Consider the following 72,089-nt stretch of genomic DNA (forward strand, 5'->3'; position numbering starts at 1 on the left):
TAGTTATGTCACATACACACATCAAGCTGCAAGCAGAATTATTGTTAAATCTATGTCACAACGAGAAAAAGCAACAAAGTCCTCACTCAGTGGCATGGGCCATTCTCTGATGCATAAATAATAAAATAATGTATGATTGAAGACATACACACTGTCCTCATATCCCTCCTAGTGACACATACACACTGTCCTCATATCCCTCCTAGTTACACATACACACAGTCCTCATATCCCTCCTAGTTACACATACACACTGTCCTCATATCCCTCCTAGTTACACATACACACATCAAGCTGCAAGCAGAATTATTGTTAAATCTATGTCACAACGAGAAAAAGCAACAAAGTCCTCACTCAGTGGCATGGGCCATTCTCTGATGCATAAATAATAAAATAATGTATGATTGAAGACATACACACTGTCCTCATATCCCTCCTAGTGACACATACACACTGTCCTCATATCCCTCCTAGTGACACATACACACAGTCCTCATATCCCTCCTAGTTACACATACACACAGTCCTCATATCCCTCCTAGTTACACATACACACTGTCCTCATATCCCTCCTAGTTACACATACACACTGTCCTCATATCCCTCCTAGTTACACATACACACTGTGCTCATATCCCTCCTAGTGACACATACACACTGTGCTCATATCCCTCCTAGTTACACATACACACTGTGCTCATATCCCTCCTAGTTACACATACACACAGTCCTCATATCCCTCCTAGTTACACATACACACTGTCCTCATATCCCTCCTAGTTACACATACACACTGTCCTCATATCCCTCCTAGTTACACATACACACTGTGCTCATATCCCTCCTAGTTACACATACACACTGTGCTCATATCCCTCCTAGTTACACATACACACTGTGCTCATATCCCTCCTAGTGACACATACACACTGTCCTCATATCCCTCCTAGTTACACATACACACAGTCCTCATATCCCTCCTAGTTACACATACACACTGTCCTCATATCCCTCCTAGTTACACATACACACTGTGCTCATATCCCTCCTAGTTACACATACACACTGTCCTCATATCCCTCCTAGTTACACATACACATATCCCTCCTAGTTACACATACACACTGTGCTCATATCCCTCCTAGTTACACATACACACAGTCCTCATATCCCTCCTAGTTACACATACACACTGTGCATGTTATGTAGCTCTCCACCTTGCTATCTGAAACAATAGCTATCAATATAACGTTAGCAACTTTAACTTACATGGCTGTGTGGCTAGCTAGCTAGCTAACGCTAACGTTAATGTAGCATGAGCTCGTCGTAATAACACAATAAACGTGACATGGTTGGACTTGTGGTCGGCAGAAAAACTTGGTGTAGTTTTATCAAAGATGCGGAATTGTAAACATGCTACTGTAAACATAAACAAACATTCTTAAACTTACCCATGCAGACGCATCTCGACCGATCTCATAGTTAATTCCGTTGAATAGCGCAGTGTTTTCACCGGTGAGCAGAGACTGAATCAACTGGTTTAACAAAGTTCCTGTACTCGTTCATTAGATCCAATGCATTCATCTCTTTCTGATCCAGAGTGCAGCTGCAACCTGATGATAATCCCATTGAAAGTGTAAACAGACAGCCAGTGCGTCGCTCTAACACTCCCCCAATGTAAATCTCTGCAGGCTTGATTCACATGCAAATACAGTAATTACGCCCCCGTTTCATTGAAATAAAGTCTGTGAACAACCTAAATTTAAACACAGGATTGACACTATTTTAGATATTCTAACTGTTCGTTTTTATAGTAAACAAGTACTTATACATTCAATTTATAATAATATGAAGAAAAGAAAAAAACACATAAAAAAAAAAAAAAAATCTAGAACGTCTAGCCGAGAAGGGGGCGGGCCGAGTTGTGGTCACTAGCGCTGCGAGGTGACACATATGTGTACAGTGTGCTTGTTTTGCAGTGAATGCCGCACGCCGCGGTAATAATAATAAAAATAATAATAATAATAATAATAAGCTGCAGTGTTTTTTTCTTCCTTCTACCCAAGATGCACAGTTTATCAGGTGACTTCCTATATTTGGTCCGCGTTTGGTCCGATGAAGCGAACCGAGACCTATGTTTTTTGGCGGACCAGAGTTTGCGTGTTTGGTCCGCACAAAATGGGGGACCCTGATGGAAACAAGACAAACGTCTTTCTCAGGTCTGCATCCCCTTAACAATTGTATGTATTGAGCCGTACTGTATTGTACCCATTCTGCAATCTGTTAAATAAAGTTTTCATTCATTCATTCATTCGACTGCGCATTCACACAAACCCAAAAAACGGACTATCGAATTCTGGTCCGATAGTCCGGACCAAACAGCTCTGGTGTGAAAGCGACCTTAAATGTGTTATATTTCTAACAGTCACAAATGTGCCTATTGTATTTGTGTTATTTAGTTGCAGTGCCATGTTTGGCTGTCATTTTCATGCTGACAAGTTGACATCACACAGCCAGACACGTTATGTGTAAGGAATTATGGGATTTGGTGCTGGGTGTATGGACTCTACTAGGGGTGGGAATCGCCAGTTTCATCACGATACGATATAGATTCTTTGGACAACGATAGGATATTTGCCGATATCACAAAGTCTGCCACGATACGATGCAGGTGCCCATTTAACACAATCTAGGGACCTCAGTGAATGTATTCCCAGTGTCAGAAATATTGTGTCTATTACTAGGCTTGCTATTACTATTGCTATTACTAGGTAGATTTTAAAAACTACCAGCCGGGCAGATTTTTTACCAGCCAAAAATTATAAATAGCTTTTTAGTATATCGCCATGTGTTATTATTACTATATAATACTCTCATATGCTATTTTCAATTAATATCATAAACAACATAAGGAATATTAGCATAATTTTGAGTGGACTGAAGGAATGAGTCAGCGTTAATAGTTTTAAATGCAAATAATTTATTGAAACATAGAAGTGGGGTCGGGACACACACACACACTGTTTCAACTCACCACCCCTGCATCATATTGTAGTCTGTCTTCAAACTTCCACTCCTCTCGAAACTTTTTTATATTTGAATATCAACATTATCTGTCCATCCTCAGTAATCCTCAGTTTACTATAATATACTCCTGTCCTGAGTCCTGACTAGTGACTTTGTCGTCTTTCCAAACGCACGCACGCACACACACAGGGAAGGGGAGAGTGCCCCCCCATTTCCCTTTTCCCAGTCCACACTGTGTCTGCTGTTCTCTATGGCTCTGCGCCTCTGCCTCTGATCAGGATTAGCTTGTTAGCTCCTAACGCTGTAGTGATTGTAATGGTACATAAACATTAATTTCGGGCGATGTGGGCATAAAGGAATGGCGACGGTGCAAAGCATGTAGATGCATTTAACCCGTTGTGAGAAGAAAAAAAACACCACGGACTTATTTCGGGACGTGTAGGCGCACTGCTGTGTTAACGCTGCTCTGCTTTCAGAAACACGGACTGGGCGGATATTATGACTCACGGAGTTGCTACAGGGTTTTTCAAAATAAGAGTATCATATGAACCTGAACGTTGCTAGCTGCCGGAGCCCAGATATTATGACTGGAGCTGCGCTTGGGGCGGAAATGAGACCCGCACAGGATTTTCAAAATAAGAGTATCGATATGAACTACACGCCAGATGGCGGGCAGACCTATCATTTTTACTCGCCAAACCTTAAATCTACAGGCCATTGGCGCTTGGCGGGTGGTTATTTTGTTCCCTGCCCGTCGCTTATCAATGACTTGCTTGCAGTCAACATGTACGAAACGGATTGTTTTTTCATCGGTACATTTTCGTTTTATACCATTTTGAAAAACGCTCGTTTTTGGAAATTTCCAGAAAATAAAAAAGATTCTGTGATAAACGCCCTTTAGTGGAATACACAAAAAACATTGTAATTTTTCGGCCTATTTATGAATAGTTTTCCAATAAACGCTAGATTATCGATAGTATATGTGTACTTATGCACGCTAGAGAAGCGGGCTGAAAAATCGATTATCTATTTCCTGATCAGCACAGACACACACACACATACACATATAGGGGACACGTTGATATATATGTGAAAAAAAACTCTGATTAGCCCAAGACTGGTAAAATAGATTCCTTACCTCAGATCAGATGTTCTCCAAAAAGATTATTCCAATTCCTGATCGCCATTCCAAATATCGATCGCGTTTATTGATCCAATGCTGGGTGCTCGAAACACATATTCCACGCTGTTCTGAGGGACCACAATGACTGCAATTGGCTCGTGTTACATGCCTGACAAGTAAAATGTGGATTCCGGATTTTCTTTTCCCCATGCATTTTCATTCAGTCCAATCCAATAGGTGCATTACCATCCGGGAGACGATAGGGGGCGGTGTTTTCCCTGTTCGAGCTCAAAGCCAGTCCCAATGGTAACGTGAGGCTAGATTGATGAAAAATTTATGGAAATCGCTAATAAAAAAAAAAAAAAATTAAATAGCGAGATTCTCATTGTCAAATCAGTTGTGCAATAGTCAATTTTGGTGAGTTGTTCACTTATGACATTTAGCGCACTGCATTCTGAGAGAGAGAGAGAGAGAGAGAGAGAGAGAGAGAGAGAGAGAGACACGCACGGCGGAAGTCTCGGAGCGCACTGCATGAGAGAGAGGGAGAGGGAGAGACTCTCGTGTGTGCCGCGAGTCCTGAACAACAGCATGTAGTCCAAAAACGGCCACTGCCCTGGTTCATTGCTTGTGGAGCACGATATCATTAGGAAACGATTAGGAACACTGTCGAACACTTTTGAGGAAGTGCTGACAGGGAAACCTCTTCCGCATAATTTCCACTCGCTTGGTTTTGCTCATACTTTCAACGCTACGCTAACTCCTCCAATCACAGTTGATTGTTTATGTTTATGTTTATTAAATGATCCCCATTAGAGACACATGAAAGAGCCTCTAGTCTTCCTGGGGTCCTGGACAAGACAAATACAATACAAATGTACAACAAAAAAATACGAATACAAAATAAAAACAAAACACATAAATAAAGAATGAATACAAATATACAAATTCACATTATAAAATCTAACATTCCAGTCAAACAAAAAAACAGATAAAATACACAGATAACAGTTACATACTTGACATGTTTGCAAGATATCTCTTAATATTTGTTTTGAAAGTTATTTTATTATGTATTGTGGATCTATGTCATAAATGTATAGATGTAGCAGTACTGTCTATCTGTATGTCATATGTTATGATGAATTGAACATGGGGGACCCTGATGTAAACAAGACAAAAGTCTTTCTCTGGTCTGCATCCCCTTAACAATTGTGTGTATTGAGCTGTACTGTATTGTACCCATTCTGCAATCTATTAATAACATTTTCAATCAATCAATCAATCAATCAATCAATCAATCAATCAATCAATCAATCAATAAAATATATTTTTTGGCAGAGCATTCCAGAGTACTATTGACCTATATATGTCAGTGAGTTTGAGAAAATTAGATTTTGGTGCTGTTTTTCTTCTGATGTTATCAGAAGCGGCCCCTCTAGTGTTGTAACCATGTTCAGAAGTCATTTCTAACTGCTGAGCCAAGCTAGATGGCTTACCAGTGCTAATAATGTTCCGCAGTAGCATTAGAAGACTCATCAATACTTTATTTTCAACCATCAGCCATGCCAGATGTTCATGCATAAAACCAATACTAGTGCAAGACAATGAACAGCCTAGTGCAGGGGTCAGCAACATTTACTATCAAAATAGCCACTTTTCCCCCGTCCCACAAAATAAAATGCTCAGGGAGCAGCACAACCTATTTACCCTTAAAATGAAGATAACACAGTGTATAACGTTTTATATATCCCCAAGCATATCCACATTTAGCATAAAACGCCGGACAATTGCATACCCAAAGTAATTTGCGATTTATTATACTTTATACTTATAGCACACAGTTTGTTGCATTACTGGGATTATAAAGCAACAAAAAAAAAATGTTTGACTTTTTAATTGCTGTTTTTACCTGTTATAACAAAGGAAAACCTCAAACTCTTATGAAGAGGAGAAAAAATACTGGCTGTGTAGACCTATTTTTTAATAAAACACAGAAGAGGAGACAAAACACTGGTGTCTGTAGACCGACTTTGAAATAAAACCCTGAACTATTCAGGTATATTTGAGTCCTTCCCTTATTTGTGGAACATTTATAAAATAGAAAGTAGTCCACTTTGAAAAAAGAATACCATAAAATAAAAAGTAAATTTTTCATTGTTCGCAAATTTCGCACCACATATCAGGCATACAGGTAAGCCTTTTGTTGACTAAATATCTTAGTTGATGAAATATTTTTTCATTTCAGTGTCACAGTATGACATCGATCTCCAAAATAAGAAAAAAAAATTAAATAAAAAAGTAAAAAAAAATGTTTTTATTTTTTTTGGGGCCAGGGAGCCGCAGCTGATTGGCTAAAGAGCCGCATACGGCCTCGAGGCCGCAGGTTGCCGACCCCTGGCCTAGTGCCAGACAAGCCTTTTTATTCGGAGCAACCTGCAACTTTTTAAAATTAGATTTACAGGGCCGTATTCTAAATGAGACAAAACCAAAGAATGAATAACAGATTTCATTATGGAGGGAGCAGTGTTTCCCACAGGATTTTGTGAGACTGTGGTGGGTGAACCTCTGCCCCTCTAGGCGGGTCCGGGGGCATGGCCCCCCGGAATTTTTATTAATTTTTTGTACATTTTAAAGTTAAATGCATCAATCTGGTGCACTTTGAGAGCAAAATAAAGAGGCTAGATCTATGATGAACTTTGTGCTCAAAACACAAAATCGACTAGACTAGTGCTTCCCAATCCTCTCCTCGAAGCACCTCAGCCGTTCAATGTATTTGTTAAATTCCCCCACCAGCACACCTGATTAAACTTAACTAGCCCTTTATTAGTTGAATCATGTGTGCTGGTGGTGGAATTTAACAAATACATTGAACGGCTGGGGCAGGGTTAGAAATTAACGGAGGCTTGGGGCAAAATGCCCTCGAAAATGGACCAAATGCCCTCGAAAATCAGTTAAGGGGGGCAAAAAAAGTCCCAGACAGTTTACTAATTATATATATAATTATATATATGATCTACAGTGCGAGCATTTCACTCGCATTTGCCCGTAAAATATGTGTGCGAATCGGAAAAATCATTTACTCGCAGTGTGCGTGTGAAGATTACAAACTCAGTAGTGCTTTTTTCGCTCCGCTGCTAATCGTTCAAAAACTACAAGTCCCACATTCCACAAGCCGCATAAACGTTCCAATCACAGTCGAGTTTCCTGTGGTGACGCGGCTGGTTTCATGCGAGAGAAAAGACACGATAGATAACACAGTACGCGCTGGAAAAGAAAGTCACGGCAAGTTATATATTCAGAATCAGACAACGCTAAAAATTCAGCCAGCCATGAAGCCCATTCATTTTTATTTTGAGCGAAAGAGAGACGAGGAGAAAGAGGAATCCGGCGAGGCAGGTTACTGAGCGTTATATTGACGGCTGATAACGCTAGCGAAGTTAGCACACGCACATACACACACACACACGCACACTGTGGGCCAGCCAGTGACTTTGGTGGTGTGTGCTATTGCACAGATGTGTGTCCCGTTCCCGTTACATACACACACACGCACATACAGTAGTAAGTAGGGGTGTAACGATGCATCGATTAATCGAAATGCATCGATTCTAATGTGTTTGATTCGATGCATCGATTTGAATATATGTTAGAATCGATTATAATCACATTTAAAAAAAAATAAACATATTTTTTTTATGTTTTTTTGTTGTTGTGTGTATTGTTTTTATTGACCTATAGTCCATTCATGCTGAGTGAATCAGTTCCCCCAGCCACATTTGTTTATAAATTTTTTTGGGGGGAATTAACTGATAGAAAATGAATCGAATAGAATCTAATCGAATCGTGGTCAAATGAAGAATCGTTGTGAGGTTGAATCGTTACACCCCTAGTAGTAAGCCATCACTGGGAACGCTCAGAGGAAAGGGGGGGCTGAGAATATCTGTGTGTGTGTGTGTGTGTCTCGTTCTCTCTCCCTCTCTCTCCCTCTCTACATCTCTCTCTCTCCTGAACCTATTTCATTCAAAAGGAAGATATTGATGGACAGTAGCTATAGTATAAATTATAGCTCAGTTGTAGCTGTAACAGAATAATTGTATTAACTATTATTCAATAGCATTTCAATTATAATGAATTAAATAATTGTATAAAGAATTGTCCATGTTCTATCATCTAATAATATATTCCATTACCTTTCCTATCTGTATCAAAGTCAAAATGTTGGTATCGTGACAACACTACAACATACAAAACGCTGCTGTCGGGACAAAACCTCATAACTCCATTTTTTGAATTTTTTTATTATTATATAAATCAACTCCGTAGATCATCCTCCATATGTGTGTGTGGGTTTTACAAAGTTTAAACAATGGGAAAGCATTAAACCGATCATCTGTCTAAACCTCCTAACTCTTGCACCCTCAAATCTGTGTTAGTTTTTTTCATCTGCTGAAAAGTTGGGTTTTTGGAGTTATGAGGTTTTGTCCCGACAGCAGCGAAAAACAGCTTGACAACCGATATCCTTTGCGTCTAGTAGGCATGGGCCAATGTGTGCTTTTGGTGGTATGTGCACAGATGTTTGGCCCTTAGTATGCAGCACACACACAGTATAATATGCATGTAATAAATAGTTTGTTAATAAACTGTGTTACTTGGACAATTTTCACTGTGCTCCTAAATTTCATTGTGTGCTCCTAAATTTAAATTTACATTTTATTTATTTAAATTTTATTTGTGCTCCTTGGGAAAAAGGTTAGCGTAGAGCCCTATATATGGAGACATTAACATTACGTTATCAAACATAGGGACGAAGACTGTAAAAAAATACAGCGCTTTGCGCCACCAAGACAGCCGCAGCCACAAAATGGCATATGGTACGTGTCGACAATGTTTTATAATTTTTATGTTAATTTTCATCATAAAAATTATGTGCGGGCCGCCACAGTCTAGGTAATTAATGAAACACTGGAGGGAGTGATAAAAGCAGAACATTTCCTAGTCATAAAAATTCCTCTTCCCATTTTAATGACAATATTATTTATATGTTTAGACCAAGACAAGGAGCTATCAATAGTAACTCCGAGAAGTTTTATTGTGTTCACTTGTTCAATTTGTGTGGTGCCAATTGACAGTTTTAACTGAGGATGCATGCCCAACATGTGTCTAGATCCAAGCACAATGGCCTTTGTCTTAGAGATTTTTAACACCAACTTGTTGCACTCAAGCCATTGTGGGCGGGCGGTGGCAGATCAGAATTTTTACGTCACAGATCCGCGTAAATTCAGAATGGCTTGGTTTAGTGGGGGACGTTCTTGTCTCCGCTGAACTGGAGAAATGGGACTGGGTAGATATTTCACATCTAGTCAGTGTTGGTACAACCCCACATTGCTAGAAAACAATGCAAACCACTGGAAAAGGGCATTTATAATTCTATTATTTATTTGAATATAGATTATTTGTTGACAGCCCTATTTTGTCGGTATAATCTCACTCTTTCAGAAAGCATATCAAGTCAAAGAAGCTATAAGGGCCTAACTTGACTTAACAAAACAATAAATCTATAAAGCCCAGAGGAGGCTGATACCGGCTAGAACATATAGTTGACGCATCTGTGGGCTCGTGAAGGCTACTCGTCTGATCCAAAGATAGAATGTCCACAAGGTCCGTTGCGATAACACCCCAAAATGGGTTTATTTACACTAAACAATAATTGATGCACAATTTGCATATAATATATAAAGTGAACGATACTACCTTGTACAACAACACATTACTATCTACAAACAAAACGAATTCACCAAACAACGGCGACGTGCGATGGTCAAAAACTGTTGGCTCTCTGTCGCGTTATTACTAGGGATGGGTACCGAATTCGGTACTTTTGAGGTACCGAACCGAAACACGTCGGTACTACCGAGTATCGAATCAAGTGAGAAACCAAAAAAAAAAAAAAAAAAAATTATAAAAAAAAAAGTTTAATTTTTTTTCTTTTTTTTAACTTTTTTCTTTTCATGTCAACGTTCACACGCACAATATATGCTTACCTAGGATTTGACTTGATTCAACAACAAAGCAGTCGGAGCAATGACAAGCCGAAAACTGTCGAAATTGTAGTTATTTGAAGTTTGGATTTCTTTTTTACGACTGAGATAGGTAAATAAAATTTCTTGAGACTAAAGTACTGAAAAAAGGTACCGTTGGGTACCGGTATCGATTCACAGGTACCGGTACCGGTATCGGTTCAAATGTGAAAGGTACCCATCCCTAGTTATTACCAAAGGTAGCCGCATTTCTGGCAGACGCTCTCTGATTGGCCGACGCCAGTTTCTACACTGGTTAAGCTTAGGCACTCTTCGAAGTTGGTTAAGGTAAGAGTTTGTCTTAGAGCGTGACGGCAAGTTCTTTCGACGGTTAAGCTTAGGCACTCTTTCGAAGTTGGTTAAGGTTAGAGTTTGTCTTAGAGCATGGCGATAGAACGCCAGGTAGTTTGCAGGCTGTTTGACGTGGAAATGGGCAAAGACACAGCTCGTCACGCTATTGGGCGCACATGTCACATGAACAGAAACGTCTGCCAGAAATGCGGCTACCTTTGGTATAGACGCCTCTCTGTCTGTAACCAAAACACACCTGGCTGTCATCAGTCCCATTACCCACTAAGTAGCCACGTAAGTCACCTACTGGTGAGCAATGGGAACTGATGCCATAAACCCAATAGCAGGCATGGCTGTCTACAGGCAGAAATCAACACAAATACATAAAAACAAAACAAATACATAAAATATAACAGATGTCAATACAACCATGTAAATTGGCTCTTACAGAAGCATTCTAAGCTGTTCTACTAGCCCCTGTCGCATATTTGCATCATGGCTACAAGATAACCCTCGCTGTTAGCAACATGACGCCCATTATAGCTTCAACTCATCCCGGGAAGAACATGGACGCTTCCTCTCTCAGGAGGTATAGTGGAGAACTATCTCTCTCTCTGTGTCTGTCGCTTTATGTTTATTTGTGTTTCCATGTCATATTTGCATGTCCTTTTCACTGCAGCCCCCTCCTCCGCCATCAGAAACAAAGCCCTGCCTCACCCATATTTATATCCCATCGCCTGTACTGTATGTTTTCATCGCCGCCGCTTGGACCCTGAATAACCCATGGCCACTCCAGTGGTCAGGCCAACCACATTTGCATTTCCGGCAGGTCAACATGCATCACCGTCGTCGTCGTGTAAGTAAACTGCGTGTTTAGAGACAGGGATAAAAGGCACCTTCTCTTGTATTCAGCCTGGAGGGGCTCTACGCAGCTTTACCGGCACTCAAAGTTGAACCATGACATTGCAGGTAAGTGACGTGTTGTCTCTGACTTGTAGCTTCCCACAGTGTGGGGTTCAAACCACAGGGTTAGTTTGTCCTCATCTGTGCAGCTTTAACGACTCGGTGAACAATATGAATGGTCTGAAAATTCAAAAGAGGGACACCGTGTAATTTTAGCTTTCAAATAGTCCCTCCCTGTGCCTTACCGCAGTTTGGTATGTATTAGTGAATATGAACTACTGCCTCTCATAGCAGATAACAAGAGGAGGGTGTTTTGGTGCGTATTTCAGCTTGAGTAGATGCTCTGGATAGTGGTATTGATTGATTGATTGATTGAAAACTGTATAGATTGCAGAATGGGTACAATACAGTACAGCTCAATACACACAATTGTTAAGGGGATGCAGACCAGAGAAAGACTTTCGTCTTGTTTACATCAGGGTCCCCCATTTTTTATTCATCTATACATTTATGACATACCAGATTTGCAAATACAGTACTGTTTGTGATACAAAAATAGTCCAGAAAAGAGAGTATATACATTTGGCGTAAAAACTGTACATTGGAGGAGGGGTTGGGTAGGTGGGGTGGGGTTGGGTGGGTTGTGGGGGGGGGGGGGGTGTAGGAGGGGTGGGTGTACTGTACAAGCAAAACTTGGACATTGGAATATTAACAAAACCATACTTGGTCATTTACTGTACATTGGAGGCGGTTGGGTTAGGACATTTACAGGGGCCAGTTTCGAATTGCAGTCTCCCGTAGGTGTTCTTTGAGAGTAGTTTTGAAAGTGGGTAGTGATTCACATTCCTTTACAGCTTTGGGTAGGGCGTTCCACATTGATGTGGCATAATTGCGAAACGTGTTTAGTCCCTTGTTTGAGCCGAATCTGGGTTTAACATGATTTGTGGAGCTGCCTCTGGTGTTGTGATCGTGGTATTCACTGACCTTTGGGAAGTATTTTGACAAGTACATGGGTGCCTTGGTCGTGTAGTGTATCTTGTAGACCAGGCCCATTGCAAGTTGCTGTACTCTGTCGTCTACTCTAAGCCATCCTAGGTTGTCAAAGTGGGCAGGGGTGAGGTGGGTTCTAGGAGTAAGGTCAAGCAGTAGTGAGACCAGTTTGTTTTGTGATGTTTGTAATCTTGTTTTTAGCGCCTTTGAGGTGCTTTGGTACCATGAGGTGCAAGCATAGTCGTAGTACCCTTGAATGAGTGCTCCTGCCAGAGTCTTTCCTTGTGACAATATTGTCACCCACTGTAACTGAGAAGCCGTCGGTCTTGCTGAGTTTGTTATTTGAACCGAAGAGAATGGACTCTGTTTTGCCCATGTGTAATGATAGTTTATTATCAGCAGATTCTGCCTAGTAACGAGCTGAGGGTTTTTTCAACCTAAATTAGGTATCGGTGAGAGCGTAACAGGAAGCACTTAGGCATGGATCACGAGGAAAGCGGTACTGCGCAATGTCTCAGCGAACATCAGGGCGTTTCATTGTTACTGCGGTCAGAGCAACTCGGAACAACAAATCGCACGTTCTCTCACCACAGCGACACGGTCGTGCTGTGATTGGCTGAGGCCATGTTTAGACGGAAACGCTAGCAGGTGAAACCGGAAAAAAAGAATTTCGGATGTGCTTATTGTTTATACGGCAACAGCGTTTTTGCAGGGAGAATCTGCTAAAAAGTGAGACCACCTTCCTGGGTGGAAATCCTAGAAACGATACACCTTCGCGCTATCATCTGAACAGTCAAACCGCATACAACTATGACGAAAGGGTTGTCAAGGCTCTCGTTGCGTACTGCTTACGTCACAGGCATGCGCCAGTAGCCTAGAAGCGTAAACAAAGCGAACAAGCATGTCTGATTCTCTATCCACGGAGATCACCTGAAGGCTACATTGGCAGTACTTTTAAATACACAAGAATCAGTCCAGCGGCTATCGCAACTATTAGTGACTGGAGCCACTGTCTGTGTGACTCTGCTTTGGTCCAATCACATTCCCCCACCCACAGTCTGCGAATCAGAGGCAGAGTAGGGCGGGTCTTCGCAGCATGCCTGGTTGTCTCAACGACCTGAGGCAGTGTAGCGTATGGGTTGCGTGAATATTTTCCCTAACGGAGTTGCACTTCCGCGTTCGGTTTGCGTGATCTGATTGGCCACTGACGTTTCTGGTCATGCGACATCTGCGCCAATCGTGTGACAGCGGGGCTCTGTCGTCTCGAGTCTTTACAGCCTCGTCTGCACGCAGAATTCCATCCCAAAACACTAGTCTAAACGCAACATTAAAAGTGAGACCGCAAGACGACTTTTGCGGTTTCTGTTCAGACTCTCTCCGTCTAAACATGGCCTGAGACACACTCCACGCTGGCTTCCCTCTCTCTACTGTTCGTTAGTGTCAAGCTGTTAACTAGAAACAAAAGTTATGCTTGCCAGCCTTATTGTCGCTAGTCTTCTACGGTTGTAAATCAGTGAATAATCAAACATAATGTTTGTTAGAATAGCTAACTTAGCTACATCATTGTCTCAGCAATGTGGAAACTGTAGATTAGATTAAATACGCAAGTACAAGTTAAAATAAATGATGTGATTATTGAAAGAGTTTATGAAAATACATTTCTAGGTGTAATAATAGACCATAAAATCTGCTGGAAACCTCACATAAACCTCACATAATGTCCAAACTAAACTGTCAAGAAGCATTTCAGTCATGAGTAAAGTAAAGCACATTCTGGATAAAAAATCACTCTACATTCTCTACTGTTCACTAGTTTTACCATATTTAAATTATTGCGCTGAAGTCTGGGGAAACACTTATAATTCTACACTACAACCACTTTTTATACTACAAAAAAAAGACATAAAGATAGTTCACATTGCAGGTGATCGTGATCACACAAACATATTATTTTTAAAGTTAAAAACATTCAAGTTAAATGATCTTGTGGAATTTAAAACAGCACAATTAATGTATAAAGCAAAAGGTAATGTACTTCCAGGAAACATTCAAGAACTGTTCTTTGATAGAGAGGGGGGTTATAAGGGGGGGAGAAGACACTGCATTTCAATATGTGGAGTGAAACTGTGGAACAGTCTGAATGTGGTGCTAAAGCAATGTCCAAATATGAGACAATTCAAACTGAATTATAAAGAAATTATGTTTACGAGGTACAGGGATGAGGAAGGGATTTGACATTTAGATTCTTCTTTTATTTCTTTCATGTTTTACATATACAATTTAGTTTTTTGTTTTGCAAATATATATATATATATATATATATATATATATATATATATATATATATATATATTTTTGTTTTGTAAGGTTTTAAATTAGTACACATTGAGTAGTGGAAAGGGAGTAGGATTAAATAAGTGTATACTTCTATACTCCTTTTCGAACATGTAAATTGAGTTATGTTTTGCTTTTGTTTATTTATTTGTTTTCCATTTAATTTCTTGATCAATGATTTGTTTTGATTTTATATTGTTTGTATTTATTTACATGTTCGAAATAAAGATTTCAATCAATCAATCAATCAATGTTCTAGTGTAACGTTAGCTCCCAACATCAGTGCTACTGACTGGGTCCACTGAATATGAAAATGAGGAATGAAAGTCCCTATTATTAGCCAACTGAAATATTGTCGTTTACTATAGATGGAGTCATTTGACTACAAAATGGGTTCACAAAAGAAAATGTCTCCCACTGATTATCTTAGGAGCAGCTTTGGGAGAGATATTGATTGGGCTGAGAGACATGTTTATTTTTTTTATTGTTAGATTGAATTCTGTTTTAAACGAGAGATTTAGTAAAAAATGAAAACGTATAATGTCTTTGGTTTGTATGTTGATGAGTTTCCCACGTTTTAGAACAAAAATACAGAATAGAGGCATGGAAGAAAGACAAAAGAAAACAAGGCATCTTATTTGTACAGATCAGATATAGATTAGATACACATAATGAGACTGGAACTGAAGTCGGCCAGACTCCTTCACCCCCTGCTCATAGACGTTCAGTAAACACACAGTATATCGTGTTCCGTTGGCTCGACCAGTATGCCTAGAGTGTCGACACAAGCATACTTGTCTGTCACCACTGAATTACGATCACAACGTATGAGGAATTAGTCACTGACAACAGCTAACAAGGCCAGCAGTGCTACCACTTTATTAATGCCTCTTTGCTATATCCTTAAAAGGGCACTTCACCGGAAAAGAAAGCTGATATATTTTGCACAAAATCTCACACATGTCCAGTTTTGCACAGAATAATTTAGTTTTGAATGAATTTGGATATGTCATCCAACAGTGATCAGAAGACACAGAACAGAATGCACGTGTTAAATTACAGATCAATGAAATTGATGTAGTTGGGAAAATAAAATAGCAATTCATATTGCAATTTCTTCATCTCTCAAATTTCACAGAGCTGTAATTTGCACAACACAAGGATCCAGTGTCTTCCAGTCACTTCACTGGAGGACATATTTAAACTCATTAACTCTCAACAACCGTTGGGAACAGGCGTCCTTCTGTTTTTAGAGGTCACAGACTGAACGGTTTGAGAACCGCTGTTCTAATGGATCATATTTTGAGGTCAGTATTTATTTAGTCGTGAGAGCCATGTGTGCTTCTGTTGACAGTCTGGTGATACTGGCAAACAGAAGATCAGTGTGCAGTGCACTTCAGACACATCCCCAAGCACATAAACAAGCGCGCATTCGCAATAGCTTGCGACCACATCCATGCATGCATCCATCCATGCATTCATACACACGCAAGGGGGCGTGTGCAGGCCCGGACTGGCCATCGGGAGCACCGGGAGTTTTCCCGGTGGCCTGGCCTGCACAGATAAAAAAAAAAAATAAAAAAAAAAATTATAATTTTTTTTTTTTTTATAATATTTTTTTTTTGCCAGGCCATTGTTTCTAGTTGTGGCGGCGGCGCGGCGCGATAGTTAGATAACCTAGGTGGGTGGGGAACAACCAGGATTTCACTGTCTGCGACAGAGTTGGAGAACTATCTGACTCTCTCCCTCGGATCACACACACACAATGGAGCCGTGCTGCCGCTTGTGATTGGTGGAGGCGGGACCAGGCGATACAACTGATTGACAGTGGAGGCGGCGAATGGAATGGCAGATGGCACTCTGCAGAATACTGTAACAGCCAGGCAGTGAGCCAGGTAGTTTTGTAATAATGAAAGGTCTGTTATTTAATGTTTGTGTAAGGGCTATTTTAACTGTTGATGGGTAGTGCATCAGTAAAGTGAATATGGTATTGTGCTCTTGCTCTGTTTGAATAGGTGGAGAGAGTGGTTAACTATTATAATAGTAAATAGACAAATATGTTGTGCTCTTGCTTTTTTCTTTTTGAAGGTGGAGAGAGTAGCATTGCTAGTGCCACAACAGTTTTATTTGAGGTTCATAACAGTACATTGTACTAAGCAATTGTTGGCTCATTAGTTTGTGATTCACATGCACTAAAATTCACCAGAATGCAGGAAATTAAGTCTTTGTAACAAAAAAAATCCTGGTGGGGGACCCCCAGACCCCCCGCTTAAAAAGTGGCCTGACTGGGGCTATATTTCACGCTATATCTCCCGGTATGAATTATTTCCCCAGTCCGGCCCTGGGCGTGTGTGTCCTTGCCCCATGATCAAGCTTTCCACAAAGTCGACGTGAATCCATTTAGAAGTTATGCACCTCTTTTATAGGCCACTCCCATTTTTTGCTAATTGGCACAAATAGTTAATCAGCTGTCCTTTGAGTCGTGGCCGACCTTTCCACAAAAGTGTGTGCAAGTCTGTGAATCAATTTGGAAATGATGCGCCTTTTTGCACCTTTTTGCCACATCCATTGCCACACCCCCCTTTTAGCCAATTGGCATGAACACACACACTTGACCTCCATGCAAAATTTCAGCCTACTGTGATCGCTAGGGGGTGGGGGAAATTTGTGGACCGACCTGATCTATAGAGCTGCTGGTCGCAGCTAAAAAGCATTACGTAATTTTGCAGTCAACTCTGTTTAGCTGTATTTTGTCTTCGACTCGTACATCTTTTGCTGAATGTGTTTTTATTGTTTTATTGCTTTCTGAACATGACCTCCAGAGTGATCCTCTGCTTCATGAGAGCCAGGACACCCAGGGGGTTCTTCCCCGTTCAGACACTGTACCGCAGGAGGCAAAAAGCAGAGGTGGGAACTGGGAAGTCATGTGATGTCGGACGCAAATGAGGCAGCGCTCCACATCCACGCTTTTCCCCCACTCCTTTACTATGAAATATGAGGTTTTAAGTAGTTCAGCCTAAAAAAAGTATATCCATCCAGAACCTTTCATATATTATATTAGTGCTCTCAATCGATTAAAATATTTAATCTGATTAATCGCATGATTGTCCATAGTTAACTCGCGATTAATCGCAAAAAAAAGAAAAATGTATACCTTAAACAGATCTTTTTCAAGTTCCAAGTTTTAATACTCTTATCAACATGAGTCAACAAATGCTTGCTTTATGCAGCCATTTAACACAAAAGGATAACCGAATGCATTGCAAATTTGCATCAAATTCAAAACAGAGTGATTATTACGTTACCATTGAAAATATATTGCAATTAAAAATGAGTATTTTACTGAACCTTATGTAATGTTAAACTTAAAGAGAAGACGGAGGTCTCTGTGTGCCCAGTTGAGGTCTGGCACCCTGCCATTGGCTGTGGAAGTGGGTAGATTCCAGGGTAAACCTGAGGAGGAGCGGTTGTGTGTTCTGTGTGATCTGGGAGTGGTGGAGGATGAATATCATTTTGTTTTTTATTGCCCTTTGTACACCACTTTGAGGAGGGCTTTATTTGAAAAAATTCAAATTGCAAACCCAGATTTGTTTTGGCAGTCTGAGAGCTGTATGTTGAGTTGTTTTTTTGTGGAGGACATCTTCGGTTTTGCAGGATTTTTGGAGAAGGCATGGCACCTGAGACAAAACACACTGTATCCTATATAATTGTATTTGAATTCACCTTGTTTTTTCTGCTTATTTACATTGAGTACAGCTTGTGTTATATTACGTTTTATTGTATTTTCTTGTATTTTTCTTTTTTTTATGGCCATCTTGGTCTATGTCATTTGTTAAGTAATTGGTAAAGTATATTATTATATACTTATTGTTATGTGTCTTGTAAGCCCATATGGGCTGGGCATACATCTGTATGTAAGACACGAAAATAAAAATTTCAAATCAAAAAAAAAAAAAAACCATTGACTGAAGGAGTGCTCGTTGTCTTTGTCAATGTAACATAATGAGGAGACAGTAGCCAAAGTAACCAACAAAATATATTTAATTTATAATTACCATGGTTTTTGTAATGAAAGGGTAACATAACATAACGAACAAACAAAACACAGGACGGTACAAACAGGATCAGCATCTCACGCAGGAAAGAACAGGACAGTTATACAGGAGGGAATGACGAGACAAGACACACCTGGGTTGATTACAAATAGATACATCTGGGAGGGAAATGATAAGAACTACAGACCAGGACAGGGAACTACAACTAGACATAACACATCACACACTGGAAACACCTGATCAGGGTACAGACACCCCCCACACGTAACGTAACAAAATAACTTAAAAGAAAATAATAATTTAAAACAATGAATAAAGTGTGCATGAAATAATAGGGGAAATGAAACGTTAGGAACTTGTTACATTCACCCACACAAGGGCTGATGACTCACACCCCCGCCCCCCCTCTCTCTCTCTCTCTCTCTCTCTCTCTCCCCCCCCCCCCCCCCCACACACACACACACACACACACACACACACACACACACACTCCCAGCTCTCTTTCTCTCTTGCCCCTTCCTCATCTCTCAACCCCCCTCTCTCTCTATCTCTCTCTCACACACACACACACACACACGCACGCACGCACACACACACACACACACACACACACACACACACACACACACACACACACACACACACACACACACACAAACACACACGCACACTCAATTTAGTGTCTAAAATAGTGATTTTAGGCTGTATCTTTGCAGCATTGTTCTGCAAACAATTTGGCTGGCAAACTTTTGCTAACTTTAGCATCCAGGCTTTACAAACATAACTTACTGAAAGTGAAAGCCGCACACGCGTGGAAAAAAATTCAGAAAGTTGGCTCCCAATTTTTATACACGCCAGAGTGGCGAGTAGCCTCCGTAATTGACCAGCCAAAGAGTAAATCTGCACGTCATTGGCGCTTGGCGGGTGCTTATTTTGTTCCCTGGGTGCAAGCATGGAGAAGTTCAGCTATAGGTACTTAGGGGCCAGACCATTCAATGCCTTAAAAACAAACATCCCAATTTTTTAAATCAATCCTGAAGCGAACAGGGAGCCAGTGCAGGGAAGCCAGCACTGGTTTGATACGTTCAATATGTCACATGAGTCTTAATTACTCATACATAAATATATTATATACAATTTATAAATGTCATAATATTTCTCTAGCAGTTTCCCCAAAAAGCTCAAATGTCTGGCATTCCGTGTCTGAATTCCTCTGAATTCCGTTTTTACAGACAGATTTTGTAATACTGTCTTGATTTTCACATTTTGTGTGTGTGTGTGTGTGTGTGTGTGTGTGTTGTGTATGTGTGCCCCTTGGTAGCCCCGGAGTCTGAGTGGAGTGGAGATGAGAAAAAGGCAGGCGACCCACATTGAGGGCCCCCTCCAGGCCCCTGGACAGCCCCGGCCCAACACCTGCTGCCTCTGCTGGTGTGGCTGCTGCAAGTGTCTCTGGTAAGATACCAATACTAAGATCTGATGCTAAGAACCACGTGTAAAACACCTAAAAAGGCATAAAACATTTAAACAATTGTTCCTGTAATTGCCGTATAATAAGCGTGTACGAGTCAGCATGATGGACTGTAAATCGGGGAGTTGTACTGGAATGTTGTGCTCGTATTGGCCGGTACTCTGTACTCTGCTGGTTCGGAAAAGTTGGTATCGGTGCACCTGTAGGCGGTTTGATCTGAATTCTGTTGCCAGGGAACTGTTTGGACCCAAGTGTATTTCCTGTCAGTTATTCAATTAGCTAACATTGCAAAAGGAAATAAACGTGGGTCCATTTAGCACGTCGATGTTGTCAAGTTGAAACCGTCTGTACCTTATCTTCTGTGTTATCTTTAATGTTGTGTTCTGTGTCTCTGTCTTGACGGTGACTTGCTGGCTGAAACGTGTCGATCACATCAAATAAAGAATCAAGGGCTGGCCCCCTTTTTTACCCATTAGTTGACTAATTTGTAATTAAGGTCTTAAGGGAAAAACACTGTCAAGTGTTACTGTTAAGACCGATGCCGATTTTTCGCCATGTATCACTAGATTTGGCTGTAGTCCGACACTTGTGCACATGCGCCAATGCGCCATGGATATGTTGTAAGTCTGTGTCAAAAGGATAGCAAGGTAGCTAAGCTTCTGGCCATGGCCATTCAACATGTTGATTCAATGTTTGAATTGACCACCGAGCAATGTAATCCTACCTGTCAAGGCAGACATCAGCACACTGCAAACTCATTCAGATCTCCTCCAGTCAGTCACCAATGTATTTTGACTGATTATTGGTGGCAATCTGGCCATTTTGTTTTCTGCTTTAGTGCGCATGTTGTTGTTTTTTATGCCGAATGAGTTATTAGTCATTCGTCATTACAAGTAAATGATAAGCACATCTGTGGCATCACAGTAACATTCACCAATATGCTTTGATCTTTGATAAGCGCTACATTTGAGGAGGTCATTGTAATTGTATTTGTACTGTACGGGAGGGTCATCAAAGAGAAGTCGCCTATTCTCAGTCCTTGCCCCACAATGGTGGAATGAACTAGCCACCCCAGTTAGGACAGCCGAAACACGTCCAATCTTTCATCGTCGACTAAAGACGCACTTCTTCAACCATTATCTGAAATTAAAAAGAATGTAATCAAAAAGAAATCTAACCCTAACTAACCTTACTGTCATGCACTTGTCCTAATAAACTAACCTACACTGTAGCAGGCAACACTTTGATGAACATTGTTACTCAGCTGATAGAGTTGTACCCTTCCTGATGACTTGTCGTACAGAACTTGTAAGTCGCTTTGGATAAAAGCGTCAGCTAAATGACTAAATGTAAATGTAAAACAATGACAATAAATTGAGTCCAATCCGATTTTGTGATTGCATTCATGCACAGGACAATAATGTTGGAAACACAATACTGTTACCTAGGGCTGGGCGGTATGGTCTAAAATGTATATCATGGTATAATTTGAAGCATAGACGGTAACGGTATATATCACGGTATATTCATTTATCTTAAAGGGCAACTATCTTATAAATGGCCTTTTTCAGTGTTTAGCATTGTTTCCTAGCTATGAGGATTTATATTAATAGGATCTATGTCTCTAATTCTCATATTGGCGCATTCTTCCAATTCTCCTCTCACAATATTCACCCTCACTGAACTGAGTCATCTGAAAATGTGCATATCTGTGATGTCAGAGATTTCTCAGCTGCCAAATAATGTGGCAGTTGGTGTGGCAGTTGGCACCAGGCCACACAGTGGTTGGAGCCCAGCCTCAAAACGGCTTAAGATCTGGTGTTTTTGAGTACTTGATTAGAAATACAAAACAATGAATTCTTTTGGAAAAAAAACTTACAGAGGTGTTCCATAGACTCACAGGAATTGTGTAAAAGTGCCCAAATAGTGAAAGAAATAGTAAAATAGTTCCCCTTTAAAATGTCTATATAAATGCTTCTGAAGGGGTAAAACACTGGTATGGCAGCTATTACTGTACTCTTGTATTACTAGGACATATTTCACATAGTACAGAGGTATTTTAAGAAAATGTATTGTGCAAAACTGCAATAGAAAAATGCAAAACCTTTTCTCAAGTTACCTTTTCTCAAGTACCTCTCAAGTAAGGTAATTAACCCTTTCTCTGCCACGCTTATGTACATCCTTATACCATCCTCTGCCAGCTCTATTTGTCTATGGAGAAGTTCCCCTTCTTTGCAGGGCTATAACTTTTTAAATTGTATTGCTAAATTGACATTACTATGGCCCATTCAACGTCAATTATCTATCGCTTAGGATGTAGCAACGTTCTACTTTTTCATTCACATATTCATACTAAAATACGGTCTAAAGTATAAATATGTTTTTATCGTTTTCTGCAGCATTCTGCAGAACGTGATTTATAGCCCTAAATGCATTATATTGATGATCAAATACAGTTTGATAGCGATCGGCGCCAGATAAAAAATGTCTAATGTACGTGCTTCTAGAAGTTCATCATCTGATGTTGACCGGATGGGGGGGGGGGGTCGTTTATAATTCCGTGGCCAACGTTAGATGATTCATGTAGTGTGGGTGATACGATCATCAGAGCAGTTTGTATCGAACACGGTAATAATAAACGCTGAAACTTACCCCAGTCTCCTCGGGCCGTTGGGCGATCAGCTTGGAGTAGAAATGTTGCTATTATGGGATGTTGATCTAGATGAACCATTTCCAGGTTGTATAATACTATATACGTCCAAATAACGTTGTTTATTGAGTTAGGGCAAGCGATTGATTATCCAGTGTGTTGAGATGGAGCCCCGGGAGCTATAGCGAGTGGTCGGACAAAACTCTGGTTTGATATAAATAAATTATCTTTAAATCTAAATAAAACTAAATGTATGGTGTTTGGAAACCGCCAGATAAAAACAGACATTCAGTTGATAATAGATAATAATAGAATAGAAAGAGTATATGTAAATAAATTCCTGAGAGTGATTTTAGACCATAAACTCTGCTGGAAACCCCATATAGAATATGTGAGGGCTAAGATGGCAAAGAGCATCTCAATTCTTAGTAAGGTGAGACATGTACTCAATCCCAACTCATTGCACACTCTGTACTGTGCAATGATCTTGCCTTACCTGCATTACTGCACAGAGGTATGGGGTAACACATACAAAACAACCATAAATACATTGACTATCCTACAAAAAAGAGCAATAAGAGTAATAAACAATGCAGGATATCGGGACCACACACACACACACACACTGTTTCTACAATCACACATTTTGAAGTTCATTGATATGGTAAACTTTAAAACTCTGCAAGTTATGTACAAAGCAAGAAATAATCAATTACCGGTAAATGTAAGAAGCAAGTTTCTGGATAAAGAGGGGGGATACAACCTCAGAGGACCATTGAACTTAAAAAAAACCTGTGATGAAAACCAACCTGAAAATAATGTGTATCTCCTCTTACGAAGCCACCCTGTGGAATGGGCTAGACTCGCAGTGTTTCTCAACTGGTGGGTCGCGACCCAAAAGTGGGTCGCGCCGCGGGGCCATTTTGAGTGGGTCGCGGATGTGTGTGAAAAAAAAAACCTATCTTTGTGAAAGTGGCTTCTCAGCTCTAGTCCAGCTGAAGACAAAGCGGAGGAACAGATTGGACATTGAGCATGACCTCAGAGTTGCTTTGTCTACCATCACCCCATACTTTGAGACTCTTGTCAGGAGCAAACAACATCCCCAGTTATCCCATTAGTTCCCTGCATGTTAAGCTAAGAAGTCTGCTAAGAAGGATATATTATTTATTATTATTATTATTATTTTATTTCATTGTGTCTTTAGCCCTTAGTTGCACTTTTGTTGCAACCCCAGTTATCCCATTAGTTCCCCCAAACTTACTGTAGGTCTGTTATGTTAAGCTAAGAAGTCTGCTAAGAAGCATAATTATTTATTATTATTATTATTATTATTTTATTTCATAGGGTTTTTAGTACTAGTTGCACTTTTGTTGCAACCCCAGTTATCCCATTCGTTCCCCCAAACGTAGGTATGTTATGTTAAGCTAAGAAATCTGCTAAGAAGCATATTATTTATTATTATTTTATTTCATTGGGTTTTTAGCCCTAGTTGCACTTTTGTTGCAACCCCAGTTATCCCATTAGTTCCCCCAAACTTAGGTATGTTATGTTAAGCTAAGAAGTCTGCTAAGAAGCATAATTATTTAATTTCATTCGGTTTTTAGCCCTAGTTGCACTTTTGTTGCAACCCCAGTTATCCCATTAGTTCCCCCAAACTTAGGTCTGTTATGTTAAGCTATGTTAAGGATAGCTTCGGTTTTACCCAGGTGTAGGGATAACCTGTTTTCGACCAGCCAATGACTGATCTTGACAAGCTCTAGACTGAGTGACCTCTCTACTTCTCTTTTGTCCTGATGGGAGACCATGAGTGCAGCATCGTCCGCAAATAAAAACAGTTTACAATCACATGCAGTTTTCATGTCATTGACATATAAAATAAATAAAAGTGGTCCTAAAATACTTCCTTGCGGTCTGTTGAAGTGAGGAGGATATGGTCCCATTAATTTCCACTACTTGTTTCCTGCCTCTCAGATAAGACTCCATCCACCTTAAGGATATACTGTTAAAACCCATAGCCTTCAGTTTATATAAAAGTATGTCGTGGTTAACGGTGTCGAAGGCTTTTTGTAAGTCTATTAAAACCATCCCACAGAATTTACCCTTGTCCACCTCTGTTCTAATTTGGTCTGTCAGATATAATAAACATGTGTCTGTGGAATATGATGTTCTAAATCCAGACTGGAGCTCGTACAACAGGTTGTTTGTAGAGAGGTATTAGTTTATTTGATCATTAATGATCTTTTCTATGACTTTGGATATCGCACTAAGAATCGACACAGGCCTAATAGTTCCCAGGGTCTAGTTTATTGCCTTTTTTGTAAAGCGGAATGACTCTGGCTTGTTTGAGATAATAGGGAAACTGTCCTTGACCGATAGATAGATTTACAATGTGTGTTAAGCCGGAGGCGATGGAATCTGCTGCATCCCTAAGAAATCTAGCAGGTATCTTGTCCTGTCTTGTTGCCTTGTTAGGATTGAGCGCCCTCAGTTTTTTCAAAACTGTGTCCTCAGTCACACTCGCAAAGGAGAAGGAATCTGTCTGGATACCTTTCTGTTTGTAGTACTCCCCTACCTGTTTTTCCCCATACATGTCAGTTGTACTTGGCAGTCTCTTAACTAGGGTATTCGCTATGGTGTTAAAAAACATATTTAGACAATTAGCTATGTTCTTATTGCCTGTAATCACTGTGCCTCCTATGTCTAGAATCATGTTTTTAGCTTTTGTCCTGAGCTTGTTTCCATACCCTGTTTGCTTTAAGCACTTCCATAATTTTTGTGGATTTGATTTATTCTCGATAATTTTGTCATTAAAATATTCAGCCTTGGCTTTCTTGATCATTCCTGTGACCTCATTTCTTTTCTTCTTGAACTCCTCATAAACCTGTTCAACCCTGTTTTTACTGAATTTCTGGACTTTATAGCTGCCAGGGGTTGTCTGATTTTCGTTCTCATTGTTTTTTCTGGTGCACTTTCATTAATTGCCATCAGAAACAAAGATTTAAAATGACCCCAGGCTTTATCTACGTTCATACTACGATATACTGGTGTCCAATCCATGGAATTGAGTCTGCTTTTTAGAGCTTCGCTGTTGTAATTTTTCATTGACCTTATCTTGACAGTGTTGTGGTGGCCAATAGCTGCCTTCACCATCTTTCGTGTACAGAATGTAATTGAGTGATCACTGATTCCACAATGTATTACCCCACTGTTGGCTATCTTAGGTTTGTCAGTCACTAATATCAGGTCAATGGTGGAACTGGAAGAGTTTGTTATTCGTGTGGGTCTATCAATTAGTTGTGTAAATTGTGGTTGGAGCAAAGGTCCTGAAAGGCTTTGTTCAAAGGGGTGGCCACGTCTTGATACATCAATATTAAAATCCCCAGTAATTATAGCTTCACCAGACACAAAGTCGTTGTGTTTGGAGCACAGATCTTCCAGTTTGGTTACAAAATCGTTCTGCTCTGGTGGTCGATAGCACACTCCTACCAATATCGGCTTGCTTTTGGGAAATAAAACATCTACCCACACTGCTTCAAGATCACCCTCGTTGAGATCAGCTCTTAAATTAAAAACAACATCTGCCCTAATAAACATACACACACCCCCTCTCCCCTCCTGTTTCTATCCTTTCTAACCACTGAATAGTTCTCTATTTCTATCTCCACGTCTGATATGGAAGAGTCCAGCCAGGACTCTGATACGCAGAGTATTCCTGCCTTGCTGCCCAGTACCAGCTGCCTGACTTGATGGATTTAGTTGGATTAGACTTCTTACATTTATATGAATGACATGTAGTCCCTTTGATTTACAAATGTCTAAAATGTCTGCTTTAGTGTTCTGTCTTGCCTTTTTCCTCTGTCGTGGTTGTTGGGCCTGGTGTTGTTAGTTACTGGTGTTGTTATCCGTCTCCCATCTGCTGGTGGCGGTGGGACGTGTAGTCCCCCCCCTGCCATGCGTTCCGACGCCGTTGATGATCTGTTGCGCTGTCTGGTCTGTACTGTCGGGCCCCGCCGCTCCTCCCTGTCCCGGCCCGTCTTTCTTCACCGCCCCCCGCGTCAGGTAACGATTTAACGGTATAGCTCCAGCTTCCTCAATCCGCTCGAAGTCGCCTCTCCTCCCGTTGTCGTTCCCTGCTTCACCGTCTCCTTCTCCCCGATGCTCCGCACTCGGACCGCCCCGGCGTCATCTCCCATGGCCCTCGGGAACAGCTCCCAGGCGCAGAGAAGTGGAGACGGATCAGTGAAGACGTCACAGGTAACGCCCCCCGCAGATTCCCCCCGAACCCCGGAGCTTACATGAGGGGGGAGGTGTAGTCGCTCCTCCTCGGCAGATCCGTTAAGTTGATTCCTTCACCCATTTGAAGTTGAATTTCCCGGGCCAACCAGGACACTGATGAATATCCCCCGGACAATAGCAGGCAAATTGCGATAATAATAAGCCTCCCGGCGTTTTTTACGTTCCGCTTGTTTGATTTGGATTTGACGTGTTGGTGTTGCCCCAGGTGACAGACAGACGTAGTCGACGCCGCCGCCGCTTTACCGAAGCCAAAATGTTTGGCGTTCATTCCGTTCGAAGGAGTATCGTCAATTTGCGATTTACGTTCCTTTAAGAATCTGCAATTAAAATCATGGGGGGTATAGCCAAGAAACCCCGCAATGTTTAAGAACAAGATAAAAGTTAGGAGAGCTGTTGTCGCTCCGGCCACACCCGACGCCATAGTGACAGCTGGCGGCTGTGACAGCTATAGTGACGGCATGGCACGCTCCGGGGGGGGGGGGGGGGGGGGCTTCCACAGCCGTGCCCTGTTGTTTGAACCCAGTAATCCTCCTGACACTCGCCCACACCTCCCTGGTGTTGTTGGCCTGTCCTTGTAAAGTACCTATTGCCTAGTAATTTTTCCACAGTCATCGACTAGGGAAAATCCATTTTCCATAATATGGTGGGGGATCTGCACTGCAGTCACCATCAATTATAAATGAATACCAATATAATGTTTAACACTGAAACGCTCAGTCTCACATATCATTAAAAAAAAAGTTTTATCTGAACATGAGGGAAGTGACAGGAAACCTACCAAACAACTTATTTTTTACCATAGAGGAATTGGTTTCGAACATACCTAAACAGCTGCTAAGACAAAGCAGGATTTTACCCTACCTACTCTGAGGTGGCCCACCTTCATTTTCCTTTTACCCCCTAAAAGAAAACATGAACCCCGTAAATGTCAAGATATGTTCTATTCTTTAGATCAGGAGTTAGGATCAGATCCAAGTAGCTTCTTTGTACGAGTTCCATTGCCGTCCTTTATGTTTATTTATGTTTCCGTCTGTCCCCGTGTGTGTGTGTGTGTGTGTGTGTGTGTGTGTGTGTGTGTGTGTGTGTGTGTGTGTGTGTGTGTGTGTGTGTGTGTGTGTGTGTGTGTGTGTGTGTGTGTGTGTGTTTGTTTAAGGAGAGTGGGGAGTCTATTAATTTTCTTTGTGGAAGTATACAGTGCTGAGAGAGAGACAGGAAATGGGAGCAGTGAGACAAGCGAGAGCATAACTTGAGCCAGGATTTGAACCTATGCAGATATAACTGTGAACATCTCCCTGTTTCCCATTCTGACACCTTACACAGGGTGTGGGTTTTGAACTGGCAAACCCGGTCAGCCGCTCGCCACTGAGGCCCCGTTTAGACGGAAACGCTAGCAGGTGAATCCGCAAAAATATTTTTTCCGATGTGCCTTTCGTTTTATACGAAAACGGCGTTTTTACGGGGTGAAACCGTAAAAAAGTGAGACCACCTTCCAGGGTGGAATTCCTAGAAACGATAAACCTTTGCGCTCTCATCTAAACTGTCAAACCGCATAAAACGATCTCGTCGCGTGTACTGCTTACATCACAGGCATGCGCCAGTAGCCTAGAAGCGTAAATAAAGCATGTCTGATTCTATCCATGGCGATCACCTGAAGGCTACATTGGCAGTACTTTTAAATACCCAAGAATCTGTCCGGCGGCGTGACTGGACCCACTGTCTGTGAGTGACTCTGCTTTGGTCCAATCACATTCCCCACCCACAGTCTGCGAATCAGAGGCAGAGTAGGGCGGGTCTTCACAGCACGTCATGTGACATATGCGCCAATCGTGTGACAGCGGGGCTCCGTTGTCTCGAGTCGTTACAGCCTCGTCTGCACGGAGAATTCCATCCCAAAACGCTCGTCTAAACGCAAAATTTAAAGTGAAACCGTAAGACGACTTTTGCGGTTTCTGTTCAGACTCTCTCCGTCTAAACGTAGCCTCAGACTCACTGTACTGTTCCACTGTGCCCCTGAGCAAGGCACCAAAGCCATCAGCCGTTGTGCGGTGTGTTTTAGTTGGCTCGCTGCGGTTGGCCTCTTGCAGAGAGGAGTGAATGAAACCTTGTTCTTGGGTGATGAATGGTTGAATGTTCTGCTTCTCTCACGCGGCATTACTTGAAGTGGAGGCAGCTTGTGGACTGGACTTGTACAGAGTGGTCTGGCTGCCCTGCAAGCGTCCGAGTCCAATCATTGGATTTGTCGATGTGGATCAGATTTCTTTAATCAACCAATTAAGTTTGAATCACTTGAATCAAGTGTAAAGTTTAGTCAAGTAGTTTGAGGAGTGTACCGTGGAGGTAAATGGTACACTACCCCCCCCCCTCCTCCCAGTGAGCTGTGGTGTTCCACAAGGAAGCATACTAGGCCCGTTACTGTTCCTAATTTATGCAAAATTACATGTCATCAGCTTCTGACTGCAACTTGTTCCTGTTCGCGGACGACTCAGCCCTGCTGGTCTCTGACAGGGACAAGTTACAGGTTGAAAAATCCCTCAGCTCTGAACTCGGCAGAATCTGCACCTGGCTCGCTGATAACAAACTATCATTACACCTGGGTAAAACAGAGTCCATTCTCTTTGGGTCAAATAACAAACTCAGCAAGGCCAACGGCTTCTCTGTTACAGTGGGTGACAGTATTGTCACAAGGAAAGATGAAATTACATACCTGGGTTCCATCCTAGAGGCAAATCTTTCCTGCGACAAAATGGCAACCAATGTAATCAAAAAAGTCAACCAACGAACAAGATTCTTGTCCCGGATCTCCTCTCTGGTAAACAAGAATACCCTGAAGACTCTAATGCCTCTTTTCCACTGCATGGTACCTACTCGACTCTACTCTACTCTACTCACTTTTGGTACCTGGAACTTTGTTTGTTTTTCACTGCAGGTAGTACCCGCCGTCAGTGTAGCTGGTCGTCATAGTGAGGGTGCCGTGATGTCAACTTGAACGCGACACACACGCGAATCGGAGCTAGCTACGAAGCTTATAAGTCTATAAGATACCTTCACAATGTATTCTGTCGTTTATTGATGAAACAAAACCAACAGCAATAATAATAATGCAGGACCTCTTTAGGGGGTCTTTAATCGGCATGCAACGAACTGGACATGCAATTGGAGCGGCACACACACTACACACGGGATACACACACACACATGCATTGTCTTTTTCTCAGTCGCCGATGCGATAGAGTCTCTGCGCCTAACCCATCCCGTCGTCCTTCCCACCATAAGCAGCCGGGAGCAGATAGGCCGTCAACGTGAGCCGCGCCCCGGGGACCAATCCAAGTGCTCCTGTCCGTCTTCGTCAAGGACGACACAGCGTTAGCGATCTGTTGTTGTACATGTTTTTCCATTGGGTTTATCTTATCAGGGGGGAAACCCTTGCGAGCACGGGGAGAACATGCAAACTCCACACAGAAAGGCCTGGGAGATACCCCACCTGGGTACCTGGCATCATGGAAACCTGGTCCCCAAGTGAATGAATGAATGAATGAATGAATGAAAACTTTATTTAACAGATTGCAGAATGGGTAAAATACAGTACGGCTCAATACACACAATTGTTAAGGGGTTGCAGACCAGAGAAAGACGTTTGTCTTGTTTACATCAGGGTCCCCCATTTTCAATTCATATTGACATTTATGAATTGAACCCTGGACCTTCTTGCTGTGAGGCGACAGTGTTAACCACTACACCACAATTGCTATGAAGATACATTCACAGTGTATTCTGTGTCATGTATTGATGAAACAAAACTAACATCAACACAATTTACCACCAAGAACAAAGAGTTTAGTCTCACAAAAAGATCGCTAATTTTGTTAGCTTACGTGTAGTTAGCTAATAAGGCACTGGTATCATAGAATAGAAATACTTTAATCATCCAGAGGGAAATTTGAAACTACAAATCGGGATGATTAAAGTATTTCTATTCTATTCTATGATACCAGTGCCTTATTAGCTAATGTACGCTAGCCGGCGCCGCAATGCTAACGGTTATAATGGAAAATCCAAGTCACATTAGCACATAAGCTAACACAATTAGCAATCTTTTTGTGAGACTAAACTCTTTGTTCTTGTTGGTAAATTGTGTTGATGTTGGTTTTGTTTAATCAATAAATGAGGCAGAATACACAGTGAATGTATCCTTTTTTGTTTATTGCACTTTGTTCTTGCTGCAAACAAATAATGAATGCTAATGTTTAGTAGTCGTGAGGCTATTTAAAGATGGCGGGTTTGTGTTTTGTGCAGGACGTCCCCCATGTAGCGCAATGATAACGTAGTGACGATTCTCTCTTCTGACCAATCAGTGGTCTGCAGTGTTTCACGTCACTTTTTGGTATCACTTCTACCCGCTTGGAACCTCAACAAAGCAGGTACTAAAAAAGTACCCGGTACCAGGTACTACCCGCAAATTAGTTTTATGTCCCAATCAGCTTAAACCATTCTTTTGTGTGGCAGAATACTTACATATTATTGTAGGTCTGGTTCTAAGGCACGTTCTAGTATTCTTTATCACATTCTTACCATAATATAACACAATATGCAATAATTTTGGTCCAACCATTTGTTTTACTCATTAATTAAAATTGGGATCTTCCTACATGCATGTTACTTCAAAACATTACACTTGCATACAGTTTTTGACTTAAAGGGGAACTCCAACATTTTGGGAAATTAGCTTATTTAACATCTTCCCTGGAGTTAGACAAGAAGATACATACCTTTTTTGTCTCTGTGCGTGCATTTTAGCTTTGGGAATAGACGCTCCGTTAGCATAGCTTAGCTTCATCACTGGAAGTGAGGCAGGACAGTAGCCTTACAGTGCCTTACAGTGTATTGCAAGGTCTGACATTGACCAAATTTGATATGCATGACCTTGGTTGGCTCTAGGTCAACTCCTGAAAAGGGGGTCAATGTCAGACTTTGCAATCAAAAGTTAGGGGGCTAATAACCCTTGCCATAATTTCAGTGCGCCCCCTAACTTTTCATTGCAAGGTCTGACATTGACCCCCTTTTCAGGAGTTGACCTAGAGCCCACCAAGGTCATGCATATCAAATTTGGTCAATGTCAGACCTTGCAATACACTGTAAGGCACTGTAAGGCTACTGTCCTGCCTCACTTCCAGTGATGTAGCTAAGCTATGCTAACGGAGCGTCTATTCCCAAAGCTAAAATGCACGCACAGAGACAAAAAAGGTATGCATCTTCTTGTCTAACTCCAGGGAAGATGTTAAATAAGCTAATTTCCCAAAATGTTGGAGTTCCCCTTTAATCCACCTTATTTAAGACTACATCTCTTCATCTCAGAGTTGGAATATAGTTAGAAATCACTTTGCCTTCTTTGTTTGGACTGTACTAAGCCAGATTTGTTTTTAACACATAATACCTTGAATATATATTGCTTTAGTTTATTTCCTAAGAGTCTTTTATTCAACCAAAAGCCACACGTTTGTATTTCATGATAATCTAAATGATTCTCAAGAGCAGGCTTCCTGCTCCTAAACTCGTATTCAAAACGGTATAAAACGGAAATGTACTGATGAAAAAACAATCCGTTTCGTACATGTTGACTGCAAGCAAGGAATTGATAAGCGACGGGTGTATTAGACACATAGCCATAATTTAAGATATAGTTTATGCGTTCGCAAATGTGCTTGTCCTCCCATTGATTAACGTGGTGGCATCCAAGCGATAAATCGCCATACCCGGCAGGCAACCAATGTGTTAACAAACCCTTGATTTCTCCCAAAATGATTCTTGTCGTTGATTCTGGTTTTGCCAAAGTGGTTATTTTATACACAATTTTGTAACTAAGGCTACATTCACACTGCAGACAAAAGTGGCCCAAATCCACACACACACACACACACACACACACACACACACACACACACACACACACACACACACACTCGCGCGCGCACACGTCACACGCACACACACACACACACACACACACACACACACACACACCCCTACCTCTGTACAGAAGTACTAGCCATTGCTCCACAAAAAGCCATAATTAAAACGTGGCTCTTTTTCTCCTCGTCCTTGTTATCATCTACTTGTGAATTCCACTGCACTGCATCAACTTATAAATGAAAGGGTAAACAACACTGTTTCTTCAGTGGCCTTCATGCTTACTTCCATACGACAGCGTGTGCTGCACGTGACATCTTTGTGTGTGTGAGAGAGAATGAGTCGAGGCAATCTGTTTCTCTTATCCATCTCAACTGATGATGTCTTCTCTCTTCTTCTCTTCCTCCATTCCCTTCTCGTCTCTTGTCTCTTATATACAGTGGTCTTATCTGGTCCCGAGGCGGCGGGTCTTATTTCCATCCATAGATCACATGCAGAACAGCAGTGAAGAAGAACAGACAGTATATTTAGAGTGTTGTGAGGACGCCCAGGGCCCGTGGTGGCTAGCTGGTCCATTACTTCCACACAATGGGGACTTTGAGAGAGAGAGGGAGGGGAGAGAGAGAGAGAGAGAGAGAGAGAGAGAGAGAGAGAGAGAGATTGTCAATATTGAGGCACATTCAGTCGGCCTGAGCTGCTCTCTTCCTTTGAATTGACTGCGCTTTTTAATTTGAATTTGTATGAGGGGGGGGGGGGGGGGGGGAGTGGCGTAACATGGTTCTATTCAGATATATTCTACTAGGAGATGAATCCATTGCAAAGATCCTCAAATCCTCGCGATATCATTTAGAGGCCGTATCGCCCAGCCCTAATATATATATATATTTATATATACATACATATGACATACCTGTCCATTCGGGCGAATGCTTTTGACAACGAAAATTAAGCTTGTAATAGTAATAATAATTTTAAAGAGAATAGGCTATCTTCGGTCAGCCTTAGTTTAGGCTATGGTTCTAGAGCTGCCTTTAAAGAAAAGGATCAAGCAGTCTATATTAACTCAATCTGCGCCAACAGGAACTTGATGTTTAACTGTATGTTGTTTATTAGAGTAAAAAAACAAGATAATAGGTGCCATTAGTGATGTAAAACAAAGTGATACAAGGTACTCCTCTGATTTGTGGAAACATTGCAATCGATGCCTTTATGTATTTTAATGTATTTTAACACATTCGGGGCCATTGGGATGCGTCTAATAAATCTCTAGAGGACCGGCAAATGTAAACAGACGTGGGGCTGTTTGTAGAGCTAAATCTATACTTTATAGTATTGCTATCTGTCCAAAATGGATTAAATAAATAATTTTTTCATCAATACGTTCTCATTTTATAGCGCCGTGAATATAAGCACTATACGGCATTTGGTCTAGTATATTTCCTGGAAGGCGAGATACAGGGCTAATAGATACTAACGTTATGTCCAATGGCATTTCCGTTATACAGATGCTACAGTTAAAACTCAAACTGCATATGATCGGCATGATCCTCAAGCATGTATGCATGAAAGGGGGGGGGGGGGGGACGTCGTTTCTTATTATTGATTACCAATAACCGTGTTCGTCTAAGTAGCCACATAGGCCGATCGTATCGTATCATAACAAGGCTCGATCGGGCTGTAATGTATGTGAAAAAGATCTTACCATGAGCCGGTTGGATCCCCCCGAGCATTTCCCCGTTATCGATCCCCGTTATCGTTATTTAGATCGATATGTCCATTGGCTGATGATAAATCCCCTTATTGCATAGTGAAATCCGCATTCCAAAACGTAATCCAAGCTACATGCTGCACATCCAGTATCCTGCTAACTGAAAACTCCATTGAAAGTAAAAAAAAAAAAGACTGCTCCGTTCAGCCACAGGGCACACTGCATTATCGCGATAGCGCCCCTAAGAGGATCTGGCCGGTATTGCACTTTCTCGAATTCAAAGAGTAGGGTACATCTGCAGTGCATCTCGGCGACCTTGAATAGGTTATTAAAATGGAATAAAAGCAAAAACAACTTTGTCCACAACGGGTGGAATCGAAACACGGAGATCTCCGTGGTCGGGCGCCATTGTGTTAATCTATGTTGTTGGCCTTGTTTCTTTTGTTATTGTATTCTTGTTGTTGTTTTGTATTATGTGTAATATGGACCTTGAGTCTGAAATAAAGTCTTTATCATATAACATACTGCATAAATATCGCGATATCATTCAGAGGCCGTATCACCCAGCCCTAATATATATATATAAATATAATTTGTTTTATTATATAATGACAGATTGGTAGATACGGGTGACTCCCCGTTCAGAGAGATAGGGGTCTGGTCTCGTTAGTCCCCGTTATCAAGATGGTGGCGGAGTGAACAGACTTCTCTATAAACGGGGGGGGGGGGGGGGGGGGGGGGGCTTTCAAGAGACAGGTAAATGTCCAATTATCACATGTCCTCACAACGGAACGATGGGATTCAGGACAAATCATCAGAATCATCCTCTTTAAGGTAGTGTTAGCCTGACCTCGATAAGAGAAGAGTCCATTGTTCGGATGGCTCGTAGCCAACTTGAACATTTTCTTGTTGATCAGATCTTTGTGATCATTATATTTAGTTTCTAGCCTAAATAAACATGGAGTCAATATACATTTAACCTGCCAAAAATATTGGTAACCTTTGGACATAAAACATTGCAGTATTTTTTCTAGGGATGCTCGATATTGGCTTTTTTACCGATACCGATATACCGATATTGTCCAACTCTTAATTTCCGATACCCATATCAACCGATACCGATATATGCAGGGTTTCCCCCCCAAAAACGGAATAATTTCAGGTAATTAACATTACATATCTCTTGTTGTGGAATTAACACAACATTATGCATACTTTTGACAACAAATACAATCAGAATTTGTTCTTACTTGCTTGCCTGGATAAATAAAGGTTATAGAAATGTAAAAAAAAAATTAAATAAATAAATTTGAAAACCCGATACAGATATTTTCCGATATCACATTTTAATGCCAATATCGGTAGGCCGATAATATCGGACATCCCTAATTTTTTCCCATAAAAATCAAAAAGCTATTAAGATGTGGTTGGTCCTTCCAGTTTAGTTTCATATAATACTGTTATTGTCACTCTTGCTTAAACATTTTGTGAAACCTGTATTAGTTAGCCTAGATGCAGAAAAAGCATTCCAAGTCAAGTCAAGAGTTTTATTTGTCACGGCATACAATGAAATGCGGGTGGTCTTGCCCGCAACGATGTGCAATTGGTACAACATATAACATATAATAGAATCCAATACAAAAAATGTGTGCAATAAAATTGTGCAATAACAGGTAGCAGGTAACAATAAATTTGTGCAATGACGGGTAACAGTTGACAGTTAACAGTAGTAGTAATAGTAGTGCAATACACTGTTACTGTTGCTAATACTAATTTAAAGTGGCCTTTCCTTTTGGCAATAAGTGAGGGTGCGTGCGGCCTGAGTGTGTGCCCGCTCATGCTAAAGTGTTACAGTGGTACTCAATGTTCATTGTTCAGGACTCTGATGGCCTGGGGGAAGAAGCTGAGCCTAAGCCGCTCTGTCCTAGTAGCTGGGGTTCGCAGGCGTCTGCCTGACCTCAGCAGCTGGAACAGGCTGTTATTGGGGTGGTGAGGGTCTTTCATTATCCTGCAGGCTCTGGATTTGCACCTCTTGTTGTATAGAACCTGCAGGGGAGGTAGTGCAATACCCGTGGTACGCTCGGCTGAGCGCACCACTCTCTGTAGGGCCTTCTTGTCTTGTGCCGTGCTGTTTCCATACCAGGCAGTGATGTTTCCGGTCAAGATGCTCTCTACAGCTCCTGAGTAGAAGGACTGGATTATCTTCCCCGATACTCTGAACTTCCTTAATTGTCTCAGGTGGTAGAGGCGCTGTTTCGCCTTCTTTACTACTGTGTCTATGTGTGTTGACCATGTCAGATCCTCTGAGATGTGGACCCCCAGGTACTTAAAGCTGCTCACCCTGTCCACGGTAGCCCCGTTAATCATCAGTGGTGTGTGTGTCTCCTGCTGTCCTCTCCTATAATCCACGATCAGCTCCTTGGTTTTACCAATGTTCAGGAGCAGGCTGTTGTCCTGGCACCAGCGTTCCAGTACCTCAACCTCCTCCCGGTAGGCCTTCTCGTCGTTGTCCGAGATCAGCCCCACCACCACTGTGTCGTCTGCGAACTTCACTATGGAGTTGGAGCTGAACTTGGCCACACAGTCGTGTGTGTAGAGTGAGTACAGCAGGGGGCTTAGAACACAGCCCTGGGGGGACCCGATGCTCAGGGTGATGGTGTTGGAGGTCTGACCCCCCACCCTGACCGCCTGGGGTCTTTCACTCAGAAAGTCCAGTACCCAGGCGCTCAGGGCGGAGCTCAGACCCAGCTCGATCAGCTTGTCCACCAGTCTGGTGGGGACTATGGTGTTGAACGCTGAGCTGTAGTCAATGAACAACAGTCTCACATAGCCCCCCTTCTGACATTCCACAGTGTAAGCTGGATATTTCTATATAAAGTATTGGAGAAATTTGGATTAGACTAAAACGCTATGAAAACAATTAGGGGATTATATCAAGAACCGACGGCAAGGATCAAGGTAAATGGTAGTCTGACGTACCGGATTAAACTAGAGAGAGCTACCAGACAGGGTTGTTGTCTTTCGCCGACGCTCTTCGATGTATTCATCGAACCACTGGCTCAACTAATTAGACAGACCAAAGACATCAAAGGGGTGGAGATAAGGGGAACAGAACATAAATTGGGACTGTTCGCAGACGACGTGATAGTATATATGAGGCAACCAGACATAAGCTTTCCTACACTGATGGATTTACTGACAGAATATGGATATTACTCAGGGTATAGACTGAATGTGATGAAGACACAGACTTTAGCACTAAACTACACGCCAACGATAGAGATCAAAGAAAAATACAAAATTAAATGGGCCATGGACAGGATCAAGTACTTAGGGGTGAACATTACAAGAGGGGTGGAGGGGCTATACGAGGCAAACTATACACAGATTAATCAGAAAATCAAGAGAGACCTAGAAAGATGGACAGTAATGCCCCTAGATTTCTGTTCAAGGATCGAAATCATTAAGATGAACATATTATCAAGGTTATTATACCTATTTCAGTCTTTACCTATATTAATACCACAAAAACAATTCAGGGAATGGGATAGACGGATATCAAGATTCATTTGGGGGGGGGGGGAAGACCAAGGATCAGATATGCGACTCTACAACTACCAAAGGAGAAAGGAGGAATGGCAGTACCCAGTTTAGAAGGCTATGCAGCACAGCTTAGGACAGTAGCATGCTGGTGCAATGTGAAAAATGCAAAACCTTTTCTCAAGTGTCTGCTGGCAGGTAATGCATATCTTGGATCGTGTTTTGACCATGTCTTCAAAGCCGTTTCTATCGACAGTTTGAAAAGGAACCATGTCCTTACACAAGTAAACAGTGACAGCGTTTGTTATGTCGGTCCACCGCTGGCTTTTCTTTGTCGTTGTTGAAACATAATAATACAAATTTGAAAAATATTCTGTTACAGCTGCTGACCTATATACTATAGCTAATGTCCATCAATAGATTCCTTTGGAATGAAATCGGTTCAAGAATCGAATCAGGATTGTTAGCAGAGAGAGAGAGAGAGAGAGAGAGAGAGAGAGAGAGAGAGAGAGAGAGAGAGAGGCGGGAGAGAGAGAGAGAGGGAGGGGGGAGAGAGAGAAAGAGAGAGAGAGTGAGAGAGAGAGCTGCGGCGCGCGAGGGTTGTAGGGTAGTTACTGTAGGTGTGTTGTAGGGTATTATGTCAAATGTGTTGTAGGGTAGTTAAGTGTGTTGTAGGGTATTATGTTAAGTGTGTTGTAGGGTAGTTAGCTGTGTTCTAGGGTATTATGTCAAATGTGTTGTAGGGTAGTTAAGTGTGTTGTAGGGTATTATGTTAAGTGTGTTGTAGGGTAGTTAGCTGTGTTCTAGGGTATTATGTTAAATGTGTTGTAGGGTAGTTAAGTGTGTTGTAGGGTATATGTTAAATGTGTTGTAGGTATGCTCCCTATCAGTGGTGCAGTGCTCATGGGACGCGGTAGTACGCCGTTCCACCTCCTGTCTGAGCAGAAGCACGTGCGTGCGCGTGCACACAAAAATGCGTCCCACAACTTTCACTCGACACGTCGTGCCATGTGCCAAGTACCTGGCTACTTGTCTTTGCATAACAATAGAATAACAATAGCATGACAAAGAACGAGAAGAGCAAAACCAAAATACAAGCCCTGTACCAATGTTGTACAGAGGGCTAACATTTTCCACCAAAGGCAAATATTGATTAAATAGATTAAATAGCTTTGATAAAGCAGGTCTTACTGTACCCATTGGTGGGGGCTTGCTTGACTGTTTTGAAACCACTCTGTTGTGAAACAAATGACAAGTTACATTTAGGGATGTCCCGATCGCCTTTTTTTGCTTCCGATCCGATCCCGATCATGTGATTTTAAATATATCGATCCGATCGTTTCCGATCCGATCTTTCACATTAGTAATCAATTTTGACGCATTTTTGTCAGAAACTGGCAGAGCGAGACAAGCCCATCTGTTGCCTATAGTCCGGGGCGCGAGCGCGGAGGCTTTTGTTATTACATTCACCCTGAGAAATGTGCTTCTGCTTCATATGAGAAATATTAAAAGTTTCAATATATGTTTGCACATTAGTATACATTCAGTGTTTGACTTACGTAATGGTCCATTCTGGTCTGAAACGCCGACGATAATCCTCAGTCACGTTATCCTCCAGGTGAAAAGTTAGTCTGAAAACTTCGCCTCCAGCCTGTCCTCCTTGCAAACATTGCAACTGGCTTGACTTTCTATTTTAAAATGCTTAGTTCCAAACCTCTGACATTAAGTCTAGCTGCTCAAGTCAGTGGATATTAACCGTGTTTCGGGAGCGACGTGTTGTACTGTTGTTGTGATGTGGAGCGTGTAGCCGTGTAGCCGGTCTAAATTAAAGGGAATGTTTGTTGCAACGGTGTAAATTAAAGGGGAATGTGTTTGTTGTGGACAATTATTCTGCTCTGTGTGACAATAAATACATTAATGATGATATATTATATGTAATTTAAAACCAAAACGAAGGCCTCCGTATGAGTTTAAGACGTGGACATGGTCATGTTTGTTGAATAAAATTTCTTTTTTTGACTGCCGATTTTTATTATTATTTTTTCCCGATCCCCGATCCTCTGAAAAGCACGTGATCGACGCCGATCCCGATCACGTGATCGGATCGGGACATCCCTAGTCACATTGTTAATTTAGTTTGTATTTACTTTTCTAGTTTAAGTTAATTCAATTAAAGAAATTGTAACTACAATGTAACTACAATTACATTTAAAACGTTTGTTTTTCCACCATATCTGTTGACAATATAATTTCTTTATATATTGAAGGCTACATCCTGCTACCTTTTTCAGCTTCTCTATTTCAAGGCAATATTTACAAAAACTAAACTAAAACTAGTAATTTCCTATACAAACATGTTTCCTACTATTTATGCACATAATAATCATAATGCTGGTCGGAGCTGTTCTGTGCACAGGCGAGGGAACATTTATGTGCACGCGCGCGGGAGTGCGCATGCACGTGACGTCATTAAAACACAGTGCAACCCCTTATGAAATCTCCACTTCACCACTGCTCCCTATACATTACCAGGCTGGATTCATACCCACTTCCTCCTTTTGCAAACACAATAGTATCTTGTCTTTGTTCTAGGAATGAAGACATGATTGAGAGGAGCGAGAGACAGACCTGCACTAAGATGGACAGTATTGAAGAGGCAGATGAGCGGTAAGTCAAATGTGTGTGTGAGTGTGTGCCTCCCCCCCCCCCCCCCCCACGCTGTAACAGGCAGCCAGGCAGTGTTGTGATGATTTTTGTATCCACAGGTGTCCTTAAAAGCATATTGGCCTCTGTAATATTGGAATCCTTCGGTATGCATGTGTTATCTGTATATTCAAATAAACATTTAAAATGTGTGAGAATGTGTGTGTTTAAGTACAGTGGGTAGTCCTAATTTACTTTGTGATATGTGTGTGTGCAGGTGCCACACTAGGGCTGTCCCCGACTAAGGATTTGGATGGTCGACTAGGATTGGCCAAAATTTGCCGTTAGTCGACTATTGGTCGACTTAAAAAAAGAAAAAAAGAAAAAAAAAAGGATAATATTTTTAATTTTTTAATTTTAATTTTTTTTTATCGTTCCATTTGGGCTGTGGGGGTGCTTAATGTCTGAAGGAGTCGACTGAAGGCTTCTTGTCCTCTGCAAAATCATGCAATTGGTCCACTGATGGATACATCTTGATATTTGTCTAGTATAGTGTGTTCATTAGATGGGTGAAATCCTCTTTCAGTGCCTCTGTGCCTGTTTTCGTAGGCAGTTAGCCTCTGGTATACGTGCAATTAGCGTTAGCCACGCTTCTATGCCTCTTTTCTTTTGAAAAAAAAGAAAAAAAATATTAAAAAAAAAATATTAATATATATATTTTTTTTATATTCGACTAAGAGGTTGGCCAGTCGACTACGGCCCCTTTCGACCGATTAGTCGACTAATCTATTAATAGGGGTCAGCCCTAGTGCACACCTTCATGTCTTGTCTTGATTTGTGTGTGTGTGTGTGTGTGTGTGCGTGTGCCTACAGACACCCCAACCTAGAGGAGCTGGTGTCGTGGGCGCGGAGCTTCGAGATGATAATGCGTTCGTCAGAGGGACAGGAGGTCTTCCGTGAGTTCTTGCGCTCGGAGTACAGCGAGGAGAACCTGCTCTTCTGGTTGTCCTGCGAGGAGCTGAAGAAGGAGACCGACCCCACCGTGGTGGACGAGAAGGCCAGGATTATATACGAAGACTACGTGTCCATATTGTCCCCCAAAGAGGTAGGGGATTTCGCACGCCACACACACGCGTGTAGCCCGTCACCGCCCCATCTTCTCGGCTTGCCTAAATTGTTTGTAACTCTCTGGTACTACAGACGTGTATTTGAAAAAAAGTATAATTCAGAGTGGGCAAATCAGCCAGGTTGAGTAGATGGTGACACGGTATGCTTCCATAGAGACCTCGCTTTATCGAATCACTGCCCTCCCTCTGACCCTGACCCGCCTAACAGAACTTCAATCACCTCACCTCACCTAGCACATCACCTCACCTAGCACCTCACCTCACCTCACCTAGCACCTCACCTAGCACCTCACCTAGCACCTCACCTAGCACCTCACCTAGCACCTCACATCACCTCACATCACCTAGCACCTCACCTAGCACCTCACGTCACCTCACCTCACATCACCTCACCTCACCTCACATCACCTAGCACCTCACATCACCTCACCTCACATCACCTCACCTAGCACTAGGGTTGGGCACCGAGAACCGGTTCTAATAGGAACAGGTTCCTAACTTCCGGTTCTTCGCCATGCGTTCAGTGCAAACAACGAGAAATCTCGTTATTTAATCGTTATTGCTTTTATTAGCCATATCCATTCATTTTTCATCAATCCAGCCTCACGTTATCATTGGGACTGTCTATGAGCTCGAAAAGGGCAAATATCGCCCCCTATCGTCTCCCGGATGGTATTGCACCCATTGGAATGGACTCAATGAAAATGCATGTGAAAAGAAAACTCCGGATTCCACATTTTACTTCTCAGGCATGTAACCCGAGACTACTGCATTCATTGGGGACCCTCAGTGCAGCGTGGATTATGTGTTTCGAGTACATAACGTTGGATCAATAAACGCGATAGATATTTGGAATGGACGATCAGGAATTGGAATAATCTTTTTGCAGAACATCTGATCTGAGGTAAGGAATCTATTTTACCAGTCTTGGGGTAATCGGATGTTTTTTTCACATATTTCACAACGTGTGTATGTGTGTATATGACGTTAGCGCTGACCAGGTCATAGATAATCGATTTTTCAGCCCGCTTCTCTAGCGTGCATAAGTACACATATACTATCGATAATCTAGCGTTTATTTGAAAACGATTCATAAATCAGCCGGAATCTTTTTTTTTTCTTTTTTTGACATTTTCAAAAACGTCTGTTTTTCAAAGCGGTATAAAACGGAAATGTACAGATGAAAAAACAATCCGTTTCGTACATGTTGACTGCAAGCAAGTCATTGATAAGCGACGGGCGTATTAGACACATAGCCATAATATAGAATATAGAAATAGCTCCGCGGAAATCATGAAATATCGGAAAATCAGTCCCAAAAGGCTGGCATTCAAGCGATAAATAGTGCACCCCCTGCTGGCACTCAATGTGTTAAAGGCAACACAAATTGCACTCTGCTCAGAGATAACACAGTTTCCAACTTTAATATGAGAGGGTAAAGAATTAGATGATTTTATTTTGTTCACATTCACCGCACTCCAAAATGTTGCCGGATTAGCACTTTGGTCGCCAGGCTTATATTCATAATAAACCATCCCACGGCAGCTCTATTTGTCTATGGAGAAGTTCCCCTTCTTTGCAGGGCTATAACTTTTTAAATTGTATTGCTAAATTGACATTACTATGGCCCATTCAACGTCAAGTATCTATTGTTCAGGGTGTAGCAACGTTATACTTTTTCATTCACATATTCATACTAAAATACGGTCTAAAGTATAAGTATTGTTTTTATCGTTTTCTGCAGCATTCCCCAGAACGTGATTTATAGCCCTAAATGCATTATATTGATGATCAAATACAGTTTGATAGCGATCTGCGCGAGATAAAAAATTTCAAATGGACGTGCTTCTAGAATTTACTACTTATCATCTGATGTTGACCGGATGGGGGGGGGGTCATTTATAATTCCGTGGCCAACGTTAGATGATTCATCTAGTGTGGGTGATATGATCATTAGAGCAGTTTGTATCGAACACGTTAAAAAATAACGCTGAAACTTACCGTAGCGTTGGGCGATGAGTGTGGAGCAGAAATATTCCTATTATGGGATGTTGAAATATGCGATCCATCTCCAGGTTGTATAATAGTATATACGTCCAAATCATGTTGTTTATCGAGTTATTGGTAACGGATTGCTATCCATTGTATCTAGCTCGAGTCCCGGGACTATTAGCGAGTGATCGGACCGAATTGGAATGAGCACCAGCTTCCGTTTCCGGTTTGAGCGATCCGCCGATCGGCCACCAGATGGCGCTCTTGAACCGTTGGAGAGTTGAGAGGGGATCAACAGTAGATCTCAAGTCTCCAGGGGAGAAATATGATTGCGATCACAGATTTTTGAAATATTGATCTCAATGACGTGGTACGGCGTCTTTGGCAGAATGAGCATGGCGGGGAATGACGTGGTAAGGCGTTTTTGGCGACCAAAGTGTTAGAGTATGAGTTTGTAACCAACTCCAGATAGTAATCAGTTTTAGATTTTCTTACTACTGCAGTACATTTGTTCCTAATTTGCCTAAAAGACAGCCAATGTTGAGGGTCTCCAAAACGCCTGGCCCGAGACCATGCAGCATTTCTGTCTTTAATTAGGGTTGACAATTCCTGAGAAAACCAGGGTATTACTCTATCTTTAATGCGTTTTAAAAAAAATTAAAAGGAGCATGTTTGTCAACTAATAAATTAAATGTATTTACAAAGGAGTCCAGGGCTAACTGAACATCAATTTCAGTATTACAATAAGTATTAAAAAAAACAAGATCATCTAAAAATGATTGGTGATTAAAAGATTTAAAATTCCTCCTTAACACTTTGATTACCACTGGTGAACATGGTAAACCGTGGTTAAATGCCACCACCCACTTCAATGATCTATTCTATTTTAACGCATAATCTCTGTCTTAAATTATGGCTATGTGTCTAATCTGCCCCGTCGCTTATCAATGACTTGTTTGAAGTCAACATTGTCGAAACGGATTGTTTTTTAATCTGTTCATTTCCGTTTTATAGCATTTTGAAAAGCCCTCGTTTTTCAGGAAAATATATAGATTCCGTGATAAACGGCATTTACTGGAATATTCTGGCATACACAAAAACGTTGTCATTTTTCGGCCTATTTATGAATAGTTTTCAAATAAACGCTAGAGTATTGATAGTATATGTGTACTTATGCACGCTATAGAAGCGTTCTGAAAAGTATATTCTCTCATTTCCTGATCAGCGAGCACACACACACACACACACACATATGGGACACGTTGATATATCTGTGAAAAAAGCTCTGATTACCCCAAGACTGGTCAAATAGATTCCTTACCTCAGATCAGATGTTATCCAAAAAGTTTATTCCAATTCCTGATCGCCATTCCAAATATTGATCCCGTTTATTGATTCAGCGTTGGGTGCTGGAAATACATAATCCACGCTGTTCTGAGGGCCGGCGATCAACTTGGGTCTCTTCAGTTGGCTTGACGGAAAAGTAAAATGAGGAAACTGCCCCCCCCCCTTCATCAGTCTAAACTAATGGGGTGCAGTTACACAGGGAGAGACGATAGGGGGCAGTATCTTCCCAATTGAGCTCAGAGAGACTCTGCAACACTAGCGTGAGGCTCGATTGATGAAATATGAATTCAAATCGCCAATAAAAAAAAATACGACAAACAAACGCTATATAGCGTTAGCGGCACTCAACTGGCGGCATGAACTAACGACAAAAACGTGTCGCTGGCATCCAAAGTGTTAAAACTGTGTGAGATCTTGTTTTTAGCAGTCTCGTGCTTCTTACACAGGCTGTGGGGCAATGGTTACTTATGCCTAAGTCAAAAACCCCACAAGCTGAGATCCTGTCATATTTATTCACAAAAATAAGATCAATAAGAGGGTAGACCTAGAGTAATTTTTTGACTGCGGGTGGCAGTAGGTTATACGGTGATGTGAGTAGGTTGGCAGGTAGGTAGGAAGTTAACAGCTCAGTAACACACACTGTGAGTTAACAGTGAAACCCACAGTGAGATCACAATAGCTTGTCTAAATTATTCTCTTCCTGAGCTAATCTAATAGTGAGAGTCTGCTGTGGTCCTTTTAATCCAGACTCTCTGATCCTCCCTATAGGTGAGTCTGGACTCGCGGGTGAGAGAAGGCATCCACCTGACCCTGGCCGAGCCCAGTAACTTGATGTACGAGGAGGCACAGCTACAGATCTACATGCTGATGCACCGCGACTCCTTCCCCCGCTTCCTCAACTCCACCATTTACAGAGACCTCCTGGCCAACAGGAGGCGCACCTGCCTCGAGATGTAGGCCCCCCGTCGTCCCTACCGCCATTCTTCGCCAACAAGACTACTACTTCTTCTACTTCAAATACTACTATGGTGCCACAAGTCGGGTTTGGAAATCCCCCCCCCCTTTTTTTTTATTGAAAAGACTCAATGAAAAACAGGATAGTGTTTTTAGTTAATTTTGTATGCAATTTTTTTCTCCAGTTCTCTGCTGGAGCCCCGATGGGTCTTGCTGATTGGCTACTGGTCGATAGACCACTCATGCTGGCCAACGATTGGTTGACTGGCGATTCACGCTGGTTGTTGATGGCTGGCTGATTTGCTAACCCACTTGTCAACTATTAGTTGAATGGCCAACTTAATGGCCAAGTATTGGTTGACTGGACAAGGACTCCTCAGGCCACGGACACAGAAAGAGAGAGAAAGACAAAGAAGGACAAGCCCACTATTCCTGTACTGTCTAGAACTCTTATTCTCTCCCATTTCTCTCTCTCTCTCTTTATTTCTCTCTCTTGTCTTTCTCATTTTTTTTCTCAGATTCTTTCCCATGACTCAGATGTTTTTTTTTTGTTTTTTTTTTTTCAACAGTCCAAATATCAAAAGCCCAGTTCACAGTCGGCTCTGCCCACTTAACCATTAGAAGCACTGGCTCTGCATGAAAAACAAAGTTCTGGATCTCTCTCTCTCTCTCTCTCTCTCTCTCTCTCTCTCTCTCTCTCTCTCTCTCTCTCTCTCTCTCTCTCTCTCTCTCTCTCTCTCTCTCTCTCTACAGTAGCTTGACATCATTAGCCGTGGACTGCAACAGTTCTTGAATATTGAGATGTATTTATCTTCAGATCCGCGTGGGAGGGACCTGTCTCTCTCTCTCTCTCTGGGACCTGTCTCTCTCTCTCTCTCTCTGGGACCTGCCTCTCTCTCTCTCTCTCTGGCTGTCAATGTTCAGTGAAGGGAAAAAGCAGTTTGAGCTTAATGCTGTTGTTTTCTTGAGAGCGCCGGCGAGGCAGCGGCAGCATCTACCCATCCGTCAGTCAGTTCATCCGTCCGAGCACTTTCCTTCTTTACGATTCTGTAACTGGGAGAAGAAGTAAGGGCTAGAATTGTGGTTGGGCAGCTACATGTATTATTTACTATTATTAGCTTTAAAAAAGAAAAGAAAAACTCTTTCCATTGAGAAAATCACAATGCCTTTTATGTGTGAGAAAGGTGGCACACAAACGCTGCTGAAGTTTCTGCAACCACAGTTTGTCCGATGATCCCTCCTTCCTCCTCCCCCTCTCCTGCTTCTCCTCCACCTCTCCTGCCCCTCCTCCCTCTCTCCCTGCTCCTTCTTCCACCTCTCCTGCCTCCAATTCAGACCATCACAGCTTGACAAGCCCAGGAGCTCTGTGTGGGGAACCACTGCTGGAGAAAACAATAAAACTGTGACTCTAATCATTATGTCTACATTCTGAAGCTCTTCAGCAGACAGTTTACGTTTTAGTTTTCTATTACATATGATATATATATATATATATATATATATATATATATATATATATATATATATATATATATATATATATATATATATATATATATTAGTGCTGTCAATAGATTAAAAGAAATTAACTAATTAATCTCACAATTTTCTGTAATTAATCTAGATTAATCTAGATTAAAAATAGCATTTTTCTACTTAAGACCGAAGCTTGTAACAGATATTTACTTGAGTAAAATCATGGAATTAATGTAAAATCAACACAAAGAAAGTGTATTTAGATTCAAAGACTATTTTAATAGCTTTCTTTGAATACAGTTTCTCTCCTGTGAAATACAAATGTTCAACAAAACCATCAACATTGACTCAGCTAGACCTCTTTCTTATATCCGCGGCGCTAAGATTGAAGATTTTTCACTCCATAGATTAATCTAGATTAATTTATTTTGATGCTTTAAATAATTTAAATGAATCTCCAAAGTTAAAGCATTAATTTTGACAGCCCTATAGAGAGATACAGTATGTACCATGGGTGGCTAATTGTAAAGCCTTGTTTTGAAGGCTTGGAATAAGTGATACAGTGATGCTAAAAGGTTTGAGGCCTAGAGAACCAAGAGAGGCTACCAGCGGACGTCTACAGTTGTGTGGATAGGTTTAGAAAGTCCACCGCTGGAGACAGCTGGCCCTTCTTTGAGGCTTCACCTACTGTAGCTACCGATGGACTGGCCGTGTTAGCAGGAGTAGAGCTACTGTACAACAGTACGAGTGGAATGACGATGTCAAAGATAACACGAAGAGATATTAGATGCGACGTCATAGGTGAGGTAGGATGAGATGGCTTCATCTAGATCATTCAGGTGCATGTCTGTGCTACGATCAGATTAAGCTGATGGTTTATGGTAGTCCCTCAGTTACTGCAGCTCCTGGTTTTGCTAGGGCTAGTTCTTCAAAGAAGGTTGGCCTGTTAATGCTAACATGCTCATTCAACAATGTACTGGGCTAGCGTAGAAGTTAGCTTTGGCATGCTACGTGTTAGCTTTTTCTACAAGGTTTGAGCGTGATACAGGCTAGTGGTTAGCCTACTTGTGCTAGCCATGCTAATTTCCCTCCATTCCCACCGTCCAGCCCTTACAGAGTCTAGAGGCTAACGTATCTTTTTCTGATCGGGAATTTCCAGCATGCATTTATAAAGACTGTGTGTGTACCATACAGTTCACACATCTAGGCTATACTGTATATAAAAAAATATTGAAACACACACAAAAAAATATATATACATTCTATTTAACTCTTTGAGTGCCACCCTCTTTCCCCATCTGTACTGCCTGGTGCCAGCTTTTTTTTTCTTTTTACCATTTTCACAATATTTCACGATTTTTGCGGAGCTACTGTATATTATACATTATAGCTATGGAGACAATAGTATGGCTCATTTGACAGACACTATTTCTAGTCCAACATGTAAAAGAGAGTTTGTTTCTACATACCTTCGTTCGTTCACAATTCCAAGCTAAACATTGCCTCGTTTCACAAAAATCCAGGCTGGTTTTCTAGATTGGGAGATAAAGTGTGTTTTGTGCAGTGTATGCGCAAATCTCGCGGCTGCTTGCTTGAAAACTATATTATTGCCAGGTCATGACCTTGTTTCTTCACAAAGCCGTATATCCGACGCTGCTATCATATAAACGCATGTTTTATGATGGAGTTTCGGTAAAGTACATGTAAAATAGACGTTACCTTTGGTTTAGAAGTACTCCATTTCTCACTTCGAGTCCAAAAGTGTCTTGAATCAGAACAGGATCAATACATATAACGTTAGGTAGCTCTCATCCGTCTTCTTCATCTGCTCAGGCCAGACTATAGATGGAGCCGAATAGGTTTCCTCATCGGTCGGTTTGATTATAGTTGTTTTACGATTTACCAGTAGTGCTTAGTCCAACAAACGCACCTTATCGTCCATAATCATCATCCATAAAATCCATTTAGTCTTTTTCATAATATCCAATAGTTCACTCACCATTGCATTGCAGCCAGGTTACTATTGTGTGCTCGGACCAGACTATACCATGGAGCCGAATAGGTTTCCTCATCGGTCGGTTTGATTATAGTTGTTTTAATGGCACCCAATGAGTTAAGAGGGTCTTGCCAAATGTCCCACGAAAATTTTTAGTAGGTACTTATTAAAGGACATTTCGTTTTTTGAAGATGTGACATTTTGAACATGAACTTTATTCCTGGCCTGTGGATGTGCAGCAGACCGATATAGTGCATGAGTCCAATATATATTTTTAAAGAGTTTGGTGGGCCTTGTAGTGAGTAGCATCATGTGATTTGATGCATAGCTCACCTTATTGTTTGTTGGTTAGCGCAGTCTAAGAAAGTGTCAATGAAACAGTGGTCTGAAGACGTTAACGAGCAGGTTGTAAGAAAGCCTGTTTTATTGATTATTATCCAAGACCCCTTTCGGGACAACAAAATGTTTTTGCTACAGTGGTGTTGACATTTTTAGTCGGTGTTAAGCGAGTTTTTGAGAAATTGACAACCTCCATTTAGCATTTGCTGGTAGCGAATTATATCAAATACAAATCCTTTCAAACATCTTCTATGTATTCTTAACTCATTCACTGCCAGCTATTATCCTTATCATGTTCTAGCTAGGCCACGTTTTAAAAGATAGGAGTGTGTCACCTTGTTTGTAGAGCTATATCTATATTCTATATTATAGCTATGGATACAATACTATGGTCATTTGACAGTAACTATCTTCTGTCCAAGATGCAAAAAAGAATAATTTTTTTCTTGAATACGTCCGTGCGTTATCCCGTGGTGAATATAAGTATAGTTTCGGAGTGATCCGGACTAATTCCTGGGAGGCTGAGTTATAGGGTGCAACGTGAAGCATTGGCGTTTCATCCCTGGACACGCTACTATTTCCAAATCAAATGTATATAATGGGTATTATGTTTCATCATGAATGCATGAAAGGGGGGGGGGTCGTTTCTGATGCTTTGATTGCCAGTAATGGCATTCGTTGTGAACACTACACACACTGATCAGCTGGATCGGTATGAGAACATTGTACGATCAAGCTGGAATTGACGTCAGATAGTCCTTACCTTTGACCGGGGCTATTCCAAAAAGAATATTCCAATTGTTTGATCGCCATCTGGTCCATCTGGTCCACGACATAATCCGGCACAACACATGCATCGCATGTCCCAGACACTTTTCAATGCGACGAGTGAACCTCTAGGCTTCCCTGTACTAAAAAGCTGCGCCCGGAGCGGTTTAAACGTAACACACGGTACTGCCACCTGGGAGGATCTGGCCGGTACTGCACCCTCAGGGTCCCAGTATGCCTTTTAACGACAACATACAGGTCCGTGACATTGAATAGAATATTAAAATAAAATAAAATAAAAGGAAAACGGACCAAATAACGTATACTTGGTTGATGTTCAACGGTTGTCGAGCAAACACGTATGTAAACGTTGTTGGCGCAGATTGTGTTAAGGAAGTGGACCAAGGTGCATGGGATATTAATTCAGAAAATTGGTTTGGTTTTCTATTGAAATCAGCATTGCTAACTAGCATGGCTAAAAATTGGCAGCTGCCAATTTCTCAAGAACTAGACAAAAAATATCTTGAAAGAAGTCTTGGCTGGAAATCAAGAAGATAGACTTTTCAAAGTCACAAACACACAATTGAATCAATAGCCTCAAAATCCAAAAATTTTGAAATATTATATATGTAAAAAAATAAAAAAAAATATTCAGCCATTCATATATCCTTTGGCAATATGATATTTACATGCAGCCTACATTACAGTCCAGAAGGGTTTGATAGATAATGCTTAGCTTAAATGAAGGGCTGTGCGTGCATGCTCCCTAACATTTAAAAACAAAGATTCTGACACTGCAGGGTCAACGGTTCACTTACTGTACTCCCTTGAAAGTGTTTTTGTTGCTAGGAAGAGAAAGAAAGTAAGCGACAGACGTTGCATTTTTTCCAGTGAGAGAGAGCTAACTTTTTGGCTCAATGTCACATGTCACTTTCTGGCTCCAATAGAAGTGGCCTGTTGCTCGTCTAGCTTCTGTCCCCTCTCCTGCACAGCTGTGTTTTCTCTCTCGCCAGGTCTTACTTTAAACTAACCCGAGAGAGTGTTTCACCAACAGCCAGACAATGAACTCATGGCGCAACGAAACCCAAGTTTACATTTGTAACGGTGAGATGCAGTATGTGTACACACCTTTAATAAAGATTCACGGTGGCCGGGTAGTTAAACCCGTCCCAGTGTGAGCACAGAGAGACTGGCCTGGCTTCAGTCTCTGTCTTGACGATTGACGTCCCATCTCTGAGCGGGGAGGCTGGGAGTGTTTTACCTGGGGGGGGGGTAGGGGGGGGGGGGGGGGGGGGCGGAGGAGATGTCCTCCAATCTCATGTTGTCATTGTGATTTTTACTCAATTGGAAGAAAATAATATGGCTGTTTTTATTTTGTAAGAATAACCTGTATTTCAAACGTGGATTTTTTTTGTTTCCCAAGCAATGATGATGATGATGTGAAGTGACGTAGTGTCATCGCCGAGTTCAGAGTTTTTAACTTTTTAGTTTTTTGTTGTTATCTTTTCATTCAGAGGGTTTCAGAGTGAATGTTTTTTTTTTTTTTTTTTTCCTAACAGGGCTGTCGTTTTATTGACTGAAGAGGCAGCGAGCCGACGCATCCGCTTTGAACGAGGTTTGCGAACGCCACGGCCTTACTGACACGGTTCCTCCTTTACAAAAAGAACGTCTCTGTAGGCTTTTCACTACCTCTCATGTTGGTTAATTTATTTCACATCTAGTCGTCAAATGTACACATTGTTCTTAGATCTACTTGAAGCCTAACACTGTAAACTAAAAAACGTGCACAGAAAATGAGTAATATGTATTTGACGAGGGGGCTAAAGAGAGATGAGCCTAGTTGACATAATTTTTTGTTTGTTTGTTTTAATTGTGTTGAGCTGAACTAGATTTTTAGATCTCTATAAAGAATTCAGGAAATCCACTGTCTAAAGGGCTAATCCCATTTTTGCCTATGCAAATCTGGTACTGTGGGCGAGGCTGGGAAGGACGAGCCACCGTACCTTTCACATGAGCTAGATGGACCATGGTTTACATTGCCCTTTGCTGATATTCTTCAATCTTATTCAGCAAAAAAAATTACGCTTATTTTTGTTTCTATATAAATATTATATATATAACAAGTAATATACAGAGGAAATAGTATATGCCTTCGTGATGAAAAAAAACTTGCTGAAAACAAATAAATTGTTGTTGTCTGACATGTGACTTTGTGCTGGAGTCTCGGTGAGATGATATGGTGTGTAGATGACTGGTTTAACTGACTGACTGAGTGACTACAGGGCTGCACTCTCATCACTCAGGCTACATAACTGGTAGCTTTCCATGTACATTGTTTACTAGCTGAAGGAATGTTTTTAATTATTTCGAGGAGCCACTGTATGAAATTAATTGCTGTGACCAATGCGGGTGTTAATCCAGTCCCACCGTTTGAGGCAGATAAGATATTCTAACCAATAGGGTAATTTGTCCTGGGTGCTATAACCCACCTTTACACAGGTTGAAGGGCTACAACACAAGGGCACAGACACTGGTGAAATCGACCTGTTTTGACTCATGGCAGGTAATGTCCATCGGTAGCACAGATTTCATATGACAATGGGGGCTATGCTGTAAGTCATCACCAGTAAAAATTGAAATGTATGTTTCCATATAGACCAATATTACAAATCTTCGTAGAATATTTCGGTCTAGTCTTTTTGTCAGCTTTTTACACAATGTTAGTCCTATGTGCTCTTGTGGCCATGTACTGTAATGAATGAAATACTAAATTAATGTTAATGATCTTTTGCTGTACTAGAGTAAATACTACACAGCTATGTAGTAAATTAATGGCATTAGTGCAGCATTATGCCATCAGCATACAACAGCAACATTTTTGTATATTCTCCAACTTTGTTATTGTTATTTTTGGTGCCACATCCAGTCTAATGCACCAAAGAGATAGTAGTAGTAGTAGTTGTATTCAGTCATCATCTCACACAATACAATAATGCACAATAATTTGACTATTTGATTTGACAGTGACTGAAAAGGTACAGACTGAAGCATAATGCTTATACATGCCTGTCCTATAGTCTTACAAAAATTAAGATTCAAACTGTATTAAAAATTTTAAATAAAAAAATCAATAAAATTAAAAGGTATTATTGACCTTTGTAGTTTTCAAAAATAGCTTTACAAACCATTTTCTTAAAAACCAAAAGCAAATGACTCATTCTTAACTTTATATCAGCATTGTTCCACAAGTTAACACCAATAATAGAAATACACCTCCTTTTAATCCCTTTCTTAGCTTTTTGAACAGTACATTTACAAATCATATTTTCTTTCATGTATTGAAAAAAAAAAAACTTTGCACCCCGTCCGGGAGTAACTTTGCTTTAGCTCTGTACATTATTTGCATAATTTTATAATAAACCAAATCATTCAATTTCATAACATGAAACTTTATAAACAATGGATTTGTGTGGTCATGGTAACCAGCCTTAAAAAGATTCCGAATGTGCAGAACACATTGACTAATCCTGGACAGTAGACTATAGGCAGAGTTGGATTTTCTGTTTCTTTTCAGTTAATACAGAAGAAGTAGGCAAAATATGCAAGCCAATATTTGACAAGCTTTCACTTTTTAGTTTAATCTGCATTATGTTAGAGTTGCTTTCTGATTTAGGTAGAATAGTTTAGCTGATTCTGAATTTTACTGGAAAATTTTCTCTCAAATGAAAATGGGATTGAGCCTTACAGTGGTGACAGAATAGTGTAGACATCCTCCACAGATGCCTACAGCACAGTACAGTATATTAAGACTAGAGATGTTTTATCAAAGGTGTATTTACTGCTATTGGTTTGGATGTGGCCTCCGCTTGGTGTTTCCCTCCGTCGGATTAGGTGCTGATTGATTGATTGATTGATTGATTGATTGAAAACTTTATTAACAGATTGCAGAATGGGTACAGTACAGTGCCTCTCAAGAGTCTAGCTAGACCTCATGACACTTCTCTCTTTCTCTCTCTTTTACACACACAAAGAGAATTCAGTCATGGCCAGGTCGCACAGAGAAAAAAAACCTCATAGCAAAGAAGACAAGCCACTGATCTTTTCCTATCTTATTACAGACTCTCTCTCACAGTGTTTGTTGTTGCCTCCTCCAGAGGCGGTTATGGTATTTTGGGAAAGGGGTAATATTTGTACAGGTATTGGTCGAAGGTGTTTTTCAACGTATTCAATAGTTTTAGGCAATCACTTTCCTCTTTATTGATTTCGATGCCTAAGCCTCTTGGTTTCGCCATGCCTTTGTAGATATAGATGACCGCCACCAAGAGATGAGCTGACACGAAGAGACACGATTTTACCGTCACTTCGGTGATTGAAAGTGATATTTTATATTCAGCATGCTTTTTGCTAAGTAAATTAAATAATTCAGTTATTTACCATAAACGATACTGTATGAGTATGTATTGAAGTACTGCAGTATGCAGACAATTAAAAAAATATTCAAAACTCTCTCGAGAGGTTCATATTCTACATCTATTATGTTTCGCTAATACTGACAATTATGAATATAGAATTCTTGTTTTGAGTGTCTCATGAATTGTCTGAATGACTAAATGACCCTCTTTATATTAACGAGAATAAATTAATGTTGGTCATTTCAGACAATAGAAGACTTCAAATGCATGACTTAATAGAACAATTTCAATGTGACAGTGCCATTACTGCAGGCCGTTTAATCCAAGTGTTTGGAATCTAGTCACACTATTTCCAGGTTGTTCAAAGGCAAAGGTATGCTGAAATGAACCGTATTCATATCCTCGATTTTTTAAGAGCTGCTGTCCAGCCATGAGATAAGCATGCATTTCGCAAAGCCACATTCGAAGCCCATGTGAAATCTAGGCCTAGTTTTACGCTGTAAATTCCTGGTTGAGAAAATGGCCACTGATATTCAAGCTAAAGGAAAAAAAACAGCCAATGAGTGTGAGTTAGATGGGGGGGGGGGGGGGGGGGCACTGGTACTGACACTGGTATATTGTACATTGTGTTCCCAATCTGTTTGGTAGTGCTTACCAATGACCTTTTGACCCCTCTCCTCCCCAGGGCCCCCATTTCTTTATTTGGAGGTGGGATTGTTTTGTTTTGTTCTTATGAACAAAATGAAGAAGCCGATCGTTGACCATGGAGAAGCACTCCTGCTCGGAACCACTCTTAAGAGTGTAGACATCCGTCTCTGTAGCATTAAAAGATTGACTAGGGGAGTTACCTTTTACCTCAGACGTCGTTCTGTCTCGCTATGTCCCACTGGAGCGTCTGGGATTGTTGTTGTCAGGATTGTGGAACTTGTATTCATCTAACTCTTGTCTCGTTGGGATTATTATTCTGTACTTGGAAGACAGACCTGGCGAAAGGGAAATAGCACAGAGCAAGTTTTTTTTTTCACTTGATCAGAGACATTACATCAACTCTATTCTTGGCGTGGTGGGCAGGATTGTGATACAAGAGAGTTTGCACCAAGGGCAGTGCAGTTATTATTACCTTCGCTGGGGACAGAAGAACACACACGCCCATTTTTTTATTTATTTTTTGTGTGCAAAAAGCCGGTTGTTAAAGAGCGTTTGATCTCATCTTTCAATCGACGGATTTCGCTGTAAAAGATTATGATTGCAGCAGATTTGCCAAAACATTCTTCTGTTGCCTGTGGAACTGACCTGGGTCAAACTATAATCGTATCTTTTCAAATAAAAACAAAATTAAATGAAAAAATAAATAAAATAGAATAAAAATAAATAAAATTAACTTCCGTGACTCGTTGAACATGTCTGATGCGATGAAATCAATGGAGATAGACAGTTGCCTCTCTTGTGGCTAGAATGTGCCAAATCATGCCCATTTCTATTTTCATTTGAAGGAGGTTTGTTGTAATAAAATCACATGTTCTGTTTAATTCAATAGTTTGTTATGAAAAAAAAAATTGTTGTCATTTGGTTTCTCTGTGTATTCACTGTTGTTGGTTTGTGTTAACCTCCCTGGGTATAAGTTGAAATGTAATGTTGACTTTTATGGAAAAACAAGAGGACTTTTCCCCCCCTTACATAGGACGATGACATGCTGAAGTCATTATCAGTATGACATCTCCTCACAATCAAAGAATCGAATAAATTTGTAAACAAGCACTGAACATTTTGAGTTTTTGTTGTCGTAGACGGCAAACTTGTACTCTCAACCTAAAGAGACGTCAGACAGACCCAAAGTGCAATGAATGATGTGGAATATACCATATTGAGGTTAAACTGAAATTGTAACTTTGTGGCCAAAAAAGATATTCACTATTGCTGTTTTAACTTGTTTTGTATCGTTTTATTTAATTTATTATAACAGTGATATATTTCATTTATTGTTTTGTAACTCAGAAAAAAAAGCAAGTGTTGTTCATCAGCGTTATATATTTCTTAACATACGCATCACTCTTATGTTAGAGCGTGTTCAGCTGTGGTACATCACTCTTATGTTAGAGCGTGTTCGGCTGTGGTACATTTGGATGTAAAGTTGACTCTCTGTATTTGTTTACACGATGACATCTTGCATAAGAGAGAACTCCTATCTATGGTAACTGCCCTTGAATATCTGTAATTGAAATAGTGCTGCTAGAGAAAGAAATTTAAATGTAACATCTTACAATAAATAATTTATAGACTTTTTCCCAAATGTGATTGTGGCTTTTTTTTATTTTTATTTATTTATTTTTTGTGTGTATCATTGTAGTTATAGGGGCATGCCAACATTATGGGAAATGTACTTACTGTCTTCTCCACAGTCAGACAAGAAGATCAATACCAATTTCCTCTCTGTGCATTCAGTAGAAAGCCATCTGGCTGCAAGCTAGCCTAGCTTAGCACAAATTAATGGAAGCGGATACGGATCATGGAATATTTATCTAGGCTAGTGTTCCATATCTGCTTCCATTAATTTGTGCTAAGCTCCCATAATGTTGGCATGCTCCTTTTAAATAGATTCTGTGATCATTTGAATGCAAGTCTCTTATTGGTTACCTCCAGGTGTGTGTTACATCAGGGGACACATTACATTAAATTACTTACCCAAAAAAAAAACACATTTGAAATTAAACATTTTGGTTTTGATGTGGAATATTAACATGAAACGCATTGGTTTTAAGGTGGAATAGTAACATGAAACACGTTGGTTTTAATGTGGTATAGTAACATGAAACACGTTGGTTTTAATGTGGAATATTAACATGAAACACATTGGTTTTAACATGGAATTGAATATTAAACATGTGGAATATTAACATGAAACATGTTGGTTTTATGTTGAATATTAACGTGGAAAATTAACATGAAACACGTAGGTTTTAATATGCAATATTAACATGAAACACATTGGTTTTAATGTGGAATATTGACATGACAATTCTGGGGTCGCCTATACTAGACCAGTGCTCATCCGGCCTACATTTTAAATGCCACACCATTATCTCTCCGAGGGTTGATGTGGCATTTGGGCAGGGCTTTGTCTACCAGATGAACTGTGTCACTTGAGTTCAATAAGGGACGACAAATGGCAGATAAAAATAATCGGTGTGTCATTCGTTCTTTTCATATTCCATATCCAAAGTTGGACAATGAAACCGATTAGTTATTTTGTTATTCATCTATGAATCTGATAACAAAAAAGAAAAATAACGTATTAATACTAGTATAGGGAAAATGGGTCAAAACAGTACAGAGGAAATGGTGTAACTCAAGGAAGACGATATGACAACACAGGAACATCTGCCGGAGGGCGGCTACGTGGTGCATTGGGCAAGGCGCTCACCACGAATACTGGAGACGCTGGGTTCGCCTGTTCGAGCCCAGCGCTCCACATTGCTTTCAGTTTAGCTGGTCGTCCGTACTAATACACATTGGCAGTATTAGGGGGTGGGAAACTGATGGGTGGGGATCGGGCGTTGTGGACAGCGACTCCTACAGGTCGGTTGGTGCGCCTGCGCAGTAGAATCAGGAAGCGATGGGGGCGGCGCCCCTCCAAAGCGCAGACCCCTGGCGCTGAAAGATCGCGCCGCGCAGGTGAAAAGATGCGACTGCTGTTACCTCGAGTATCGGAGGGGACTCGTGCAATGTATGACTTAGTCCACATTGCAGCCGGCTTGTGGGAGGCAAGAAACAGCGTTCGAGACAGGGGAGGGTTGAATTGGATGATACGAAATTGGGATGGGAGAAAAATATTTAAAATGGGAGAAAAAGTGGATAAAAAAAAAAGAAACATCTGTCGGATCTTCCAGGTATTGTAGTTTAGTCTAAAGAAATATGTCATATTTATTCTGTAAAATTGCACAGACTTTTAGGCCTACGTTATTTATTTATAACCAACGTTACTAATGTTGCGGTGCGCCCCTTCCCTTACCAGGGATGTGATTTCTCCGTTTTTTAACCGGATTTCCGGTTTTTCTGACCTAAAATCACAACAACAAAAAACGCGAAAGCAACATTTATCAGTCTGCCACTCAACACTACTCAAGGGAGAGGTACAGAAGCCAACCTAGACATAACCAAGAAGCTGAGATGGAGAAATGTCACCACCTTCATTCTTTTTTATCTACTTTTTCTCCCCCTTTTTCTGTATTTTTCTCCCATCCCAATTTAGTCGTTATGCCAATTCCCTTCCCTCCCTTCCTGGTCGTTGCGCGCATTTTCCACCCACTTGCCGGTCTAGGGAGGGTTGATAGATACTATCACATGTCCCCTCCGATACATGTGGAGTCAGCCAGCCGCTTCTTTTCACCTGACAGCGAGGACTCTCACTGGGGGAGCGTACCGCGTGGGAGGCTCACACTACTTCCCTCAGTTCCCTTCCTCGCTGAGCAGGCACCCCGACCGACCTGTAGGAGTCGCTGTTTACAACGACCAGGATACACACCCCACCGGCTTCCCACCCACTAACACTGCCAATTGTGTTAGTATGGACGACCGACCAAGCCGGAGGTACCGCTGACAGCTGGATTCGATACCAGTGTCTCTGCGGTGGTAGACAGACGCTTAGTCCACTGCGCTACCCAGCCGCCCTACACCACCTTCATTCTCAAAATCGACCTGAGAGCAAAAGAAAAGCAAAAGAGTCCATTAGTCCAACTGCAGCCCTTCGCAGTAGGCAAGACTTCGAGAGGAGGCGGTTACAGGTGTTGCACAATCTGGTTGCAAAGAAGAAGATATAAGGTCCTAACGTTAGTGTTTGAGCCAGGATGACTTGGGAGGGGTCAAGATGACCCCCTTTAAAAATTTGAAGGGGACACTGATATATTTGATACATTTTCTTTGTCCCTTTCCTCTCCCACCTTCCTCTTCCCTGTGAACAGTTCAATATATACAAATAAAATGTGTTCATTCATTCAAATGGAGTGTTTATAAAAAGAAAAGATCGTTTAGAAAATGTTCAGGTTTTTTTCTTAAGGCGCAATCACATCCCTGCTTACGTTACACGTTTCATTTGAAAAGGTACAGTCTCTACATCCCTAATGGCGGCATTGTAGCCGTATCTCCCGGTTGTTCAAAAGTAATCCGATCGGATTTCGGATAACAGATTTGATCAAATCTTGAAAATGGGTTGTTCAAAAGAAAAAAAGGATTCTGAAATCGGATTGGATTACGTAATCCAATCTGGGTTTTTATCCGGATCAAACCTTCAGTATGCGTTGTTCAAAATCTTTTAGTAGGATTGGGATCACTTTGATCCAAAAAATCTGGATTAAACTGATCCCAGTAGAAGGGTGGATTCAGGGTTTATTTCAGTCACAAAATTTTATGAAACTTAAAAAATTGTATCCAATATTTGGATTATACAGTATATACATTTATTCATAAGATTTTCACTTAATGTGTTCATCCGCTACAGTGATCAAAAGATTTTGGCTTCATAAAATAATCCCCCAAACAGGTCAGTATTGAACACAAAATATATAAATTATAAAATGTCACTTATCACTGTATATTAATCACACTGACATGGTCATCAGTCATTTGACTTTGACTTGTGTTCAATTAAGGCAATCATACCCAAACCCTATAAATGATGAACTATGTTCACTACACCAAAGCGATGGAACCATGGACCCAAAAGGCCCTGCGCTACTAGAGGGTGTTAGGTGCCATTTTGGCTCAATAGTAGGGAGCTTTAGTTCTGCTAAGGGTGGAGAACTTACCAACAAAAAGAAAAAAAATTATATTTGGGTTGAAATCACCCAGAATGTGAATGCCATGGTGTCTGGCCAGAAGAGGACCACAGAGCAAGTTAAAGCTAGATGGACGAATCTTAGGGCCAGGGCAACAAAGGACCACGCTGAAGCCAAAAACACCCAAACAGGCAACAAGATTACACAGATGTGGTCCTTGACATTATTGGAGGTGAGAAGTCACAAACTCTGCATGGGATTCAAGGTGTTGTAGGGGATGGTGAGCCTGCGATTGGAGAGGAAAGTGAGCCAGTTCCTCCTGATCCAGAGGACACATTTATTTTGGATCTCAGCCCCATCATTGAGGAAGAAGGTGGATCCTCACTGGTAGAGCCAGTAGTTGCCACAGGAACTCAGAAAGTGTCCTTTGGCAAACGGAGATGGTGATTATAGGCACTTCCGCAAAGAGAGACTGAAAGGGTGGAAGTACAGACTCGTCTGGCAGAGGAACAACTGACCCTCACCTGACTACAGCAAAGCAAGGCTAGATTTGAGATCCGCCTCCTAAAAGCCAAGCTTGTACAAGCTGGGCTCTCCACAGCAGATGATGAAGAACTCTGAAGTTATTTATTGTTGGTAAGTATTGGACATTTAGCCTTTTTATTCAATTCAATACATCTTTATTTGAAACTTGTTCTAAATATCCACAATGTACAGTATTTGTGAGTAATGTATATATATTTTTATTTGTTGTAGGTCTCGGATGAGCGGACTGCCGGTTTCCAAAAATAGAAAATGGAAGGGGGATGTTTATATAGTTTAATTGTGTTGTTTTCTGTTAAAATAAAAAATAAAATGAAGTGACCCCACGCTAGCTATTCTACCTGTCTACATAGCTAGTGAATGAATGAATGAATGAATGAATGAATGAATGAATGAATGAATGAATGAATGAATGAATGAATGAATGAAAACTTTATTTAACAGATTGCAGAATGGGTACAATACAGTACGGCTCAATACACACAATTGTTAAGGGGATGCAGACCAGAGAAAGACGTTTGTCTTGTTTACATCAGGGTCCCCCATTTTCATTTCACAACCTACATTGTGATAGCCTATCCCATTTCGAGCACTGGTTATCTTTGAAAAAACGGCACAAAAATAAACTGGATTACGTGATCCTGGATAGCAAAACATAGGATTTCCAAATCCGGATCAGTTTTATCCGGATTAAACCTTTTGAACAACCGGGCCCTGGGACTAATGGACACTTTAGGCCTCGCAGTATGAGGACATTATGAGGTGCATTATGAGTATCAGCATGGATGACTCACCCAGTGTGCCGGTAACACACAACCCTACCAGCTTTTCCTTCCACCGCCCACCCACCTACCGCTGCAACCACAAGGCCTTCTGCAACTCCCAGATACACCACCCACTGTGGCAGAAATATTCCAAAGGTGACCAAATAAACCTTTCAAACCCATTCACTCTCAATAACTGTCAAACTAAATTGTGTTTTTGGATGTCTGTGAGGCTTTCTTGCACTGAACTGTCAGGAGAGAGAACTCCACATTGCAAAAATGGTCTGACAAAAATAAGAAATAAAAACTAGTTTTAAGCAAATGTGTCCTTGAAACAAGTAGAATAATCTTCAGTAAGCAAATTTGGCTTGGCAAGATTTCTTGAAATGAGTAAAAAATCTAGGGTTCTTTTTCCTGATTGGATATTCCAATCCCTTCCAATTGGAAGTTGGAAGGGATACCAGAACATTTATTTTCTGTTTACTGCAGAGCGGAGAGACTGGGAGACCATACTGACCAGGCACTGGGCTATTTAACACTTGTTTTAACAAAACTAAATACCACTTACAGCACCTTTAAGTGCAACACACAAAGAAGTCAATAATTTCCAAGTCACACAGATCGGATATCGAACATCAAAATCAAGTTTGACCCGCGGTTTTCATTTCCTTTTCATTTTTGAGTTGAGCATTAAATCGAAAGTATGGAAAACAAACCGTCATTTGTAATTTGGTATCAGATTCATAAGAGAATAACAAAATAACATTGTTTTTTTTATTTTCCTATTTTGGATTCTCAATTGAATATGAAAAGAACAAATTATACACTGATTCGGATCATTAACAGAATGTCTTTGCACTTAGAACTTAGAAAGGATGTTTGGTGGTCACAGGGTTAATCCCCATATTGGGGATCAAATGTTAGTTTTATGTAATAGTAACCACAAGAACAAGCTCCTGACTTTCACACCATTTTCCAGTAATTACACGGTATTTGTCGATAGACACTGATTATGATCATTATTTTGGGCCCATCACTAAAATATCCTCAATTATCCTTCAAAACAACAGGGTTGCTCGTCCTTTGAATTCACTGTATATTAAGATGAAAGATGAACTGAGATAAAACTTGAACCCATATCAATAAATTATCAAGTTTGACTCTTTCTTTATTTTTATACAAGTTTGGAGCTTCTAAGTAGTTGCTCCAGGAAGCCAGGTCTGCCATTACCCTCCTAATGGCGTGACATGGCACACACACACACACATTTGACTGCCTATTCACTAACGATAGTACGTTATGGTAACCATAGATAGAAAGAAGCTGTCTAATTTAAAAAGTCTTTATTTCTTCACTGGATCCAAGATCTTGTTTTTTTTTGTTTTACATTCAGACGACAGGGTGACACCATGCTAAGGACAGGAGAGGAGGCAGGTTTCTGTGCATGTGTGTGTTCTCTCGTACAATCTTCCTTGTGTGTGCGCGTGTGTGTGTGTGTGTGTGTGTTCTTTAACACAGTCTTCTCTGTATGAGCGTGTACTCTCACACAGACTGCTCTGTCAGTGAGCATCGTGTGCTTTTTAGACAGTCTTTTGATCCACAGCTTCTGGGACTGTTGAGGCAGAGGCGGAGTCTTCCTGGGTCTCGTCCAATCCCTGGCTGCAGCCTCCATCCCCTGACTGCGTACTTTCTTTTGGACCAATGGCAGTGTTTGTGGCATCTACGCTCTCATATGCCTCTGATGTCCACTGAGAGAGAGAGAGAGAGACAGATTAGATTTGAGATACCATAACAATAGTTCAAGTTAAATATTCATTATATTCTATGGATAGTGTCCATTTCCTATCCTATTTTTATTTGATTGTATTTGCACCAGATATACGTAGCTATGAGCTCATAGCTATTCATCTGTAGCCCCTGAGAGAGTTGGCAGTGTCACACGAGGTGGAGCAGTCTAAACAGAAACGGGCAATCAGCTTTCCTTTTTAATAATAATAATAATAATAATAATAATAATAATTATAACTATTTATATAGCACCTTTCATACATGGATTGCATGCTCAAAGTGCTTCACAGCAAATAGCATAAAATGAACATAGGCATACAATTACCATACAGTTGACAGAATAAAAGCAATGCATAAAGTGCAGACATAAGAATAGGCATAAAATAAGTACAATAAGTACAGTGTTGCTCGAAAACAGAGACAGGAAGCGTGTATGCCTTCTACGACGGAACTGCGTTTTCCGTGTTCGAGTTTTGCGCTCTGATTGGCCAGGTCATGTGACATGTGCGCCAATCGTGGGACAGCAAGTTCTGCGCCTATTTCCGGGTCTAACAGCCTGCAAACTATACCTGGCGTTCTATCGCCATGCTCTAAGACAAACTCTAACCTTAACCAACTTCGAAAGAGTGCCTAAGCTTAACCGTCGGAATCAGGGCAGGCGTTCTATCGCCATGCTCTAAGACAAACTCTAACCTTAACCGACTTCGAACGAGCGCCTAAGCTTAACCAGTGTAGAAACTTGCCGGCCCACGATTGGGCGTACATGTCACATGACCAGAAATTACCTGGCCAATCAGAGACGCGTAAAAACGCAGTTCTGTTGTAGACGGCCTTCAGGCAGACAGGAACACTGCCTAATGTACTGCCCCCGTTTGTAATGTAGTTTCAAATCCCAGAGTCTCCACTTGTTCCCTACCTGTGTGGCCCTACTGGTGGACCTGTGTAAGGGCCCCATGGCGATGTTGACACTAGACGAGGACTGGCGTGTCCGTGGTGTTGCCTACCTGTGTGGCCCTACTGCTGGACCTGTGTGAGGGCCCCATGGCGATGTTGACACTAGACGAGGACTGGGTGTCCGTGGTGTTGCCTCCCTCGGCGGCCGACAGCCCGGAGATGACGAGTCCACTGGAGAAACTACGTTTCCCAAAGAGCAGGCTGAGCGTGGAGGAGGACGACGACACCTGGGGAAAGACACGCGTCACGGAGGAGGGACATGGGAGTTCTTAGGGCTCGAGCTGTTTCCCTAGTAGCAACAGAATTCCACTGAAAAGGTCTATGGTGGTAATATGAACGGCTTCAGTGGAATGTTTGACGTGCTGCTACTGTAGGAAACGGCCAGGACTACGGTTGACAGTTGAAGTTGGCACGAGTCTACATTGTACAGTATTCACTACGTCAGTGCTTTGTCACGTACTATAGATGCATCATGCTTCACAAGTGGTTTGTATGACACACATACTGTATGAGGCACATGGCTGATACTGCCCGGAGCACGAGCCCCTACCTACCTGACTGGAGCGCTGCTGATGCTGCGCTGCCTGGAGCTGAGAGCTGATCCCCCCCCCTGCCCCCGACAGACGAGGGACCTGGAGGGAGAGGGAGAAGAGAGAGAGTTTCAACAAGCCTTTATTGAGCACGACTTAAACACATTAAAACATTTGTTTAGGGTCAATAAAAAAAACACACACACACAATTGAATTACATTTACTGTGAAAGCTCCGCAAAAATAAGTTCCCCCTCCACAACTCTACACAGAGAGAGAGAGAGAGAGAGCCCCTATGAACACAACTCTACAGAGAGAGAGCGCAGCACAACTCTACAGAGAGAGAGAGAGAGCCTATGAACACAACTCTACAGAGAGAGAGCGCAGCACAACTCTACAGAGAGAGAGCGCAGCACAACTCTACAGAGAGAGAGAGCCCCTATGAACACAACTCTACAGAGAGAGAGCGCAGCACAACTCTACACAGAGAGAGAGAGAGCCTATGAACACAACTCTACATGTATGGTAACTCAGTTACTTCTATTCTGCATCGAACATTGTACATATGTCTATACTGAACACTGTGACCTCTATTTTTACTTTTATTACATGCTATACTATTTTATTTCATACTTATCTGGTCTAGCACAGTCTCTGGAGCGTAACAGTAAGAAGCATTTTGTATGAAAGTATTCTGTACTTCTGTATGACAACTATTAAAGAAACTTGAAACTTGAAGAGAGAGCGCAGCACAACTCTACAGAGAGAGAGCCCCTATGAACACAACTCTACAGAGAGAGAGCGCAGCACAACTCTACAGAGAGAGAGAGAGCCCCTATGAGCACAACTCTACAGAGAGAGAGCGCAGCACAACTCTACAGAGAGAGAGAGCCCCTATGAGCACAACTCTACAGCAGTGGCGAATATTCATGGAGCCAAGGGAAGCCAAGCTTCCCCAAAAATATGACCAGTAGAAAAAAAGAAAAAAAAAGTTTATAGTTTACAATAATAAGAAAATCATTATTTTTCATCTCTGTGTTATAATAAGTGTCTCCCTCCTGGAGAAATGAACCGAACGAGCGAAACTGCGCCCACTCTCTATAACACTGCACTGACTGGCTGCAGGCAGCCAGGCAACTGAGGCAGCTACACTGCTGGTAGCATTATTTTGATTGCCATTGAAGCCAGGCTTGCGTGTAATTTTCTGGCATCCCTTAACATATTATTAGCCAATAAGATTCAAGCTTAATTCAATGGGGTTGGTCTTAACTCATTCAGCGCCAGGGATTAGCCAGGTCCCGTTGTAGCTATGCCACGCTACCTCTTAAGCTGCAACGTCCCTCATATGGGAAGTTTTTTGGACTTTTTGCAACCGGCACTTTGGCAACCCCTAGTGGCTCGGGTGTGCATATTTTTTAATACAATATATATATCGAATTGAAGGCTTATTTGTTGCCTGTCGATAGCGACAAAATCCGTTCAGCGGTTCTCGAGTTACATGGCGGTATTTGAGGCTTGTGCAAAGTACCACTCCCGACTCAGGCTGCAGTAGTTCCGTCAATCTAGATCCAATCTCGAAAATGATTGTGGATCGTTGTAGCCAATGAGTGTGGCTTCCAATGATACCCCATGTGAATCAGGGATCTAGGTGAACAACTCAATTCTTTAACAGGAAGCCAAATGAATTGAAGTCTATGAGAAAACTGAGTTTTTCTTTGTACACAGTTTACCAAAATCACTCCTAATTGTCAGGATCCTAGGCCCGGTCCTGGCTGGACTGGGCAGGATGGTAACAGTGGGCAGTACCCTCCACCTAACTTTGGGCAATGCCCTCTATCTGACATTGGCCCTCGGCCTGACATTGGCGCCCTACCACCCTCTAGTGGTGACAAACAATCGGTGCGCTCCAGTACACTGGACATCCTGACTACGGTGATAACAATAATTAATAGTATGATTAATGTGGTGTCATGGTGTGTACTGTTGTTGTCTTTCCCTTCCCTGGTGTGATGTCATGCACTGTTTTGGGTTGTTAGGAGTTGCTTTTGTGTTTAGTTGTTCTTTGCTTATTGTCTAGGTGTTGTTGTGATTCTGTGTTGGCCAGGTGTTCTTAATTGTTAATTAGTCGGGGTATTTAGGTGTCTGTCTGTCTCCCCTTCGTTGTGGCGACATTCCTCCAGTTACCCCCTGTTCCTCCACGTCGTGTTGCACCGTTCTCCCTCTAGTAAGTCTTAGTGTTTGTTGTTTTGTATTGTGAAGTTTGTTATTTAGTTTCTGTATTTTCCTTGTATTGCACTGGATTCTATAGTAAACATCATTCTCCAAGCTTCACTCCTCGCCTCTGCCTCCTCCATTCCTTCCCTTTCTGTATTATTGCATTCTACCTAACCCCATCGTGACACCTAATCACTCATTTCTGAATGGATCTTTATGAAATTTGGATATGTACTACATAAGGCTTCAGGCTATGGCTCTGTCTGGATTTGTAAGCCATACCACCTTCTGGGGAAATACTACCTCTGGACTACTAATTACTACAGAAAAACTTGAGTAACAAGTTTTTTTACAATCAAGTTCAGACCTATGTTACTCTATTACATTAGCACTAAAAGTGAATACTTTTTTTGGAATCAGAAACTTCAGAATGTCATCTTTCAGAAGAGACCAGGCTCATGCATGTGGTTTTCAAAAAAAGTATGCAGTCCTCAAAAACTAAAACTAAAATGGCCAATTTTGGGGGCGCCTGTTTAGTTTAGTTTACTCGGATCCCCATTAGCCATTGCCACAGGCACTATTACTGGGGTCCACACAAATCAATACAATACAATAAAATCAATACAATACAATCAATACAATACAATAAAACAATACAATACACCTCAATAACACATACAACATACAAATCTATTAAAAATCGAAGTTCACCAATCACACATACCCATCTTCTCAATCACCCACTATGTTTACTTAACTGACAGTACCATTCTTTCTTATATGATTTTTAAGGTGTTTTTTAAATGTCTGTTTTTCTTCAACCCTAGTTAATGCAGGTGGTAAGGAATTCCATGCAGTCATGGCTCTATACATCACCGTCCTTTTCATTGCATTTGTTCTTGGCATCTTTACAGTACATCTTTCCATTGACACATGCCTGGTGGAGTAAGTGTGTCTGTTGATTGTGAATTGTATCTCGTCATATAGACAAGCAGGTTTTTTGTTCTTATGTATATTTCTAAAAAACATTATGATATTTACATTTAGTCTTTGTTCTACCATTAACCATGACAGTTTTTCATGCATACTTATTATGTTTGACCTTTATACAATTCAGAGCAAGGCGCGCTGCTTTGTTCTATGTCATTTGTAGTTTTCCCAGTTTCTCTTCCAGCACTTCCCCAGATCACTGGACAGTAATCCAGATGTGAAAGGATCAGAGCCTGGATAACATGGATCACTGACTCTGGAGTTAGGAATTCTGCACATCTTCTAATTAAGCCCTCTCCCGATTTTTTTTAATGTTATTTATATGCGTTGACCAGCTCAGATGACTGTCTAATGTTATACCTAGTAGCTTTGCTTCTTCTACCTATTCAATTTCAGTTTCCCCCATCATTATTTTTAATTTTGGATTAGCAATTAGCGTATGGTGAGAACCCATTAAAATACACTTTGTTTTTGCTATGTTTAAAACCATTCTATTCGCTCTAATCCATTCTTCTATTTTTTGTAGCTCTTTATTTATTGCCACACCCAGATCTTCCACTGAGGAGGACGCCATGTACAGGGTTGTATCGTCCGCATATATAGCCACCTTCGCTTGCTCTAAAATGAACGGCAAATTGTTTGTATAAATGGTGAATAACAGAGGTCCAAGGCAGCTTCCCTGCGGAATTCCATACTTAACTTTTTTCGCTTCAGATAGGCTACCGTTAAAAAATACTCTCTGGTTTCTACTGCACGCGTGTGTGTACCTGTGAGAAGATGGAGGCGATAGAGGTGTTGAAGGAGAGCTGACTGTTGGACAGACGCTGCACCAACCCATGGGCGGAGCCTGAATCCAGGATGGGCCCCGATTGGCTGCTGACAGGAGGCCGTTGGCTCTGGGGCTGGACTGAGCGGCTACGGTACTCTCTCCTGGCTGCAGGACACACACACACACGTTAACGTTAATATTAATGCTAAACACAAGTCTGAGTTATGGACCAAGTGTGTGTGCGTGTGTGTGTGTGTTTACCAGAGTTGTGGTGTCTGTGGGTGTGTCCAGTCCTGGTTCTGTACAGGCTGAGGCTGTTGGACGTGACGGAGGACGGGTGGTTGTGACTCAGGGACGACGAGCCGCCAGCGACACAGTCCACGTCCTCCATGTTCCCCCCACTGTTGCAGCTGGTCAGGTTGTCCTTACGCACCCTGACGCGCACACACACACACACACACACACACACACACACACACACACACACACACACACACACACACAGACATACACACACACGCACACACACACACACACACACACACACACACACACACACACATACACATACATACACACAGACACACACAGACACACACACACACATACACACACACAGACATACACACACACACATACACACAGACATACACACACGCATACACACACACACAGATATACACACACAGACATACACACTCACATACACACACACACAGACATACACACACATACACACACACACACACAGACATACACACACAGACACACACACACACACAGACATACACACACAGACACACACACACAGACATACACACACAGACATACAAACACACACACACACACACACAGACACACACACAATTTGTATTATTTATCCATAACAATCAACCTCAAACTCAACCTCAAATTCTGACCCAACTTTTTTTTTTACTAAGAATCAGCCTGTTGAATTAAACATACTGTGAGGTTTTGTCCGCTCCCCACCCACTCGCTCCGTTCCTTTAAGGTATTTTGTTAATTAATTGCATTCCCCGCCTCACGCTTCTTTCCTGTAAGATGCCGTGTTGATTGGTGCTCTCCCCACCACACGCTTCTGGAGCAATGATCAATTTCATCCCGCAGCTGTCACAGCTTGTCATTAGCGCCCCGTGGCTTTATATACCCTGATCTCCCTAATATCGAGGTTGGATCGTTTTGAATATTCCCTGCATCTGCCTTTCTTTCCCGTCGCTGTCTGTTGCTCCCCAGGACTCTCGTGAAGTATCCCTGTTGGAGAACCTGATTCCCCGTACGAAGCTACGCCTCGTTTATCTGCCCGCTTTACGCGTTGCGCTCTGGTGAGTTTTTGGAAACAGTTCTTTTTGGATCACTCGTTTTTTGTGTGTTTGTGAAACACCAAAGAGATCCCGTTTTTGTTATACTGTTCTCACCTATTTTTTGTTGTTGGATTTACACCTTGGATTACCGTATTGTTTTTTCTCTGGACTCTGCTAACTGTGTGTATCACACCGAAGATCAAGTCACTTGGATATTTGTTTGGATCAGTCACCTCTCTGTTTCTGTTGTGCGCTGGCTGAGCTAACTGGGATTTCTCTCTCTCCCTCCGTTTCCACCTGGAGTGTATGCTGGGAAGATCTGCAGAGCGGCTCAGACGTCACAAGCAAATTCCTCACCATCACCTTCTGGGAGAATCTGCAGAGCCGCAAACATTCTTCACATGCCAGATTCCCCGTTTGTTCTGTTCTCCACCTAATTCAATCTTGTGACTCTGAGAATAAACACGCCCTTGTTTTTGGCTAACTCGGAAACAACTCTCTCTGTGCCGTTGCGCTTGGGGTCGGTTACAAACCCTAACATTACGATCCAACCATGACGACCCCAGCCGACACAGAGAGAGCCCCTGCAGCTTGCCAGGCCTCTACTACCAGCATGGCCCCAGTCTGCTAGCTTAGCCCCGGCTGCTAGGACAGCCTCTATGTTAATGCAGCCCTTGCAGCTAGCATAGGCCCTGTAGCTAGCCATGCCCAGGCAGCTAACCCAGTCCCTCTGCTAGCCCCACTTTACGTGTAGCTTCCCCAGCTAGCATGGCCTCCACTTTGTGTGTAGCTTTCCCATGGCTAGGACTGCCCTTTCAGCTAGCTTGTGCCCAGGCAGCTAGACCTGCCTCATCGCCTGGTCCGGCTCCCACGCCTGGCCCGGTCCAGCTTCGACGCCCGGCCTCCACGCCTGGTCCGGCTCCCTCGCCTGGCCCGGTCCAGCTTCTACGCCCGGCCCGGCCTCCACGCCTGGTCCGGCTCCCTCGCCTGGCCCAGCCGCTGGCCCGGTCCAGCTTCGACGCCC

The 72,089-nt window shown here is 41.5% G+C and overlaps 2 protein-coding genes across 2 annotated transcripts in view; one reads left to right on the top strand and one right to left on the bottom strand.

Annotated features, from left to right (window-relative positions):
- Positions 1–20,126: 20,126 nt before the first annotated feature.
- Positions 20,127–46,432, top strand: rgs17 (regulator of G protein signaling 17; the record flags this gene model as incomplete). Its single annotated transcript, XM_084322017.1, has 4 exons — positions 20,127–20,252; positions 40,959–41,033; positions 41,883–42,114; positions 46,244–46,432. Exons 1-4 carry the CDS (start codon positions 20,146–20,148, stop codon positions 46,430–46,432), a joined length of 603 nt encoding a protein of 200 aa, XP_084178143.1. The 5' UTR covers positions 20,127–20,145.
- A 17,646-nt stretch (positions 46,433–64,078) lies between these two features.
- Positions 64,079–72,089, bottom strand: part of pcnx2 (pecanex 2) — a gene marked incomplete at both ends in the record, with an annotated part of 92,605 nt that continues 84,594 nt past the window's right edge. Inside the window, 5 exons of the mRNA XM_084322019.1 lie at positions 64,079–64,246; positions 65,291–65,467; positions 65,795–65,872; positions 69,742–69,908; positions 70,005–70,177. Of these exons, the coding sequence (XP_084178145.1) occupies positions 64,079–64,246; positions 65,291–65,467; positions 65,795–65,872; positions 69,742–69,908; positions 70,005–70,177 (763 nt within the window). The remainder of the gene's footprint in view (positions 64,247–65,290; positions 65,468–65,794; positions 65,873–69,741; positions 69,909–70,004; positions 70,178–72,089) is intronic.

The sequence above is a fragment of the Notolepis coatsorum genome (genome assembly GCF_963971535.1).
Source record: "Notolepis coatsorum genome assembly, chromosome: 9".
NCBI classification, from domain to species: Eukaryota; Metazoa; Chordata; class Actinopteri; order Aulopiformes; family Paralepididae; genus Notolepis; species Notolepis coatsorum.